Below are 72,089 nucleotides of genomic sequence, written 5' to 3'. Positions count from 1 at the left end.
GAAGCTTGGGTTAGGGTTGAGGCACTGCCTAATCTAATCCAACCCAATTTCAGATATGTCTTCATTTTTTGTATATATAAATGTTATATAAATATATATTTACATGCGGTATCATGCATTTAGGAATGAGAGTTGATATCCGCCGCCCACAAGATAGTTTTCCATTTGACAGCACATTCTCAATTGAGTATTAGGAACATTTTTCGGTGATGCATCATCATTCTAATACTATTATTTTAATACTGTGGGACGTTACCAAAAAATTATCTTATAGGGAACTGATTTGAAGTCATACATGCTATGTATCTGTGGATTTCTGGTAATCAGTCAGTCGGTAGGGGTGATTATGGGCCAGGTCGGTCTATATAAGATTTATAGTCTAGGCCCAGACCCAGATTGGACCAAACCCCGGGCTTGAAAATTGAAAATATAAGTCTGTGTCTACTCCTACACGTGTATGATATGGGCCCGAGCCCAGGCCGGAATGTCATGTTACTATCAAACTTGGTTAGGTCTAGCCGCATGCTGCAGCCCCATAAAATGCCATGACAGTATCAACCATTCTTACCTCTGTGAGAGAAACAAGATCCATTGTTGCTAAACCAGAAGTAACCCATTGCAAGACATCAAAGATCGTAAAAGGTTTTGAATAGAAATGGAATACAGCCTTCATAAACTGTGGCTGTTTCTCTCTATATTTATAAAGGTTCTATTTACAGGATAAGAAGATAGATACAAACACTTTGAATATTTAAAAGAAGGTTACAACCGAATACACTTATCAAAATAAAACCAGATATGGCTTATCTTATCAAGAAGAGCTGACATTGTTATCCACGAGAATCGGGACTCTGAGGATTTAGTTGCATGAGGTCCTTATCTCTAACACCCCCCTCAAGCGAAACGGGGGTTTGCACATGGTGAGCTTGGGAAGAAAGGTAAGAAACCGGGGTGCAGCAATGGGTTTTGTAAGCACGTCAGCTATTTGCTCAGAGGTGGGAGTGAACTATACAGAGAGTGTGTTGTTAGCAACTTTCTCGCGCACAAAATGAATATCAAGTTCAATGTGCTTCGTGCGGGAGTGATGGACTGGATTAGAAGCCAAGTGTTTAGCACCCAGGTTGTCACACCAAATAACAAGGGTGGTGGACAGTGAAAAACCAAGTTCGATCAGTAACATACGAAGCTAAGTAACTTCAGCAGCAGCGGAGGCGAGGCTTCGATTCCGTGCTGGATCGGGAAATGGCACTTTGTTTCCTAGAGCTCCAAGAGACTAAATTAGATCCAAGGAATACGCAATGACCTCCTTGAGAACGGCGGTCCATTGGGCAATTCGCCCAATCTGCATCCGAGTAAGCAATGATGGAGGTGGACTTCGTTGGTTGAAAGAGAAGACCATGAGTGATAGTGCCTTTGAGGTATCTTAAGACACGCTTAGCAGCTGCCCAATGTTCAGATGTGGGAGCTTTGAGAAACTGGGAGAGCTTATTAACAGAAAAAGCAATGTCAGGGCGTGTAAGTGTGACATATTGTAGAGCACCCATGACACTGCGAAAGGGAGAAGGATCTTCTAGAGGGCAACCAGAATCAGCAACGAATTTAGTAGAAGCAGCCATAGGGGTAGGCATGGGTTTAGCTTCATGTAGATGAGTGCGCATCAAGAGATCTTGTACATATTTGTGCTAGGAAAAGGGAAGTCCGGTGGTAGTACGATGCACCTCTAACCCAAGGAAATAATGGGCTGCTCCAAGATCCTTTAAAGCAAATTGGGAAGACAATTGTGTAATGAGAGAAGAAAGCAATGAGCTCCGAGATCCAGTTATTAGGTTGTCGTCCACATAGACGAGTAAGATAAGAATGTCACCTTTGTCATGCTTGAAGAAAAGAGAAGTATCAGCCCGGGACTCATGAAAGCCCAAGGGCAATAGGTAGTCTTGTAACCGTGTGAACCACACACGAGGAGCTTGCTTTAACCCATACAATGAGCGGTTCAACTTGCACACATAAGATGGATGACGAGGGTGAATAAAGCCCACTGGCTGTTTCATATAAACTGAGGCCATTGAGAAAGGCATTATTGACGTAAGTTGATGAATCGGCCAATGGTAGGAAACACCAAGAGAAAGAATAGTCCTGATAGTAATAGGTTTAGTTACGGGACTAAAATCCTCATCATAATCTAGGCCCGCTTCTTGAATGTATCATTTTGCAATAAGAGGGGCCTTGAAGCACTCAACAGACCTATCAAATTTGCGCTTGATCTTGTAAACCCAGCGATTGCCAACAATATCTTACCTGGGGGTGGTGGAACCAAAGTCCAAGTGTTGTGACTGAGAAGAGCTTCGAACTCATAGGCAATGGCAAGAACCCACTTGGGGTCTTTAGAAGCTTGTGTATAATATGTGGGTTCAGTTTCACAAAGTGGACTGACAGTGAGGGCATACCGAGGATTAGGCCAAACGACCCCTTTCTTGGCGCGAGTTACCATGAGTTGATGCACAAGTGGGTGATGGCTGTGCAATCAAATTAGTAGTAGAGGAAGACCCAGCGGGTGAACTAGATTGGAGAGGTGCTGATGAAGAGGGACCCAAATCAGAAGTACCTGGCCCACTATTAGATGTAATAAAAGGAGCATCAATGGGGCCCAAGCTAGAAGCAGACGGACCAGCATTTGTAGGCAGAGGTGCCGATGGGCCTGTTGGGTCGAAAGGTGAAGAGTTAAATCAGAAGTACCTGGCCCACTATTAGATATAATAATCCAGGTGGACGAGTATATATGTAGTATCAATAGAAGAAGCCTGTTCAGCATAAGGGAAAGAGTGTTCGTCAAAAATCACATTACGGGAAGTGTAAACCCTATTAGTTTTTAAACACACATCGAATGGAGTGGGGGTCTAGCTTGTCATGAGCATAAGGCTGTAAGTGCGGGTAGCAAGCACATCCAAAAACCCTAAAAAGCTATAATCAGGAGGCGTACCATAAAATTTCTGCCAAGAAGATAGCATATGAAGAACTGGTGAGGGAATGTGGTTAATGAGAAAGACCGCAGCATCAGAGACATCAAACCACCTGTATTTGGGCATACTAGCATTCATCATCAATGTCAGACCGGTTTCAACGAAATGATGATATTTACGTTCAGCTGCTCCATTCTGCTGATGAATGTAAGGGCATGATTTACGGTGTGAAATACCAGTGTCCACAAATAAAGGACGCAAAGGGTTATACTCAGAACTGCCATCAGTTTGAAAGATCTTGATTTTAGTATTGAATAAATTTACAACATTGTTCTTTAAAGCAGCAAATAAAGAAGGAACTTCAGATTTGAAAAATCCATACAAAATTGCTGAAACCATCAATAAAATGTAAATAGTAACGAAAGCCTTCAACTGAGGGACAAGGGGTAAGTCCCCAAATATCAGAATAAATAATTTTCAAAGGTGCTTTAGCTATTGCATGACTAGGAAAAAACGAAAGTGTGTGACTCTTGCCTAAAGGACAAGCATGACAAAAAGTAAGATCTTTACTACTGATTGGTAAGTGATGATGAGAGATAACATGCTTGGTAACACATGGGTTAGGATGTTCCAGCCGGTGAATTGGTTTTTAGAATTAGAAATTCTGTTAACTGAAAAAAAATGAATTAACTGAACTTTGGTATATAACATGTAATATATAATATATTTACATATATTAAAAATTTTGATTTCAGTTTAGTTTTTATTTTTCTAATTCAGTTTTTAAATTTTTGATTTATTCAGTTTGGTTTTTAACCTAATAAATCAAATGTTCGCCCCTAAGTGGGGACCCCCAACGAATAGTTCATCGGGTGGGTCGACCGTAGCATGACATGCACAGTCGTGCTATGTTGTGCCAACCCATGGACCTGAAACCCCAGACCCAACATGGCTCGCATATCATCATACCGTGTCGGATCATAGGCAGAATAGTCTGATTTATACCTCTAAATTAATCCAATGTTTGAGCCTAACCCAATTAAACCATTCCGGTTATACTTGATATCTATAATTACATATGATATAACAACTGGCATTTCACTTTTGGTAACATCTATAATTACCTATGTTAACTTCTCACAAATATAGCAGACAGCCAAATCTGAGGCAAAATTAAACCAGAATGATGACAACGAATATGCTTTACGTCCCCTCCTCTTCTGGGAAGTGAAAAAATACAAAAAAAGAAAAAAAAGCGTGACAGAACAGAGTTTAAATCAGCCCCCACAACGTCCCACAGCATATTTCGCTGTATTGAGAGTATCTTCCAATGATGAGATTATCATTTCTAATATTATCATCGCGAGATATTCTCAATACACGGCGAGGCTGTGCCATGAGACGATGTGAAGGCTGATTTGATCTCGACAGAACATGATTGGAGGGTCCACCCGATGCGCTCTGGGAAACGTTGGGATGAGAGAAAAATGTTAAACTCAAGGCAATTAATTGAGAAGGATATGATCGGATCAGCTTTATTAAGGTCTGCTTTGGCTTTTATTGGGTAACAATAGAATGGACGAGTTGATAATAAAAGCATTTGAAGAAGACAATGGAGTGGGTTTCAGCGAAGGGGAAACGTGGATGAGAGAGAAATGTAGAACTTAAGACAATTAATTGAGAGGGTTATGGTTGAATCGGCTGCATTAATTTAAGGGATTGTGTTGATAATAAAAGCATTTGAATTGAAGAAGACAATGGAGTGGATTTCACCTGGGGGAAGTTGGAGAAATTAATTCTATTTTTGGTGATTTTCTTAACAGAAATTAATTGCTTTGTCATTTAACAGAAAAGGTTCACATATGTGAAGAGTGAGCGGCCAAAAGAGCATCATGTGAGTAAATATATATAAGATATAGGCTGGTGAAGGTCCCTCATTTCATCAACACACCAACCAAAACTATAGTCGACCATGGAGTTTTCCCCTCCTTCCAAGAAATGCTTTCCAATCAAATCAAAAGAAGATGAAGCAGATGATGAAAGAGTGTATCAAGGATACAGAGATCTCATTTCATCCCTTACAAATGAGAAAGGCTGGATCTCTGAAAGCCTAGTTCTCTACCAAGGTTTTTGGTACGTCTCCACTATTTCACTACAAGGAGCTATGGCCGTTCAACAACACTTCAAGGCCCGACCCACTGATATTCTCTTAACCTCCACTCCGAAATCAGGCACCACATGGACTAAGGCCCTCATTTTTGCCATCATCAACCGCACCAACTATGATTTTACTACACACCCTTTGCTTACTCATAATCCTCATGACTGTGTTCCCACCTTAGAAACCAATCTCTACCGCACCACCCCAATCCCCAACCCTGATGTTCTTCCATCACCTCGCCTCTTCTCAACCCACATCCCCTACTCATCTCTACCAGAATCAATAACAGCCTCCAATTGTCGAATCATCCACATCTGCCGTAACCCAAAAGATGTACTTATTTCCTTCTGGTTTTTTGCAAATAAGTTACAAGCTAAGCTCAACAAGGACCATCCACTACTCCCACTTGAGGAGGCATTTCAGTTGTTCTGCAAAGGAGCTTCCCCATATGGACCCTATTGGGACCAAGTGTTGGGATATTGGAAAGCAAGCTTAGAGTGGCCTGAGAGGATACTCTTTCTAAAATATGAGGGTCTTAAAAGCAACCCATTTCCTTGTTTGAGGAAATTGGGTGAACACCTGGGGTATCCTTTCTCCTTGGAGGAGGAGGAACAAGGGGTGGTGGAAAAAATATTGAACCTTTGTAGTTTCGAGAATTTGAGCAGTTTGGATGTGAACAAGAATCCAGAGAAGGTGGGCAATCTGGGGGTGGAAAACAGTGCCTTCTATAGAAAAGGCCAAGTTGGAGACTGGAAGAACCATCTAACTGCCGAAATGGTAGAGCACATAGATCGCATCACTGAACAGAAGTTTCACGGCTCTGGCTTGTCATTCTAGATAAATATGTCGTGTATGTGCTACATATTGTGTTTAACTGTGAAGTGAAATGGTGGAATAACTAGCTTAATTATTGTCTTGTTCATTTCAGTCTTTCCTTTAGCTCATCATCAGTGTTTTCAGTACTTCAGCACCCTTGTTCCTAATATTCTGCTTGGTTCAGGAGAGTCTAAGGTATGTACTTGTTTGTTGTTCTCTGAGTTTTTAGTCAATTCCATCTTCTGGTAAGTACTTGGGCCCATAACCCCTCGATCGCACTGCACTTGAAGACAATGACTTGGGCCACTTTTGTCCTAGGCTAAACCCAACCCACAATCTAAACAGTCATTGTAGTTTAAAACTTTACATAGGGATAGCCTCAGACTGGTCTAGCTCAGGCCAAATTGCAGTTTAGGCTGCCCTTGGAAACGATGCAAATGGAGTGTAAATCCCGGTTCAAGGTGAATTTGTGCTCTGGTTCACTTTTGGCTGGGTTTGGCAACATTACATTTTTGTATTGACAAATGATATAAAACACATTTTTCAATGCATATTTACATTGATAATAAGATGTAAAAGTACATCAATAAAAAATGAGTAGATTTGCATTCAAGTAGAGGCTTTTGATAAAAAAAGGCATATGCTTTATTGAAATTTGTGTTTGCATTCATTACAGCTAAAAGTTTATTTGGTAAGAAGGTAAATTTGTCAATGCAAAACTAACCCAACATTACAATTTATATGGACATTTTATACTCTACATATTTGCACTCACACTTATTTGCATCATTTCCAAAAGCAGCCTTAATTAGAGCAGAATAATGAAACCAAAAAAAATAAAAAAGGAATAGAAAGCTAGAATTAGGTGTGGCCCAAATCAACATCAAAGCCTTACCCCATGTTTAAAACACAAAGCCTTACCCTATGTTTTAAGAAGAATGAAAACGCACAAACATGATTTCCTACTCACTTTTTCTACCCACTCTCTACCTACTGTGAGTTGCACCACAAAGCACATTTTTCACCCAAAGGTGCTGCTTTGAGCTCCATCTCTCAGCATCGTTGTCATTTCCAGCATGTGGTTTTTCGCTTCAGCCCTCGTTCTTCTAACGGATTAGCTCATGTCTGTGCTGAATGGGCTCTTAGGCATCCCTTTGACATGATTAAACAAAAACCACTATTCCTTTAGGTTATGTTTAGTGCCATTGTTTTTAACATTTTCGGTTGATCAACACAGTCCGCTGTTAAACATGTGATATTACATCAGATGTAGATCAGACAAATAAAAGAAAAGCATGAAGTTGAGGGAATGTTTTTGATATCTCACAAAAATCTTTAACTTTCCTTCAAACCAAACACAGCCTACAGGCTCTACCCTGTTCTCAAGTTAGAAACAAAATAGGGAAAAATAACAGTGTCTTGCAGTTAACATTAAGTAATGATTTTCATAAGTGCTGTCCATGGGCCAGGTCTGGTTTGGACCAGTTCCAAACCAATTATTAATTGATATATTCTATAAACAGATCAGAATCAAACAAATTATTTAATCAGAATAATTGGGCCTGACCAATCCTGCTTGTCTTCTATATTTACCTATGAGACAATATATTGATGAAACAAGTATTTTTAACCAATATTATCTTATATGTTTACTTATCAAAAACAAACAAGATAAAATCCAAATCTAAGGGCATGTTTGTTTGCATTGAAATTTTACATTTGAATGGCTTTAAAATTGTAATAATTACTTTAAAAGGTATGTTGGAGTTTGTAAACTTTTCTTAGTTATGAAATTTGAATGTTGTTCAGAAATTTAAATGGTGAGTTTTGAAAAAAAATGACAATTGATCATTTTAACTTTGGATATGGGAAAGTTTGTTTAATTATTTAACAAACTAAATAAAAATTAATAAAATAAATGTAAAAAAATGTATAAATAATTGAACCGATAAAAACTTATAAATAATTAAATATTTTAAAAATTTGAACAATTATTAATTAATTAAAAAATATTTAAATAAATAATTACATAAATTAATTAATAATTAACAGTTATGTATTTTAAATTAATTAATTAAAATAATAAATTATTAAATAATTCAATTAATAATAAAATAAATAATTATTGATAACAAAAAAATTAAATGGATAATCGAATAATACATAAATAATTAATTAAATAATAATTATTTCTAAATATTACTTTATTATTGCTATTGTTGTTGTTGTTATTATTATTATTATTATTATTATTATTATTATTATTATTATTATACCATCATCATCATCATCATTAGAGTTGAAAATGGATTGGATTCAGATGGGATTCAACAAAATCTAAATTTGAATCCAATTATTAAAAATTTGCATTTGGATTTGATTTAAAAACCAAATCGAAGACCTCGGATTTGAATTCAATTTCCAATGGACTCGGATTAGATTTGGATTTAACCCATCACAACATTAATTAAAAAAAATTAAAATGTTAATTACCTTTCAATTTTATATATAATAAATTAATGGACTTGGATTATTATATTATATATAATAAACATAACATACTGAATTTATTTTTTATATAATATATAAAATATATTTTTATAATATTAAATATAATTATATAAAATTTATATATTAAGGTCAATGTGTATTATAATATAATCAGACTCAGATTTTAATAGAATTAGTGGAGTCAAATCCAAATCTGATCTAAGTATTAATCAAATGCAAATTGCAAAATATGAATCCAATCGTATTGATAATTAATCATATCGGATGTCGAATTAGTCCATGGAGTTTTTGTCTATAGTGATTGAAAAACATTGTAAACAAATAAATGCTTTTAGGAATAACTTTTATTTACAATGATCGAAAAATATTAGGGATAAGTAGAATGTATTCCCCCTCAGAAATCTAAAATTGCAGCATCAATCCACGGTCACGATTCATTCCACCCCTAAAGTGGAGCTAAGATTTCTAGGGGTGGGCTAAACAATTAAAAATCCAAAACATTAGGACGATATATTTGAGTTTGCATCTTTGCCCCACCGCCTGTCACCCCATAAACGCCCCACACAACGTGCGACTGCCACATGTTCAATCACACGTGGTGGGGCGTTCCCGCGTGCGGGGCTAATGGGATGTTTGTTAGCTTGTCCTGTTAGCCCCAAAATGATCCCAAATTTCCTTTCTCCCATACAACGTTTTAAAAAATGACTCGAAAATGAAACTGTTTTGGCCATCGGTTTCTTGGTCGATGGGATGAGTGGTCAACTGGTTCCATTGACTCGGGCGGTCAAATCGTCGACCCGTTCAACAGTTTTTGACCATTTTTATTTTTAATGATATTTTTTTAATTTATTTGTCAGAATGGGCCGTTTGTTCGAACTAGACAATTGGACCGTCGACCCAGAAAAAGGTGGCCAAAATAGTTCTGTTTCTGGGTCATTTTTTAAAACATTGATTTGAGGTTGAGGGGGCGGGAATATGGGGGAAAGGAGGTTTGGCCTCGTTTTGGAGTTAACGGGACAAGCTAACAACTATCCCATTAGCCCCACATGCGGGAATGCCCCACTGTGTGTGACTGGACATGTGGCAGTCGCACGTTGTGTTGGGCGACAGGTGGTGGTGACCCGTGGTGACTGTGAACTAGCTGGAGCGATCGTCGATGCTGGAGATGTTGTTGGATCTAAGTTCGGGCGAAGGAGAGTAGAACAGGGTCAAATACAATTTGAGGTTGAGGGGGCGGGAATATGCGAGCAAGGTTTTTGAACCGCCGTTGACCCAAACGGTTGGACCGTTCGGCTTGGGAAATGTCTAGGCAACAGGTTCCGTTTTACCCCAAACCCGATATTTGACAAAAATCTGTTGAAAAATTCAACAACCCAGTGACTCGGGCAATCAACCCGTCAACCTATTCAACGATTTTTTACCTTTTCTATTTTTAATTATTTTTAGTTATTTAATTTATTTATCAGAACGGGCCATCCATTCAAACTGGTCGGACCTGAAAACTAGTGACCAAAACAATTCTATTTTCAGATCATTTTTTAAATCGTTGTATGGAAGAAAAGAAATTTGAGATCGTTTTGGGACTAATGGAATGAACAAATGGACGTTCCATTAACTCCACATGAAAGAACGCCCCACCGCATGCGATTGGACATGTGGCAGTTGCACGTTGTGTGGGGTGTTTGTGGGGCGACAGGCGGTGAGGTGGAGATGCGAACTCGAGATTTTTAAGGCTGAAGTGAAAAAAAAAACCGCGAAGCTCTAATTGCCTTGAAAACAAATAAATGCTTCTCAGAATTCAGCATTAGGGCATGTTCGTCTCACAATTTCTGTACGGGCTTCATCTGCAGTACTCTGCAGGACCTCTCGCCGGGGGAGCCCGGCCAGTCCTACTTAGCGTCCAGCTTCAGCTTTAGATCCAGCTCTCAAGTTTCAAACGCACGTTTTGCCAGAATTTACAATGTTGGTAGTTTTAATTTGCTGGAGCTAGAACTGGAATTTTGGATTTTCAGGGTAACTTCGCTGCTGCGTCCGGTCCTTTCTGGGATTCCCCTCGATATCTTGAATTCGGCTTCAGTCAGAGCAACGCTAGAGCAGTTTTTACTTTACAAAAGATTCTAATACAATTTACGTGTTTTATTTCCTGGAAGATATTTTGGGAACATCCCAGGGAGATGTTGCCAATACAGGGATGTAACTGTAAAGTCGGTGTGAGGTGCAGATCACAATTTACTATTATTGCAGTGACCAATGTGCTCCACTAGAGTTGAGATTCCCTTTCAACAGAACATATTCCAACAACCTACCAACTGGATATCCGTCGCCACACATCTCACCCTTGAGATTAGGTCTTATCATAAAAGTAGGACCCGCTATGCATGAGATGTATAGTGCCAGATGATGTTGGTGGGTGTTGGAATGTCTTTTGTGGAAAGTGATTCAGAGAGAAAAATACCATTTGATACATGTTGTCTAATTGTCTCTCATCATCATTATTCAAGTCTTATACCAATCACATGGCTTGGCTATATGAGTCCTATAGCAGATAACTTTTTGTCCTGAATATCAATAAAATATAATATTTTTATAAAATAACAAAAATAAGGTAAATTTTTTGAAAAATATCAAGAAAGGCAATGATACTGTTCATCGTCTTCCTTTGATTATCCTTTGTTTACCGTCCGATTGTGAGAAAATCTGGACCGAGGTTGTTCTTTGGTTGTGAGAAAGTTGAGATCGAGATCGCCCTATACTGTCATTCGGTTGTGAGAAACTATAGACCAAGATCGTTCTCCGGTTGTCGGAAAGTAGAGAGAGAGAGAGCACCCTCTAGTTGCCATCCGATTGTGAGAAAGTAGAGAGAGAGAGCATCCTTTAGTTGCTATCCGGTTGTGAAAAACTACAAAGGTAATTCTCCAGTTGTGAGAAAGTAGAGAAAGAGAGAGAGAGCGAGCGAGCGAGATAGAGAGAGAACGAGACAAAGAGACAGAGCGAGACTGAGAGGGCGAGACACAGGGATAGCGGGAGAAAACTATTTATGTGGGGGTTTATTTTTGGTGCCACCCTTTTAGTGGGAGAAAAATATTTAGTATTATTAGTGGCAGCCGGTCTACAGCCGCTAAAAGTTTTTTTTCTTTTTTTGAAACAATGAATTTCAGCAATGCTATGAATTGGAATTAGATGTATTTATGATATGAAACCCCAAGAAGAGAGGAAACCTAAGAATGTAAATCTAGACGATGCAACTGTTTTGGGTGAACAGAGAAAAGAAAACTAAGAAAGAAATGTTGGAATTCAAAACTAAAAGAGGTGTTGTGGTGCAAATAATTTTTATAGTAAAAGATATTATTTTCTCCTATTAACTAACCTCTATGAAATGCTCTTAGAAAAGAAGAAAATAAAGTTGAAACAAGTGTATAAAGAGGAAAAAAAAGGGAGAAAAGCCTAGTGAAAGACCAGGGTGCGCTCTAACTAGATAAATGGCCTACTGTGAACTATTCCAGCCATTGTTTTTGAATGCCTTTGACTTGGACAGACATACCGTTTGGCCTGGGAACCATTCAGACAATTGGTTCTGTTTTACTCCAAACCTGGTCCTTAGCCAAAAACCGTTGAACCGATTAATGACCCATTGACCTAGGCGGTCAAACCAAGGTTCAAAGTATTGACATGTATCGGTCAATACGTATCGTTCCGGGACCGCTCCGATATGCCCCTACCGGGAGTCTGACCGGTTCAGGGGGTGGAGGAGCTCTAAACCAGACCTTGAACTGGTTTTGAAAAAAAAAATAAAAAAAGGTATTGTTTTGCCCGATATGCCCCTACCTGCGTATCGGGCGTATTGATATTTTGAACCTTGGGTCATACCATCGACCACTTCAATGGTTTTTGGCGATTTTTATTTTAATTATTATTTTTAATTTTTTTTATCAGAATTGGCCATTTGTTCAAATTGGATGGCTGAACCGAGTGGCTAGAATGATTCCATTTCCGGGTCATTTTTTAAAACATTGACTATGTGCATGACTTTGAAACTAAATAGGATTCAATTTAAGAGAAATTAGAGGAGAGGGTTTAAGAAAAATCAAAGAAAAAATCAATGAAAGTTTGTAGAAGAGTAGAAAACTACAATGAGGTAAATGGTTTTATGTACTAGTTATGCAACTACTAAGGCCCCATTTGGTTCACAGGAGTAGGGGTCTGGAATTGGAATTGGATGGACTATTCTGAATCCAATTGTTTGCTTGACAGGAATTGAAATCTCATTCCCGTTCCTGCTAGAATGACATTCCCCCCATTTGAGAGAATGGTCATTCCCTACCCTTCCCTTGGGAATGAAATTCCACTCCTACTGATTCCAAATTTCATTCTCCTATCTGAATCAAACAAACAATGAGAATAGACTATTCCAATTCCATTATAAACAATTTCAATTTCAATTCTGACTATGAACCGAGCGGACCCTAAATTTATGATGCAAATAGGAATACCTAGACTATATGCATGACCTAAAGTAGATGTTGGATGCAAGAGTAAGTGATTTAAAAGAGAATAAATGAAACTGAATGTAATGACACTAAATAGATCGATGAGGACTGGGACGGCAATGAAACCATATGCAAATTATATGAGTATGAAAACAATGATCCTAATTAACAAGATGCATGAATGAGAATCCAATGGTCATGCTGAAAACATGTGAACTCTAAATGAGTATGAAAACAATGAACCATATGCATATCTTTCCTAAGAAACGATGGAGGTCAAAGAAAGAATGCAGTGACTAAAAAACCAAAAAGTTTTTAACAGTGAAGCTTAGACTGACAGTACCTAATAATGAAACGTGTAGATGATCAAGAAAATAAACAGTTCTCTTTAAATCAATGTTTTAAAAATCAATCCGGAGGTTGAAACGTTTTTCCTCTGAGTCGTGGGTCATCAGTTTGATCATCTAGGTTGAATGGATTAGATTTTGCCAACTCATGAGTCTATACAAGTGTATGAATGCATGTATATATGTATGTATAACGTACGTATATACATATGTATATATGTATTATGTATGTATGTATGTAAATACATATTTAATAAATAATACATACTTATATTCTACATGTATACATTGTGGGCCTTTAAAGTTAAATGCCAAATTGTGGGCCTCCCATGCTGCCCAAGCTTCAGCTACATTAATGGTCGTATAGCCTAATGAGTATCCTTTGAAGTCGACGGTCTTGGCAAAGCGATCTACTGAACAGGTTCCATTTCTTGAATGAGAAGTATCAAAGTTAATCTTAATAGTTCCTGACTTGGGAGAGTTCCAAGCAACGTATTTCCACTTTCTTTCTCTAATAGTTCTAACATTGGAAACATTAAGCTGTTCAAATTCTAGTAGATCATTAGAAGCTCTATCCACAATTAACTATGGATGGATTTCCTCATTATCAAAGGTTTTCTAATTCCTACTCTTCCAAATATACCCTAGAAGATAAACCCACTTTTCTTCTAATCTGTTTTTTTCCCTCTATATCCTTTTCATGGATAGTTTTCCACCACTCCACAAGGCCAGCATTTGGGTCAGGTAAAATTATTTCAAATCAGTAACATTCCAAACTTGAACAGTGAAATTACAGCTCCAAATGTGGTTGATATTCTCCTCCTCACCATACCTACAAAAGGACCCATCGATATTCATTGATTTGGTATATCATAGGGTTACGTGGGCTAAGGATTCATACTTGCCCAAAGTTGGTTGCAGGAGGCCCAAGGAATCATAGAGCTATGTAGGCCCAGGCTCGATTGTAAAGCATTCTGGACCTAAACACGTTGCTTGGAATTATTTATTTATTTTTGAAATCGGATTCAATCCTCACAAAACGGAAAAGATACCATATCATATTCACAGCCACTTGCAGCTATGTATTGGGAATACAAAATATCTCTCCATGAATAATACATATAAATATGGAGATATTTCTGATGCAAAAGGCTGTGAACATGGTGTGAGGACTGAATCCATGCTCCCATTGGAGGTTAATATCATTTCAAAGTATGGGCAGGTAGGAATAAGTTAACGATTTTCTTTTCAAAATATTAGCAAAAGGGTCATTCCGACACCCACAAAAACTTGCAACCAATCAATCATATCATAAACATAGGAATCAATCAATTGGATTTTCATCAAAATTCATAGGGGATTGTCATTGGTCAAACTTGGGTATAATATCTTTCCACACCATAGATTTTCCCATAATTATAGTACAAATGATGAAGGAAGATTTGGCCCGACCTCATAGTAATGCGATACGTGGCAAAAGCAATAGCTCGGCACAAAAGCAAGCCTAAGGTGCGAGCACCAAGGGGAGAAACCAGCGGTCCGAACTCCCTACTAGGGGTCCGAACTCACCCTTGGCCCCAAACTAGAAAGTAATCCGAACTGGCCCGCCTTGCAACAGTTCAGGACATACTTCGCCGAACTGGCCCGCCTTGCGACAGTTCGGGATACACCTCGTTGAACTGGCCTGCCTTAACAGTTCGGGATACACCTCGCCGAACTGGCCTGCCTTGTAACAGTTCGGAATACACCTCGCCGAACTGGCCTGCCTTGTAACAGTTCGGGATACACCTCGCCGAACTGGCCTGCCTTGTAACAGCTCGGGATACCCCTCGCCGAACTGACCGGCCCTATACATACCTCCGAACTCAAGACTTCGCCTCGCTCACCACTCCACTACATCACCTTCAGGGCACCAAAACCAAACAAACCGTACTATGCTTGACACTGAGGAAGTCCGTACCCGAGGGCGCCACCCTTGACTGACTTGGGATCTGACGCTTGACGGCCGCACTCTAAACGGCCACCTGCCACCGCCTCCGGGCACCGCCATCTCCCGTTAGAGAGACGGTTAGGCAGTGGCGGTTCTGTCCCAGCAGAAGGATGACGGCCGAATTGACAGACACAAGGGTAATCACACCCGACCTGACAAGGGCCTCGGAGCGAGTGCGCGAAGTGGTTATAAAAGGCCCCCTGCCCCCAACAAACAAGGTATGTGAATTTTGCGCTATCTGGTCTACACTTTGCCTTTGAGAGATTACTGACTTGAGCTTCGGAGTTATCATACCGGGTTCCCCCCGGAGTTCTCTCATCTTTCCCGTTTTAGGCTCCCCGACGCTCCAGCTCAAAGGCGAATTCGTTGACAGCTAAGACTGGCCGGATTGCGCTCCATCAACAAATATCTCCTCTTAAAAATTAACTCTCTCTCTCTCTCTCTCTCTCTATATATATATATATATATATATATATATATATATATATTTGTTTCTTGTTCTTGGAGTTCCTTAGAGAAGAATCACTCGAACTTGAAGAAACCTTTCTCTCCCTGTCGAACTTTTTGTCTCCCACTCAATACTAATACCTCTCTCTCTCTCTCTCTCTGTTGGGTTTGAACGAAGGAAACCAACTGCCATCATTTTATCATTGTCCCAATCTCAATCCCTAGGTTGAAGACAACTAAGGCTAGAAAGCTAGTGTATTTAAATCATCTATCATCTAACCCTTATCTTAACTATCATCCATGTTCAAAATATTATTATGTATTAGGTCGTATTGACTGATATATATTGTACTGGTGACCTCTCGATATGTCCCTACATTGGGTGTTTTAGGGTCTGACATAGTTTAGGGGATAGGCAGGCTTTAAACCATCCCTTTGAATTAATTTGAAATAAAAAAACTAAAAAAAGAATAAAAACAAAAACGTGATGCTAATATGTCCCAACTAGCATATCGGCTTGTATCGATATTTTGAACCTTGGTTATCATCTAATCCTTATGGCCTAGTACCAATTTCTCTATATCAGACTAATCTCTCTTTGTTTGTCATATAGACAATTAGAGGTGTCAATTGTATTGGATTTGGTCCAATCCCATCCAGTCCAAAGTGAGTCCATTACAAATGGACCGGGTCCAATCTAATCCGCTGAATATTTTGGATGGGTCCAATTCAATGTCTAGACTGTCCAATCTATTCTAATTCGTCTGAAATTAGATTAATTACAGCCTAAACTTGGTCCATTGATACCAAAATTCTTATCTTCTATCAATGGACCGAATATTGGCTCAATCCAACCCAATTCAATACGTTTTGTTGGTCCATCCAATCTGTCCAAATTGATTTTGGCTTGGACGGGGTCCAACCCAAAGCCAGTCCATTGACACCCCTATAGACAATGATACCACACTTTTGCTTATACATGTGGATGATATTATAGTCACAAGCTCAAATCCTTCATTGATTTCTGATTTGATCTCATACATGGTCACACACTTCTCCATTAATAATCTTGGGCCTTAAAATCATTTTCTTGGTATTGAAGTCTAAAGCAATGTTTTAAAAACTGACCTAGAACCAGAATCACTTTGGCCACTGGTTTTTGGGTAATCGGTTCAACCGTCCAGTTAAAATAGATGATCTGTTCCAACTTAAATAAAACAAATTAAAATAAAAATGGCTAAAAACATTATCCAGGTCGAACAGATCGATGATTCGACTACCCGAATCAATGGATCATTAACCAAGTCAATAGTTTTTGACCAGAAAATGGATTTAGGATGAAATAAAACCGGTTGACAAGGTGGTTTTGAGGGCAAATAGTCCAACCGTCTGGGTCAACAAAAAGTTCAAAAACAATGGTCTCAAGTACTACCACCCATTTCATCTATCCCAAAAAGTGTATATTGTTCCTTGAAATCTAATCATTCACAGAAAGTACTACCACCCATTACACTTCTTGAAAGTACTACCACCCATCACGGTTGAATTGAGTTTGGGCCCATAACCCCTCCATCGGATTGAAGTGAATCTGAGACCTCGATTTGCTAGTGATAGAAGGAGCGCTACAATCTCAAGTTTCTTTGAAACGATGGCTTCCTTCAAGGAGTTCCAAGGACTCTCAGTAGGAGAGTAGCCAAAGCCATTGATTGTGTGTCTAATTCCTTGGAAGAGGTACTTGAATTGACTGAACAATCTATGGTACCGGATATGCCGGAGATAGAGAGGAGAACAACTTCTGATGACCGGCAACCAACTCACGAACCAAACCAGGTTAGTGTACCAGCTTGGATTCAGGTTCGTTCTAAATGCTCAAAAAAAATTTAAAATCTAATGAAGATTTTATTGATAGATCTCCAATTTTTTTATGATGATCAAAGTTTCTTTTTGGAATATTAGAGGCATTAGATGCAAGAAATCTTTAAGAAAATTATAAAAATGTACAATATCTCGCTGCTTGCTATCTTTGAACCAATTATTGATGCTTTTAAAATTTCTTGAATTAAAAGATAGCTAGGCATGACAGATTGCTTACCAAATGGAGAGGGAGTGTGCAAGATTTGGTTATTTTGGAATCTTCCAATACAAGTGAATAATTTCTGTTTATACCCCCAATGTGTAACTTTAGAAATTTCTTGCTTAAATATGGACGTTACTTGTTTTATTTTTGTTGTTTATGCAAGCTGTGATTATAGAATGAGAAGGAGCTTGTGGGATTTACTAGAAGACTTTGCTAGCACATGTAATTCCCCCTGGTTAATCGGGGGTGATTTTAATGTTGTTCTAAATCTGGCTAAAAGACTGAATAGACAGCCTCTCAAATAATCGAACTATCTCAATGCAAGACTTTAACGAAATAGTCAATAGATTTCAACTGTTAGATGCAGGTTTTAATGGGCTGAATTTCACCTGGACCAATGGGTCCTCGTGGATACCCTTGGACAGGATCTTTGTGAACAGTTCTTGGACTATCTAGTTCCAACATGCAAGTTTAGATCACCTTAATAGGACGGGATCTGACCATTTCTCCTTACTAGTGACAGTTAAAGATGGTTTATCCTATGGTCCTAAACCATTCCAGTATCAACATATGTAGGCCACTCACCCAAATTTTATTGAAGTAGTAAAAGAGGGTTGGGAGCTTAATTTTGAAGGAAATGCTATGCAAGTTCTAGCTTCTAAACTAAAGAACTTGAAGGAAAACTAAAATGTGGAATTAGGAAACTTTCGGTGATGTTTTTCTAAACTTTAAACGGGCTGAATGTGCTGTTATAGATGCAGAATCAGCATTAGAAAATGATGATTAAGAGGCTACAAGGGAGAATTTAGTTGATACTAAAAGCAATTCAATCAATCTTTGCTCCAAGAAATTTTCTTAAGACAAAAATCAAGAGAAAAATGACTACAAGAGGGAGACAAGAATACTCGTTTTTTTCACACTTCAGTTAAAGCCAACCAAAACTTCTCTTGTATAGGGAAAATGGAAGTAGATGGGGCTGTTACAGAGGATATGTCTATAATTAAAAATCATGCTATCCAATTCTTTCAAGATCTCCTCACTGAAGAAAGTTGTACTAATCATGATCAGCTATGTAGTTGTATGTATCCCTGAGTTCTCTCTTGAACAAGGAGCATTTGTTAAAGGCCGGTATATTGGGGGAAACATTTCCATTGTTCAGGAAATGGCAAGCGAGTTGAGTAGGAAATCACTTGGGGGTAGTGTCATCCTTAAATTAGACATGTTAAAAGTTTATCATAGGTTTAACTAGAATTTTTTATGGAATGTTCTCAGGAAATTTGGTTTTTCAAATATATGAATTGATCTTGTTAAATTATTCTTATGAAACTATTAGTTTTCTATCATGATTAGCGGATATCCAGTGGACTATTTTAAATCATCTAGAGTCCTAAGACAAGGAGACCCTTTATCTTCGAGTCTCTTTATAATAGCTGAAGAAGTTCTCAGTAGGGGTTTGAATATTTATTCACAAGCGGTCAAGTGCAATATTTCAAAATGCCAAGGAACACCATTGCAATCTCTCACAGTCTCTTTGTAGATGATACAATTATTTTTGCTAGAAGTTTAAAGAAAAGCTTATAGAATTTGATGAAATTTCTGTCCACTTATAAAGAGAGTTTGGGTCAAAAAATAAATAAGCACAAGTCATGCTTTATGGTTGCTGATAAATCCCCATCTCAAAGAGTAAAGATGATACATGAGGTCATTGGTTTCTTCAAGAAGACACTTCCTTTTACCTATCTCGGAGCGCCAATCAGAAAGAAGAGGCCCAAGAGTAGTGATTATGAGATATTTTAACCAAAATTTAAAAAAGGATTGAGGGGTGGAAGTCAAAATTACTATCAATAGGAGGGAATTGGGTGCTACTAAGGCACATGCTTCAAAGCATTCCAATTAATATGATTAGTGCTATTTCCCCACCCAAGAAGATTCTCCACTCAATTCACAAAATGTTTGTTCAATTCTTTTGGGGTCATTCAAACTTTGGTCCTTCTTATCATTGGATTAGTTGGGAGTGAATGTGTAAACCTTAATCTGAAGGTGACTTGGGAATTCAGTCCTGCATGAAGTATGTCTTGCTTTTCGCATCAAGTTTTGCTTTAACCTTGTAAATAGTAAGTCCTATTAGGCGCAATTCATGAAATTTAGATACTTGAACAGTAATCATCTTTGTTCCATAACCACCCTATCTTCTAGCTCCCGGTTCTGGAAAGATTTAATGCAAGTAAAAGACCTTACAATCAAGCAAAGCCAATGGCTGATCGAGAAAGGAGATATATTTTTTCTAGTTTGATAATTGGTTAGGCACTAGCCCTCTAATTTTGGATCACGAGCCGATGTGGATTGTGGATTTTAAATTAAATGAAGTCTTAGACCAAAATGGTGCTTGGCACTTCTCACAAGACAACAATATCAATGACAATATTGAATCCTTGGTGGCTAGTTATGACTTTAAAGTTACTGATTCTAATGGTCGATTGATTTGGAAAGGAAATTCAAATGACAAGTTTTCAATAAAATCAGCTTGAGAAATTTCTAGAAAAAAGAACCAGTTAGTAAATTGGTACAAGTTTGTTTGGAAGTCAGGTTTGCCTTCTAAAATCTTAGTACTTATGTGGAGATTTCTCCATAAGGCTATAGCTGTGGATGATAGGATCATATCTAAAGGAGTTTATCTTGCTTTGAAATGCAATTGTTGTGGTTAGAGTAATACAGAAAACATTGATCACCTTTTTAGCAATGGTGTCTTGGTTTCTAAATGTTGGCAGTACTTTAGTGCTAATTTTGAGCTCCCAATTTTCAGATCCCAATATATAAGGGATCACATTTTTGATTGGTGGAGCCAATGCTCTATTGAATGTGTTAAAGCTTGGATAAAAGAGCTGAATAGTCTTGCTCCTTCCCCGAAGCATGGTGGTTATAATACTAGATGACTAATTGACCTTTGCATCCCAATCAAAAGTATAGACAAGAGAATATTGCTTTCGATTAAATGGACAAAACCTCAAGATGGCCACAACAAATTAAACACTGATGCATCTTCAAGAGGAAACCCCGGGCCTACTGTTGGGGGAAGAATTATAAGAAATAGCACCGGAATTATCTTAAGCGCCATCTCATACTACTACGGGGTGAGCAGCTATCTTCAAGTTGAATTCCTAGTTTCTTGATGGTATACAACTTTGTGTGGATAAGTCTCTTTTCAATATAGAGGTGGAATGTGATAATCAACTCTTGGTGAACATCATGAAAGGAGATATTACTGCTCCTTGATCTGTCTATTATACACCAACAAAATAAAAGAAATCTCATCTGGTCTCAATATTGAATTTCATCATGCTTTTAGGGAAGCTAACCAAACTACCGATTGCCTTGCTAACGAGGGAGTGGATAAAGGTTCTATAACAATCTACAATTATCTTTCTGACTTAATGGACCACGTGAGAACTTTGATTGTCCAAGACAACGAAGGTCTAGCTATTCCAAGAGTCTGTTTTTGCAATGAAGCTTAAATTCCCTCTTATTTCTTGTTTTATTCCTCTCGTAGGTGGGGGATTGAGGTTATGAGGGAATGTTTGTATCTAGTTGGGTTAGGGCCAAGGGGCTATATCCTCCCCTGTTCTTTTCCTTTGGGCGGGCCTGAGGTGGTGAGGGAGAGCTATGTATGCTTGGGTTATGGGGCAAGGCAGGCTAAGTCCTCCCTTGTTATTACAAATTTTCCTTTTGAAAATGGTTAATAAAATTTAAGGTAGTCACCCCTCCACCTGGAGTAAAGTTTGGGGTTAAAAAAAAAAACCCTCCATCGGACTGCATTTGGAGACAATGGTTTGAGCCACTTTTGTCCTTAGGCTAAACCCAACCCACAATCTAAACAATCATTGTAGTTTAAAAACTTTAAATTGGGCTAGCCTCAAACAATACTAGCTTAGGCCAAATTGCAGTTTAATTATAGCTGAATTATGAAGTTAAAAAAAAAAGTAAGAAAAAGAATCTAGAATTAGGCATGGCCCAAATCAACATCAATGCTGTATCGCATGTTTTAAAACCTGGGAGTATGACGCAAGGCATTCCACTTCCTAGAGGCATGTGAGGCATAGTTCAGAGCGTAAGAGGCGTAAGCCTCCTTACCCGGAAGAAGAAAGAGGAAGGAGAGGAGGAAGAAGAGGAAGAATGATATCATTTTTCTTTATTTTTAATACAAATCTGTTATATTAAAACGAATGAAGATGCACATCACTAATTGAAAGGGGGGATGTTGGAAAGTGCCTGTGAGGAGCAAATCCTTCGGTGAAGTGCTAGTGAGTGTTGGCAAGTGCCTTCCAACCTCTTCAATCCAGACAATCAAGTGGGGGTTGTGAACTGATTTTTGAAATTGAGGCCCACTTTGTCATTGTGGAGTCTGATGCCAAGGTGGTTATCGATGAAGTCTTCAGCCCTGCTATACCCTACCTAGAAGTGCTGTTTTGAGCTTGGTCTCCCACCACCATTCTCAATTTCTTATTTCCATCATGTGGTTTTTTGCTTCAGCTCTTGTTCTTCTAACAAATTAGCCCATGTTTGTGCTAAATAGGTTCTTAGTCATCCCTATTGTCTTCTCAAAGGAGGAGGTGTCTTTTTGGGCTTTCTATTGTCCCAGATATTCTTGCAATACCTTCTTTCCCCCTCTGATGCGCCTGGTTTATGTTTCCAGGCTCTGGTTCTTGTACAAAGTGTATATGGATACTATTAATAACAAAGTGAGGATAGAAATGTAAGATTTAAGAAAGAATGATTTTTGTTGTAAGAAATCAAAAAAATTTGAGAGAAAGTAATTTAATTAAAAAAAGAAAAGTAAAGTAGAAATCCATTAACAACATACAAAGTTATAGAAGTAAAAGAAAAATGAGAAAATTGGACTAATCAACTGAGGCGTGTCTAAGACACATTGTCCTTAAGAAAAATTTCGCCTCCTCTGAATCGAGTCCGGTGCATACTGTTATGTAGGTGTCTCCAAGATTCAACAACCTTGGTGGCTCCCATAACAATGCACTTGGAAATACTAGATCACACGAACTATAGCAATCTTCCAACTCAATTGATAGATGTATGAGAATGGAAAAATGCCAAAAAACAAGCATAGATAAGGAGTAAGAGAGAAAACTATTATTTTGTGTGTGTTGAAAAATCATTTGGAATAAGAAAAGTAATTTAGTGATGAAAGGTCACTTAAATTTTAAATTAAAAAAAATTGTTTAAAAGAATTTTGGATAAATTCCACATGTTAGAATTTGTAAAAGAAAAGAAATGCAACAATTCCTTGATAAATTCTCTTATTTCTTACCAAAAAATATCGGACTAACATGATTGGACAAAAATCACTCCTCATTTAGGTTATATTTGGTACTGGTAAATACAATTTGTTGTGAAAAGCATGAAGTTGAGGGAAAGTTTTTGATATCTCACAAAGATCTTTAACTTTCCTTCAAACCAAACATAGCCCACAGGTTCTACCCTCTTTTCAAGTTGGAAACAAAATAAAAGTGTCCTGCAGTTACATTAAGTAATATAGCTGAACTTCATTAGTGCTGTTCATGGGCCAGATCTGGTTTGGCTAGTTCTGAATTGATTATAAATTGGTTCTATAAACTAGATCTAAAATCAAGCAAATTATTTAATTAATTAAAATAATTTGGTCTGACCGATCATCCTTATCTTCTATAATTACCTATGATACAATAGCTTGAAATTAACCTCATTTTAGATAATATATTGATGATCGAAACAAGTGTTTTTAACCAAAATTATCTTATATGTTTATACGTTTACTTATCACAAGTAAATAAGATAAAATCCAAATCCACGAACTTGTTTGTTTGCATTGAAGTCTAGCACCTGAAGGTTGGTCCGTAAGTCGGGCAGGTTGGGCTGGGTTTATGGTCAACCCAGGCCCGGCCCTAATATTTGGGCTTAAGGTCAGAGCCTAGCCTGAGTCTGGGGTCATGCTTGATTTTCCCAACCTAAGCCTAACCCACCCTTTAATTTGATGCACTTGGGTTGGTCAATGAACCCACTCTAAAATAATACATATATAAATGTATTTATGTAAATATATATACATATATTTATGTATGTATGTATGTAAATATGTATGCAACATTTACACACACACACACACACACACACATATATATATATATATATGAATTTATATAATTGGGCCGGGCTTGGGCTGGGTTCGGGTTTTACCTAAGCGCTAGGCCTGAGCCTGGCCCAAAAAATAAAAAAGCTCGACTTTTTGGGCCCGAGCCCAACCCGAGGACAAAAAATCCAAGCCCAACCCATGTAAAATTCTGGGTTGGGCCAATTCAGGCTCGGGCTGGGCCCACCCAAGTTGTACCACTATCTAAAACCATAATAATTACTTCAAGAGGTATACTGGAGTTGGTGAACTTTTCTTGGTTATAAAGTCAGAAAGTAGAGAATGTTGTTCTTAAATTTAAATGATGAGTTCTGAAAAATGACAATTGGCTATTTTAACCGTGGTTATGAGAAAGTTTATTTAATGATTTAACGAATTAATTAACAATTAATAAAATGAATGCTAGACAATTTATAATAATTGAATATTTAAAAATATATTAATTAATTAATAAATATTTAAAATAATTACTTACAAAAGTTATTTAATAATTAACAATTATTTATTTCATAATTATTAATTAATTAAAAATTATATATTATTAAATAATTTAACAAATAATAAAATAAATATCACTTGATAATAAAATAATTAAATAGGAAATGAAATAATACATTAATAATTAATAAAATCATAATAAATGAATTGGATTCAACAAAACCCAAATCTCAATCCAATTATTGAAAACTTGTATTTGGATATGATCCGAAATCTGATCGGATTTGAAGACCGGATTTGAATTTAATTTCTCTACCAATTAAAAAGAAGGAATGTTCCACAGTTTGTCCAGCTTCAGCTTTTAGACCCAGCTCAGCTCTGAGGTTTCAAACGCACGTTTTGCCAGAATTTATGTAGATGGATCCTTTACCGTCGGTAGTTTTAATTTGCTGGAATTGATCCATGCATTTGAACCTGTACAAAATAAAATTGGCACAGCAAACAAAATGTGCTGGCCGAACGACAAACTTCTAGTTAACGTCCAGTTCTCTCCAATACCAACATGAATCCTCACATAAAGGGTGTCAATGGTATTCAAAAATCTGGTGTTGAATTCGTGACTTGATTCGATTTCATAAATATTCAAATTCGACCGATTATTTAATTTTTATATATAATAAAATATTTTATATAATTTGTATATTTAATAATTAAGTTATATAAATAATTTATATATTTATATACTTTATATAAATAAAATATTTTTTATATATTTGATATTATCTAAAATAATTAACTAATCGAATTCGAATTGAATCGAATATTCAAATATTTAATTGGATTTGAATTCGGATATTAGATTTTCTAATCGGATTTGAATTCGGATATTGTCTGATCTGATTCGAATTCGAACCATTTACACCCGTACTCACATACATGGAAACATGTCCCATATTTATATTTATTATTCATTGGGAGATGTTCCCAATACGATACGTTCGATATGGGGCGTACCGTATCGTATCTTTGAAAAGTAGATACGGGATACGCATAGAAATTGGGCGTCTTGTCTTTTTTCATGCGTATCGGGCCCGTATTGGACTGTATCAAGGCATATCGGGGGTGTATCAGTAGCATATTGACGAAAAAGATACGACCAAAAACTGAAAAGAAAGGGGGAAAAACAAATTTCTTTTCCCTGAAATAAGCCTCATTTCACCCCCAAATGGCTCTAAAACTCCAAACCTCATTCCTATAATGCTATATTTGAAAAATTTTACAAGAAATAAGTGTGAATCTTTAATTTTTTTGGAAAATTTTCAAAATTTAAAATTATATGGCAAAAATAGTTAAGTTTTTCAAATTTTCATAATATCTTACATTCAAAATCACATTTTTTTTTGTTTTATCAATAGATTTATGAAAATTTCATGAAGAAATTTGGGGAAATTATAAATTAGCAAAAAACTTGAAAATGTAATTTTTTCTTTGCCCATAAAGACTAAAGATTCACACTCCAATTGTCGAATCATCCACATCTGCCAACCCAAAAGATATACTTATTTCCTTCTGGTTCTTTGCAAATAAGTTACAAGCCAAGCTCAACAAGGACCATCCACTACTTTCACTTGAGGAGGCATTTTAGTTGTTCTACAAAGGAGCTTCGCCATATGGACCCTATTGGGAAAGCAAGCTTAGAATGGCCTGAGAGGATACTCTTTCTAAAATATGAGGGTCTTAAAAGCAACCCATTTGCTTGTTTGAGGAAATTGGCTGAACACCTGGGGTATCCCTTCTCCTTGTAGGAGGAGGAACAAGGGGTGGTGGAAAAATATTAAACCTGTGTAGTTTTGAGAATTTGAGTAGTTTGGATGTGAACAAGAATCCAGAGAAGATGGGTAATCTGGGGGTGGAAAAAAGTGCCTTCTATAGAAAAGGCCAAGTTGGAGTTTGGAAGAACCATCTAACTACTAAAATGGTTGAGTACATAGACCGCATCAGCAAACAGAAGTTTCATGGCTCTGGCTTGTCATTCTACATAGATATATCGTGTTTGTGCTATATACAGTGTTTAACTATGAAGTGAAATTGTGGAATAACTAGCTTAATTGTTGTTTTATTCATTTCAATCTTTCCTCTTGATGCTGCTCAATCTGAGGTGGTGCAAGAACTGAGGAAAGCAACTAGATAGCCATTGCCAACAAGGCAGTGCCGAGCTACATGGATGAGGCCGCGTTGCAAGACTTGTGATCAAGAATGGAGGAGTCAGAGGCCTGAGGAGTTACCCCGGGTTGCCACTCTGACGCTCAAGTCAGTAGGAGGTGGTAGATGGTCGGGCCGAGTTATAAGGGTGCTGGTTCGAGCTAAGTAGCAGTACAAGTGTTAGAAGTTGGGGTCCCTTGCCTTGAGCATGGAATACCTTCTTATAGCCGCAGACCCGTGTCCTGGTCAAATTAGGCTCCCGGGGTTGTCGGGATGAGGTAAGCCGCCGTGATATTCAAGATAGAGTCCTAATCCCCAACGGAGTTGTCTTCCTTACTCCTCTTTATTTGTAGTTACGCTTATCCGCGCCACGGGTAGCTGATGTGGGTGAGGGGATAAGATGGGGGCCACAGTAATAGCATAGCCTAGCCTAAGCCACGGAAAGAATGCATGCTGCGGAGCTGGCCGAGCTATGCTAACGTGGCTGGGCTGACCAGGCAATGACTAGGTAGCCACGTGTCTCTCTGGACCAGCTCAGTCATGACCCGAACACCACTCCCCCAGCTTTGAAGTTGAGGCATGAGGTGTTCAGCTGAGGTGTAGCACAGTAGGACGCCTTGCTCCTCGGTTGAGGAACTCCAAGTCAAAGTCTAGTTGGATTCTGGTTGAGCGTCTGGTCCATTTGATGTTCCTCAATGTTTTCCAGATTGTGATGTCCGTGCAATGTGGGATGTGGCTAGGGAGTTCTTCAATCGTCGGCTATAGAACTCCAAGAATTCTAACTTTATAATCCGAACACCACTCCCCCAGTTTTGGAGCCGAGGAGGGGGACTAGCTCGGCAGTGCGCCAAGGAATTGAGATGAGCTTCGAGGTCCATCTTCCTGGTAGAGTCGAGGGAGGGCTCTTCGTTCCTCGGCTGAAATACTGCATGGTCGCTTAGCTCGGTCAGGTGTCGAGGAAGTGCTTTCTGATTCCTGGTGGAGGACGAGCTTCAGTGTTGAGGCCATTGTGATGCTCGACCGGGTGCCAAGGAAGGGCTTTCTGATGCTAGTGGGAGGCCGAGCTTCGGTGTTGAGGCCATTGTGATGCTCGGCCATGGTGTGCCGAGCTCCGAAGTCGGGGGCTTAGCTCGGCTGGGTGCCGAGGAAGGGCTTTTTGATGCCGGTGAGAGGCCGAGGAAGGAGCGGCTAAAGCAGGAGGCCACCTAGGAGGTGGTAGATCGGTACAAGGCCTCGGTGGAGCTTTGACAAGAGATGAACCAATATGCCTTGGTTTCCTTTGAAGCTGGATTCAACGTCTCCTACAGGAGGGCTCTACGTCACTAGCTAGAGCTGAGCAAGATTGTGCATACTTGGGAGGCGTATGACTTAGACGCTCCACCTGCTTTGGACAATCTCGTTGATGGGGACGAGGATAGTGAAGATGGTGAGGACGGTGATGAGGCTACTGATCTCCCCGCCGAGGATTGAATGGATGTGTGGTTCTTTGTTTTTTCCTATTCTTATAATAGCTTGGTATGCTGAGCTTTAACTTGTTGTATTGATGGTTTAACTTAATGAAACATTTTTGTTCTGAACTTGTGTGCTTACATACATTATTTTTTTGAGTTCCACGACCTTACCTTGGCCGAGGTCTGGGTTGACCAAGATCTTCAATCTCTGGCTAGTGGGGCCGGAGTATATTCTGAGCTCTCATCTTTGGGATGCTCAGTTTCTGGTCTCGGGAGATTTTGGGGCCCTTTGAGGGCTGGCCGTTGCTCGGCTAGCTCTAACCGACTGCTAGTTAGTGGGTGAGTGGAGTTTAATGACCATTCTCAGGCGTTGATGGGCGGGGGTGTTCTTCTCCACCTTAGGCTCAGGCCGTGGACAACCGAGTCAAGTTGGTCGGCGATACGCTGTCGAGCTATGCGTCTTGGGCTCAGGCCGTTCAAAGATCAACTGAGTTTGTGAGGTGCATTGAGCTACAGTGTAATGCACGGTGTAGTGCGGCAGTGTAGCACGGTAGTGTAGCGCGGATGTGTAGTGTGGCTGTGTAGCATGGCGGTGTAGCGTGGCGGTGTAGTGCGGCTGTGTAGCGCGGTTTATGTGGTGTGTGTGCAGTTGTCGGGCTCACGGGAGCAGCTATGGAGGCAGGCCTCTTTGCTGTGTGTTGCTTCTCATGCTCAGACCGTGCTCCCCTCCTTTTCGGCCGGTGCATTTTGGGGTCCTCGGGATGAGGATTGTCCTTCGTACACATTGAGGAGTGAGGGGGGATGGCCTGGCTGGGCGGCGCCATGGATCCTAGTGTCTGCACCATCTTGAAGATCTTATCGACTTTCTCTTGCATTGCTCGGAACTATATAGGATCAACTGCGGTTGGAGACTGTGGAATTTCTTGATGCTGAGGGATGCGATGTTGAGATTCCCGAGATGGTGATCGGCCTATTGATCGTTCGAACTGGTTCTTGGGCATCTTGATCGCTTTTTTGATTGCACGGTGAGGAATGAAAGATTTTTGAAAAAGTCTTTTTGTGCATTTCCCATAGACAACGCCAATCTAATGCTGCTTAATATAAGGTGGTGCACGAACTGAGGAGAGCAACCAGATAGTCATTTCCAACAAGGTGGTGCTGAACTACAAGGACAAGGCCACGCTGCAAGAACTGTGATCAAGAAAGGAGAAGTCAGAGGCCTGAGGAGTTGTCCTCGGGTTGGCACTCTGATGCTCATGTCAGTAGTAGGTGGCAAATGGTCGGGCCGAACTATAAGGGTGCTGGTCCAAGCTAAGTAGCAGTATGGATGTCAAAAGTTGGGTCCCTTACCTTGAGCATGAAATACCTTCTTATAGCCATGGGCCCGTGTCCTGGTCGGATTGGGCTCCCGGGGTTATTGGGAGGAGGTAATCCACTGAGGTATCCGGGATAGAGTCTTAATCCCCAACGGAATTGTCTTCCTTACTCCTCTTTATTCATAGTTACGCTTATCCATGCCACGGGTAGTTGACGTGGTTGAGGGGATAAGATGGGGAGCCATAGTAATAGCACAGCCGACCTAGGCCCCAGAATGAGTGTGTGCTGCGAAGCTGGCTGAACTATGTTGACGTGGTTGGGCTGACTGAGCGATGACTAGGCAGCCACGTGTCTTTCTGGACTAGCTTAGCCATGACCCAAACACCTTTTTCTCATCATCAGTGTTTTCAGTACTTTAGGACCCTTGTTCCTAATATTTTGCTTGGTTCAGGAGAGTCTAAGGTATATACTTGTTTGTCGTTCTCTAAGTTTTTAATCAATTCCATCTTTTGGTAAGTACTTGGGCCCCCATAACCCCTCGATTGCACAACATTTGAAGACAATGACAGGCCACTTTAGTTTATTCTAAAGCCAACCCACAATCTAAACAATCATTATAGTTTAAAACTTTAAATAGGGCTAGCCCCAGACCGGTCTACCTCAGGCCAAATTACAGTTTGGCCTAAACTGTTTTAAAACACGGAGACATGACACAAGGCATTCTACTATCTAGAGGTGTGAGGCATAGTTGATCAGGATATAAGAGACATCTATTATATATATATATTAAAGGAAGGCTTTTAGGCTATAGGCCCCACCATTCAAACATGTAGTATATATATATATATATATATATTAAAGGAAGGCTTTTAGGCTATAGGCCCCACCATTCAAACATGTAGCTTTTTCAAATTTAGACACTTGGCATTTTTTTGAAAAGTTGTTGTAACCCACAACCCACTACCACCATTCAGACAAGTGGCCTTCTCATTTTCTAAAAAGCTAGACATTTTTCCACCCACAACCCACTACTAGGCTACAACTCCTCATTATTCAGATACATTGTCTTCTCATTTTTCTGGAAACATAAACACATGACATTAGGGCTGTTCATAAGAATGCCCAACCCGACCAAACCGACCAACCCAGACCGACCCAACCCAAGTCGGTCGGGTTTTCATCAGTACCGGTCGGTTTCGGGTTGGGCAAATATATAAACCAATATATCGGGTCGGTTTCGGTTTTCTTGTAACCCGACCCGAACCGAACTAGTCTTCTACTAGTTCGGTAGTTCCTAGTTTGAATAGTTTCCTACTTAACTATAACTAGTCTTCCACTAGAACTAGAAGGCCAATTAGGCAATTACAATTAGAATAGGCAATCTATCATAGTTTCTAACCAAATAGGCAACCCATTAGGCAATTATAGTTAGAATTCAATTAGGTGTCCTTTTGTACAGGAGCAAAACCGAAACCGACCCAACCTGACTCAAATCAACCAGGTCGGTTTGGGTTTTGCTCTTGTAACCCAACCCGACCTGTGAACACCCCTACATGACATTTTTTGAGAAACTACTGCTGAAACCCACAACCCACTACCACAATTTTCAATCAATTCCTAAAAAATGAAGAAAATACAAAAGTGGTTACCCACAACCACTTTTAATCATTTTTCAATCCATATTCTAATAATTATTGAAAAGCTATTTTTTTAAATAAGTATTTCTTGAAATTTTAATAATTGTTTAAAATATTAATAAATATAAATTTAACATTATTGATTCTATAATGTAAAATTAACATTAATTATTCCCCGTACTTAGTACGGGGTCATTCACTAATAAGAGGAAGGAGAATCTCATATTTCTTTATTAATTTTTAATTAATATTTATTTTTATATTCAGAAGAATGAAGATGCTGAAATAGGATTTCCTAGTCATGTTTCTCAAATCACGGCTCTCAAATAACGACTCTCTACCTACCGTGAATTGCAGCCACACATCTCTCAAATCACGGCTAGTAGAGAGTGGATAGGAAATTTGGGTTGGATTAGCTCGATCATGTTTGTGTTGAATGGGTCTTAGCTAGGCATCCCTTTGTTTTTCTCTCAAAGGAGGAGGTACCTTGGTGGACCTGGTTTTTGTTTTCACACTCTAGTTCCATGATAAAATCTCTTATTTCTTACCAAAAACAATTAGAAAACTAAAAACAGATTGATATGATTTAACAAAAACCATTATTCTTTTAGGTTATGTTTGATACTGATGTGGTGTAACCTGACTACTCCCTGTTGGATATGACTTAGCTTCCAGCGATGATGAGAACGGGCTCCTGAAAGAGATGAGTCAAAGATCCCAAGGTGGCTCATTCGACGTGGATACTCCGATGGCTAAGTTAGAATATAGCGACAGTAGAGAGCTTGAAGATTATAATAGTGAGAGAGCTCAGAGAGTGAAGATTACACACACAATCAATAGATAATCGAACGTACCTTCACCCCTGGTGAGAGCGAGGTCTTTATACACTGGATCAGGTGGGTAGGTGGAACGGTCACTGAACCCCTGTTATGACGGGACTTGTTGCTTGTTAGGTGGTTGAAGCACCACCAAACGGTAATACTGTCACTTCCCGTCAGAACGGGGAGTTGGTGAACTAATGTTACTGTTATAAGTACGATCCTGCAGGGTTCAGGGATGGGGGCGTATTCCCCAAGGTTGCCATGCAGAGATCTATACGGTAGGCGAGCTACCTGTAGGATACCGGGCTGCTCGGTAGCGAGCTAATTGGTAGCGAGCTTCTTGAGCTCGCGTTTTGGTCTGCCCTTGTCGTAAATGCCGAAGTGCCCTCGGGCAGAGGTGATCCTAGTGTAATCTTGTGCGGTGTGTTCGTCCCGAGGTGACTTCAGTTTGGGGTACTGACGCACCCGAACTTACTTCGTACCGAGCTGACTTATGCTGAATTGTGTCGAATTACGTCCACATGCCGATCTAATTACGTCTAGTTATCACTTACGCGGAATCAAGCTCACGTGTCTTTGTATCAGAATCACATGTCTTTGTATCAGAAGTTCGGGCCAAATCTTCCTTCATCAAATACCATTGTTTTTAACATTTCTGGTTGATGAATACAGTTTGCTGTTAAACGTGTGGTATTACATCATATGTATTGATCAGCCAAATAAAAGAAAAGCATGAAGTTAACATTAAGTAATGATTGAACTTCATAAGTGCTGTCCATGGGCCAGGTCCGGTTTGGATCAGTTCCAACACAATTATTAATCGATTCTATAAGCAAATACAGAATCAAAAAAAATTATTTAATCAGAATAGTTGGGTCTGACCGATCATGCTTGTCATCTATATTTACCTATCATACAATAATATATTGATGAAACAAGCATTTTTTACCAATATTATCTTATATGTTTACTTATTAAAAACAAACCAGATAACATCCAAACCAATATAATTGGGCATACTTGATTGCATTGAAATCTGACATCCGAATGGCTCTACAACTGTAATAATTACTTGAAAAGGTGTGTGGGAGTTTGTAAACTTGTCTTGGTTATGAAATTTGAATGTTGGTAAGTTAAGAAATTGTCTTGGTTATGAAATTTGAATGTTGGTAAGTTAATAAAAATGACAATTGATTATTTTAACCTTGGATACGAGAAAGTTTGTTTAATTATTTAATAAAGTAATTAACGATTAATAAAATGAATATAAAACAATTTATAAATAATTGAGCTGATAAAAACTTATAAATAATTAAATTTTTAAATAATTTAAGAATTATTAATTAATTAATAATATATAATTTAACAATTATGTATTTTAAAATTAAATAATTAAAATAATAACTATCTCAAAATATTGCTTTATTATTGATTTTGTTGTTATTATTATTATCATCATCATCATTAGAACTGAAAATGGATTGGATTCTGATGGGATTTAGCAAAATCTGAATCAGAATTCAATTATTGAAAATTTGCATTCGAATTTGATCTAAAAAACCAAATCTAAAGACCCCGGATTTGAATTCAATTTCTAATGGACTCGGATTAGATTTGGAATTAACCCATCACAACATAATAAATTAATGTAAATATAACATACTGAATTTATTTTATATATAATAAAGTATATAAAATATATTTTTATAATATTAACTATAACTATATATTTATTTTATATATTAAGGTCACTATATATTATAATATAATCAGACATGGATTTTGAGCGGATCAATGGAATCAAATCCAAATCTGATCTAATTATTAACCAGATGCAAATTGAAAAATCTGAATCCAATCCTATTGGCTGATGTCGAATCAGTCGACGGAGTTTTTGTTTACAGTGAATGAAGTAAAGGAATAAATGCTTTTAGGGGTAATTTTTGTTTACAACGATTGAAAAACATTACGACGAAATATTTAAGGCTGAAGTGAAAGAAAAAAAAAAAAATGAACCGCTAACCTCTAATTGCCTTGAAATTAAAACAAATAAATGCTTCTCAGAATTCAGCATTATGGCAAGTTGGTTTCACAGCAAGGATGTTCATCTGCAGGACCTCTCGCCGGGGGATCCCGGCCAGTCCAGCTTCAGCTTTTAGATCCAGCTCTCAAGTTTCAAACGCACATTTATATTTTGCCAGAATTTACAATGTTGGTAGTTTTAATTTGCTGGGATTACCCTCGATCACTTGTTAGAATTAGCTCAGCTAGCAATTCTTAATGGCTCACTCCCATGCATTTGCACCCGTACAAAATAAAATCAGCACAGCAAAGGCAAGGCAAGGCAATTATTAATGCACGTGGTGGAGTCGTCTCCAATGCAAGGCAGGTATGCATTCATGCACAGACTGAGCAAATTCAAAGTATAGGGCACATATCCCCGGCCAGACATACGATATCAACAATTATTGAGTCCAGATCTGTCTCCTGATTTGGGATATATTTGCCAAGACATGGAGGAATGTAACAGCTGTAAAGTCGGTGTGAGGAAGCAGAGACATGCAACACTTGGATTGTGATGGAGGTACAGCCCAAGGACCATCTCACCCCTAGGGGCTGCAGCTCCTAGGATAAGGATAATAGTCCAAGATAAGTCAAGAGATCAAGAATTCAAGATTCATCCAGAATTCAAAGAATCCAAGACTCATCAAGAATTCAAAGAATCTAAGACTCATAAAAAATTCAAAGAATTCAAGAATTCTAGATAATCCAAGATTTATGCATGAATAAGATCAAGGGAGATCGGACGGGGGAGATCAAGTCAAGCAGAGTTCGATCCTATCTACAAGTTTGAGATGTTTAGATCAAATCTAATTTATTTTCTTAGTTCTTTTATAATTTCTCAATGTATTATAAATACTGCTATTATTAATCAATTTTCATACTTTAGATTTTCAGAATTTCTTCAAGTTCTCTTCTTCCTATTTTCGCTACCTTTTTCTCTCTCCTAGAGAAATCGGTGTTTTTTGCTAGGTGCTAGCGGACGCCTGGTGCTTGCATAGCCAGCTCCGGTTCTCATTGCTTCCACGCTGCGTCAGGTGGTATCAGAGCAGGGAATTCGCCCAGTCATATCCAACCCAGATGGTACCAGTCGCAACCCACCCCGTGATGGAGATCAGGGGTTCCCAGCTATTTGGAGAGCAATCGAAGAGCAGCGTACAGCCACACGTAACATCGAACAACAGTTGGCAGAGGTGACTGAACAACTGCAAACCTTGTTACAGGAGGTTGTCCCACGAATCCGGGAAAATCCACAGCAGATCGCAGGAGACGACCACGACAGACCATCCGTCGCTACTGTGTCCCGACGTCCAGTTCTTGACGACGACAGTGATGATGATTTCGAATTTGGTGGTGCTCCAGTTCTTCCTGGCAACGACAGAAACAGTAGAAATTGGCACAATCAAGGTAATTTCAATCCCCGTAGGAATAATGATGAATTTAAACTCAAGGTAGATATTCCTACTTTTAGTGGAGATCTTGGTATAGAGGGACTTCTGGATTGGATCATAGAAGTCGATAGGTTCTTTGATTACATGGAAATACCAGAGGAACGAAGGGTAAAATTAGTAGCTTTCCGATTGAAGGGAGGCGCATCTGTTTGGTGGGAACGGATGAGAGAGACCCGGATGAGAGAAGGAAGGGGTCCTGTTCGAACCTGGAGGCGCATGAAACAATTAATCAGAGGTAGATTTTTACCTCCTGACTATGAACAATATATGTTTGAATCTTATCAGAGGTGTGCGCAGGGTTCTCGTAGTGTTAATGAATATACATCTGAATTTTTGAGATTAGCTGAAAGAAATCAATTATCTGAAAGTGATAACTAGCAGGCAGCCCGTTATCTAAGTGGTTTAAGACCGTCTATCAGAGATAAAATTGGTGTACAGATGGTTCTTAGTGTGCAGGAAGCAAGGAACCTAGCCTTGAAAGTAGAATTAATGTTCTAGGACAAGGCACACAGTGATAATTATCGCCGGTACAGTGGGAGCGACAACAGACCGGCAACTGTCGACAAGAACAAATCAGTTCCGGCAGTACAACCTTCTCACCCGGCAAGTACAAGTAACGCCGGTAAGGCTACTACAGGAGGACATACTCGAGGTAATCCTTCCAACCCTCCTAAACCCAGTAACCCTTATGCAAGGCGTGCTCCTATTAAATGTTTTAAATGTAATGAGGTTGGACATAGATTCAGTGATTGTCCCAGGAGGAAGGCAGTTAATATGGTAGAAAGGGAAGAGGAAGAAGATATTGAGGAAGATGTATATTGTGGACCTGATGGGGAGGATGAAGAGGGTCCATATGAACATGAGGAGTATACTTGTGTGGTAAGAAAATTAATGTTGTCCCAGAAAAATAAGGATACTTCTCAACGACACAGATTATTTCGTACCAGATGTACTGTCAAGGGAAAATTATTTAATTTAATTATTGACAGTGGTAGTCAGGAAAATATTATTTGCAGGGATGTCATCCAACAATTACAGCTGATTCCTGAAAAACATCCCAACCCATACACAATTGGGTGGATCAAGGAAGGAGGCGGCGTACGAGTGGAAGAACGCTGCAAGGTACCTTTTTCAATTGGTAAGTACCATGATGAAGCATATTGAGATATTGTAGATATGGATGCTTGCCATATTTTGTTAGGGAGGCCTTGGCAATTTGATACAGATGCAAGGCACATGGGTAGGAAGAATACCTACCAACTTGAAAAAGAAGGTACACGTTATACTTTGTTACCCATAGCAGAAAAAAATATTACAAATACTCCAAAGGTACATGAGAAAAATTTCCTTACCATCACCCATCATCATGTGGAATTTGTTAAAGAATGTAAGAATACTCATGAGATACATATGTTAGTAGTAAAAGGAGAAGATGTTAATGATGAAAATACAATTCCAGCTGAAATACAGGGACTACTAGGTAAATTTAATGATGTAGTTCCAGAGGAGTTACCAAATGAACTCCCTCCCATGAGAAATATACAACACCATATTGATTTTGTTCCAGGTGCTAGTCTACCTAACCTCCCACATTACAGGATGAGTCCTAAGGAGAATGAAATTTTACGAGAAAAGGTAGAAGAATTATTGAAAAAGGGACACATTCAAATCAACATGAGTCCTTGTGCAGTACCTGCCTTATTAACACCTAAGAAGGATGGCAGTTGGAGAATGTGTGTCGACAGCAGGGCCATTAACAAGATCACCATTGGGTACAAATTTCCCATTCCTAGGTTGGACGACATGCTGGACCAACTAAGCGGAGCTGTAGTTTTCTCAAAAATAGATCTCAGGAGTGGATATCATCAAATCAGGATCCGTCCCTGAGATGAATGGAAGACAGCCTTCAAGACTAGAGATGGTTTGTTCGAGTGGTTGGTCATGCCCTTTGGACTAACCAACGCACCCAGCACTTTCATGAGGCTGATGAACGAGGTATTGCACCCCTTCATTGGTAAATTTGTGGTAGTCTATTTTGATGATATTTTGATATACAACAAATCTATCACTGAGCATGTGGGACATATTATGGAGGTCTTGAAAACATTGAGGAAAAATAAATTATATGCTAATTTGAAGAAATGCATCTTTATGAATGATAATTTATTATTCCTGGGATTTATTATAAGCAAGGATGGTGTGAAAGTAGATGAGGAAAAGGTGAAAGCCATTAGGGAGTGGCCGACCCCATCCACTATCACAGATGTCAGGCGATTTCATGGGTTGGCAACCTTCTATAGGCGTTTTATTAAGAATTTTAGTAGTATCATGGCTTCCATTACTGAATGCTTGAAAAATGGGAAATTTCAATGGGGAGAAGAACAAGATCAAAGTTTTGCTCTCATAAAAAAAAAAGTTATGTACTGCTCCTATTCTTGCCTTACCTGATTTCAATAAATTATTTAAAGTTGAATGTGACGCCAGTGGAGTTGGCATAGGGGCTGTATTGTCCCAAGAGAAAAGACCCATTGCCTTCTTTAATGAAAAATTATGTGAAGCCAGGAGAAAGTGGTCTACTTATGACAAGGAGTTTTATGCTGTGATAAGAGCCTTGAAAACATGAGAACACTATCTAATTGCAAAAGAATTTGTTCTCTATACTGACCACCAGGCCCTAAAATATCTTAGTGGGCAAAAGCAATTAAGAAGTGATTTACATGCCAGATGGTTTGCTTTCCTAGACAAGTTCCCATATAAAATTGTGTATAAGACAGGACAGCAAAATAAAGTGGCTGATGCACTTAGTAGGCGTGTAGCTCTCATCAAGACCCTTAGCGTTGAGATCGTGGGTTTTGAGTGCCTAAAAGACTTATATGCCCGAGATGAAGACTTCCAACAGGTATGGGAGAAATGTGTGAATAAGCAGCCAGCAGAAGACTTCTTTATTTATGACGGGTTCCTTATGAAAGGGGAACAACTGTGTATTATTGGCCGTGTAGCTTGCACCTCCCTCCGCGAAAAGATCATTAGGGATTTGCATGGGGGTGGACTAGCAGGACACTTGGGAAGGGACAAAACAATAGAAGCTGTTAAGGGGCGATATTACTGGCCGAAATTGAGAAGGGACGTGTCTACCATCATAAGCAGGTGCTATGTTTGTCAGACAACTAAGGGACAAACCCAGAACATAGGTCTCTACATGCCCCTACCCGTTCCTACTGCTATATGGGAAGACTTGTCCATGGATTTTGTGCTAGGCTTGCCAAAGACCTAGAGGAACATGGACTCCATCTTCGTGGTGGTTGATAGGTTCTCAAAAATGGCTCACTTCCTTCCATGCAAGAAAACAGCAGATGCATCCGCAACAGCCTAATTATTTTTCAAGGAGATTGTTCGCTTACATGGGGTACCCAAGACCATCACTTCAGATCGTGACACACGGTTCCTCAGCCAAATTATTATTAATCAATTTTCATACTTTAGATTTTCATAATTTCTTCAAGTTCTCTTCTTCCTATTTTCGCTACCTTTTTCTCTCTCCTAGAGAAATTGGTGTTTTTCGCTAGGTGCTAGCGGACGCCTGGTGCTTGCATAGCCAGCTCCGGTTCTCATTGCTTCCATGCCCTGTGGAGGTTGTTTGATTCATCACTTAATTTCAGCAGTACAGCCCATCCGCAGACAGATGGACAAACAAAAGTGGTAAATCGAACCTTAGGGAATTTAATTCGCAGCATATGTCGGGAACGGCCGAAACAGTGGGACTTCGCCATAGCCCAGGCTAAGTTCACCTATAACAATGCAGTGCATAGTTCTACAGGCAGATCCCCATTCTCCATCGTGTACATGAAGGTCCCTAACCATGCGCTGGATCTAGTAAAACTACCGAAGGTACCCAGCGCCAGTGTCTCAACAGAGCAGATGGCAGAACAAATCCAGTCCGTCCAAAACGCCGTGAAGCAAAAGCTAGAGCAATCCAACGCCAAGTACAAGATGGCCGCAGACAAACACCGCTGACCTCAAGTGTTGGATGTAGGTGATGAGGTTATGGTCTTCTTAAGGAAGGAAAGAATCCCCGTAGGTACCTACAACAAGTTGAAGCCTCGGAAGTATGGTCCATACAAGATCGTGAAGAAGATTAGTGACAAAGCCTATATAGTGGACCTACCAGATCATATGGGTATATCCAAGACCTTCAACGTTGCTGACCTTCACCGGTACCTGCCAGAGATAACACTTGCCTATCCTCGTCACAACTCGGGGTCGAGTTCTCTCCAAGTGGGGGAGAATGATGGAGGCCCAGCCCAAGGCCCATCTCACCCCTAGGGGCGACAGCTCCTAGGATAAGGACAAGAGTCCAAGATAAGTCAAGAGATCAAGAATTCAAGACTCATCAAGAATTCAAAGAATCCAAGACTCATCAAGAATTCAAAGAATTCAAGAATTCTAGATAATCCAAGATCCATGCATGGATAAGATCAAGGGAGATCGGACGGGGGAGATCAAGTCAAGCAGAGTTTGATCCTATCTACAAGTTTGAGATGTTTAGATCAAATTTAATTCCTTTTCCTAGTTCTTTTATAATTTCTCAATGTATTATAAATACTGCTATTATTAATCAATTTTCATACTTCAGATTTTCAGAATTTCTTCAAGTTCTCTTCTTCCTATTTTCGCTACATTTTTCTCTCTCCTAGAGAAATCGGTGTTTTTTGCTAGGTGCCAGCGGACGCCTGGTGCTTGCATAGCCAGCTCCAGTTCTCATTGTTTCCACGCTGCGTCAAATTGGCTACAGGAGTCCTGTTTCACCAACTAGCCTTCTCTCTCATTTCATTCCAAGGCTTAGAAAAGAGAGAGAGAAAAAAAAATCTCATTTCATTTATTAACAGTCTGGTGAAGCCTCAGCTTCATCAAGAAACCATCTCAAACTCTCACACAATTACTAAGAAATTTTAGTTGGCCATGGAGTTTACTCCACCATCCAGCAAGTGCTTCCCAACCAAATCAAAAGAAGAGGAAGAAGAAGATGAAAGAATCTACCAAAGGTATATGGATCTAATTTCAACTCTTCCAACTGAAAAAAGCTGCACCTCTGAACATTTAACTCCCTACCAAGGCTTTTGGCACCTCCCCACCTTTTCCCTACAGGGAGTCATGGCTGTTCAACAACACTTCAAGGCTCGATCCACTGATATTCTCTTAGCCTTCACTCCAAAATCAGGCACCACATGAATGAACGCCCTCATCTTCTCCATTGTCAATCGCACCCTTTATGATTTTTCTACACATCCTCTGCTTACTCATAATCCCCATGAGTGTATTCCCATGTTAGAAATCAGTATTTACAAAACCTCCCCAATCGCCAACCCCGATGTTCTTCCATCGCCTCGCCTCTTCTCAACCCACATTCCCTACTCATCTTTACCAAAATCAACAATAGACTCCAATTGTAGAATCGTCTACATTTGTCGTAATCCAAAAGATGTGTTTGTTTCCTTTCGGCACTTTGCAGCTAAGATCCAAACCAAGCTCAAAAGGGACCAGCCACTACTCTCACTAGAGGAGGCATTTCAGATGTTTTGCAAAGGAGCCTCCCCATGGGGACCCTATTGGGATCATGTTTTAGGATATTGGAAAGCAAGCCTGGAGTGGCCTAAGAGGATACTGTTTTTAAAATATGAGGATCTGAAAAACAATACATCAGTTTGTTTGAAGAAATTGGCCCAACACCTGGAGTACCCATTCTCCTTGGAGGAGGAGAAACAAGGGGTCGTGGAAAAAATATTGAAACTGTGTAATTTTGAGAATCTGAGAAATTTAGAGGTGAATAAGAGTTCAGGTAAGGAATTGGTTCCAGGAGTGGAATTCAGTGCCTTCTTTAGAAAAGGCCAAGTTGGAGACTGAACACAAGTTCCACGGCTATGGCTTGTTGTTCTAGGTAAGTATGTCTTTTTTGTTCATTTCATTGTTTCTCTAGAATCCTCTGTAAGTTTTTTCAGTTGTGCAGTTGTTTCGTTGCATGCACTACTTTTGTTTCAAGTTAGGAATTTTGGAGTTTTCAGATGTCAAATCTTTTTAAATGATTTGGGATCCAACAAAAATCTCTAACAATATAATTCACGAATTCAGAGTTGGCAAGTCCCCTATAAAGACGATGTTCTCTCTTCCATACATGTTCCATCCAACTCTCCCCAAGAAATCTTGACCGCCAAACCTGGAGCCTACGTAGTGTTCTTAACTTCTCATTATATTGAGACTTGAGAGATATATACAAGGAATAATAGAAGATAAGAATGTTTTGCGTCGTCGATGATAATTCTTCACACCTAAAAATCACCCTTTTTGGTTATTTGGTATTGATTATGAAGAGTGATTATTTCTCATTGAAATCACGATTCCATGTACTACATTACCATAATTTAGATGCCATCTTACGGTATAAATGATCATAGATCCACATCTAATGCTCTAAATTATGTTAATAGTATTTCCACATAAAAGTTGCCAATAAATATAGAAAATAACATGAATATAATAGGAAAATGCAGATGTTTACAGGAAAATTGGGGAAAATAACAAAACTTCGTGGAAAATAATACAAAATAGATTTTTGCATTTTTTTTTGCAGAATTTTATAGAAAATTGTAGATTTTGTTTTTTGCCAAAATTTGTATAATGTTCTAGAAAATCAAATTTTTGCAGAAATTCAAAATAATAGCATGAAGAGTACTCATGTTAGCTTAAAAAAAAAAGAAAATTCACGGGAACTACCATGCATCCAGTCCTAAATACAGGGAACAATGATTGACAGAGTAAAATAACAGAAAATTGCAAACGATTAAAAACTTGACCTTACAGGCGGTGGAGGTAGGGGTTTCAATTGGACTGGATTTGGTCCAATCCGATCCAGTCCAATGTGAATCCGTTACAAATGGACTTGGTCCAATCCAGTCCAATGAATATTTTGGACCGGTCCAGAAACTGTTCAATCTGTTCAAATTCCTGTTAATTTAGATTGGTTTCGACTCAAACCCGGTCCATTGACAGCTATGCTCTTTATCTTTTATCAATGAACCAGATATTGGTTCAATCCAATATAAATTCATTATAGACGGACCAGGTCCAATCCAATATGTCATACCGATTTATAGTCCAACCCAAAACCGGTCCATTGACAGCTATGCTCTTTATCTTTTATCAATGAACCAGATATTGGTTCAATCCAATATAAATTCATTATGGACGGACCAGGTCCAATCCAATATGTCATACCGATTTATAGTCCAACCCAAAACCGGTCCATTGACACCCCCAAAATAGTGACGTACAATAAACTGAACATAGCAGAAATTTTTAGAACCTGAAAATATCAGTCACGTATAACAAAACAAGGGAGCCGCCGGCCATCCATTAATATCAAAGTTAATCTTAATAGCAACGTATTTCCACTTTCTTTCTCTAATAGTTCTAACATTGGAAACATGAAGCTGTTGAAACTCTAGTAGATCATTAGAAGCTCTATCCACAATTAACTGTGGATGGATTTCCTCATTATCAAAGGTCTTCTTATTCCGACTCTTCCAAATATATAAACCCACTTTCCTTTTCATGGATAGATTTCCACCACTCCACAAGGCCAGCATTTGGGTCAGGGATATACCATATGCTGCCATTTTGGAGTGGATAACCACATTTTTTTAAAACCAAGGCCTTGCCCAATCCCATCCTGAATGGGATGGGTTTTCCCTGATCTTAAACAGTGATGGGGTGGAAAGGGGAAAATATTTTTCCCCTAGACCAGGGAGAGGATGAGGTTGAGGTTTGGATATTATTCCTCAAACCTTTTCCGAAACTAGTGGTAAATTATTAAAGCACATAGGTTTAATATTAATTACTAAAATATTTTTGAATTTCTATGAAATTCCTAAATCATCTAGGATCGTATAATCTCATTTTTAAGGTAGCCCCATCTCCACTGGGAAGGGGGTGCCCTGCTCCCACTAGGGACAGGGGTAGGGATGGGGAGGGTTGCCAAACCTGCCCCGTTACCATTCTTTGTCGGGTCTGATTAAGGTGGAGGTGAAGCTCATACTGAACCTGACCCATTTCCATTGGCATCCCTACTGCTACTGCAGAGAGAGACAGAGGAGAAAAACAGAAAATAATAAAGAAGAGAAAGCTCTCACTCTCGAGTGGGTCCTTTGTGATTCCACCAATGCCAAGTATTAAAGATGAGCACATCAACGCCTTTCCATGCTTTGCCACCATTGATAGAGTTGAGTTTGAGAACTCGTCCAATTCTTTCTTTCACAAGGTCCACCAGGAATACAATCCGAGATAACATAATTGAAACCCCAAAATCCTGGAAATTTGAGGGAAGCAAAAAGACAAGTCTCTCGGTGCATAGAAGCCATGAACTCCCCCATCATATGGCAGATTTCTTGACAATATTTATTCACTCTTTATCTCTCTTAATTTGAACCATGTATGTTAATTGATCGAGATGTTTTCCTCTCCAGTCTCCACGAACGATTTCTCTCATTTGTCTACTCTATCAAAAATACCCAATTGAATGGTGATACAGTAGGTTTATAGTGGGGATCTAAAGGTATGACAATAATGAATAATATTGATCAGAGTAAAGAAAAATGAATCCTTAGACCCACCAACAATTTAAAGGTTGAGAGACCTCCATCTCTCACTAAGATGTACTTTGACTTTGGAGCAAGTGAGTGACTGCCATTTGGTTGAGGCTTATTGAATCTCCAACAAACATGATTCTTTTTCCTCCAAGTCTCCATAATTAAGACAGCATGTGATATGCTGCTAAGGCGTTGAGTCTTGAGAGTGTTTTATCATGCATAGCTATTGAACGAAGTATACATGGACTTGACCCACCAGAGACAATGACTCAGCGCCTTCAGCCACCTCGGGCTTGATGGTCACCCCGGGGTCTTGGTCACCTCGGACAATGCCGAGGTCCGAGCATCTCGGATGGCCAATGTTCCCCAAGTGGTACATGGCAGATATTCAGGAGCTTGCCAATTGTTTCCAAGGATCTCGGGATTACGTCGTGTAACCACAAGCCTTATTCTTATCCCGCCCAGATCGGGTGGGCACGATAAGCCTTATCGGCTAAGCATATCATTTGCTTTCTGAAGCGGAACAACCTCCTATAATTCAGGGCAAAGGTCTTGGAGTGTTTTGTGAGGCCCACGACAGCCCAAATATATAAGGGCGTGAGATTTAAAACAAAGGTATGCACGATTAAGTGCATTCTAGCTCTCCTACTTACTGATTTCTTAGCTCGCAATCACTACAAGAGTACTAACTTAAGCATCGGAGCGACCTCACCGGGTTATCCACCCTAGGTTCTCTGATCCATTTTCCTTGCATCGACTGTCCCACTCAGCGATCAACGTCCGAGCTGCCCTCTAGGTAGGAGCATTCAGATCGTGCACCATCAATTGGTGCCGTCTGTGGGAAAGATACACAAAAGCTAAGTCGCTACCTTTCGTTCTTTACTTTACTTCAATGGCATCTCCAAGCAATACTGGTAAGGCTGCCGACGTGAGTGTTACTAGGGAGCAGGACTACATTGCAGCCTACCCCGAAGGCTCCTCAATGACCATTGGCCAATTCACTATTCCCTTGACCATCTCAGGGGTCCAGATGAATCCGACCTTTGTGACCCAGCAATTGCACGCCCCGTTGCCTCAAGTGAGCACTACATTCTTCGTGCCAGAGCCCTTCGTGGTCCCCCCGGATTCAGGAATCAATAGTTCAACAAGCTAGTCAATAGTGTCGGCACTATGTAGTTGCAAATGCAGCAAATACACCAATTTCAGCAATTTCAATAGTATTATTTCTACCAACAGTATCAACAGTAGTTCCCACCATTGCAGCCTCATAATCAGCACCAGCACCAACACCAGCTTCAACATTAGAATCAGGATCGGAACCCGAACTAGCATCACAGCTAGAACCAATAGAAGAATGTGTGTCGATCTCCCCACCAAGGTGTAGAGAACCCTCGGGTCCCAAATCCACTCCGAGGCCGGACTCCACCTCGAGATAGGGTCGACAGTCAGCGCACACCCCCGCCTTCTCAAAGGGTAAATCAGAGAAACCGGCTCGAAGAGAGTCACCATACAAGGACCGATTAGCAGCAACACTCACAGCGTGAGAACCATGATCAACTACCACCTTAGACCCCCACAATAGTCACCATCAGGTTCATGACCATGAAGACGCAGGAGGCCGGGATCAGCTCCCACCTCGCGACAATGTCTGAGAATGTGAGCAGACGAGAATCAAAGCAGCAGGTAATACCGAGGTGAATAGCACCAATGTGGAAGTAGAAAGGAAGCGACGACGTCGCAAGACCCACCAGGCATTAGCTAAGAGTAGCCCGCCATGGAACAACCCCTTGCCGCTAGTACCGAGCAGGGTAAGGGAGGAAGTGATCTCTACCGCTGCATAGACGACTCCAGTACTGTTGAGCCAACCCTCCCCCTATCCCAAGACATCCTCACAGCCCCAAGGCCGTAGGGGTTAAAGACGCCAACGTTGGAAACCTAAAGCGGAAAGGGAGATCTGAACAACCATATTGACGCTTTCCAATCTGTAATGCTACTTGTCGGAGTAGAGGAGGCCTGCATGTGTGTAGCCTTTTTGATGACGCTTAGAGGTATAGCCAGGACATGGTATAGGAACCTAGTGTCGGGCTCGATTAAGAGCTGGGCACAGTTCACCGATAAGTTTACTGCCCACTTCGTCACATATAAGAAGTGTCTGAAGTCAGCAGCTGGCCTTGTGGATGTGGTGCAAAGGGGTAATGAGACGATCAGAAGCTACATTAGCAGATTCAACGAGGAGTGTCTACAAATCCTCGACCTCGACCCGGCCATGTGACTCATAGCGGCGATAAAGGGAGTCCGACACAAGAAGTTCTCTTGGTGCCTCAGAGTGAAACCCCCTAAAACTATGAAAAAGTTCCTTGAAGACGCCGAGAAGTACATGCAGATAGAGGAAACACTAGATCTCAAAAAGGAGTCCCAACAGGGAGAAAAGAGGAAGAGAGACAGTGAAGAGGCCAACAGTAGCAAGCATTGGTGGCAGAAGAGCAAGTCACCCAGGAGAAGCAAGTCCTCGCACAAAAGGAGTAAGTTGCCACCTCGGGGCTCTGGATCAGGTCGGCGATCTAGGGCCCCACCGATTGAAAGGACCGCTTACACCCCCCCTCAATGCAAGGCGGGGTGAGATATTAATGGTGATCAAGGACTCCAATCTCAATGTCAGGTGGCCACCAAGGACGCGAGGAGATCCGACAACTAGGAACCCGAATGTTTATTGTCACTTTCATCGTGACATCAGGCATAGCATAAACCTTAAGGAAGAAATCGAAGACCTGATCCGCCGTGGGTATTTGAAGAAGTATATCAAGCATGAAAGTAGGGAGTCAATAGACCGACAGGCCAACCAAAGAAGAGAAGCTCCACAATTGAGCAAAAAGAATGACCTGCCACCCCGGCAACCGCAACCACCTGAGGATAGGTCGATCCTTGGGGTAATTAACTTGATCACCACTGGATCCATTGTATCAAGGTGTACCAAGCAGTAGGGAAGACCTTAGTTCGGGAATTAGAGCAAAAAGTAGAGAACCTGCCAAAGCAACCTCGGGTGGTAGAACTCATTTATTTCACCAAGACGATGTGCGTGGGATCCAATATTCACACGATGATGCCCTGATTGTCAAGCTAGAGATCAATGACTTCAAGGTGAAGCAGATACTAGTGGACTCAAGAAGTTCAGCTGATGTCCTGTTTTTGGAAGCCTTCGACAAGTTGCAGTTAGAGCTGAGCGACATGGAGAGGACGGACACACCCCTGCTAGGGTTTAGCGGTGAAGTGGTCAGGCCCCTCGGCCAAATAATAGTGCTAGTCGCAACGGGAATGTGGCCCAACTTAGTGCGCTTCGAGCACACCTTCCTCGTGGTTGCAACTTTGTCCTCCTACAACACCATTTTAGGTCGGCCCATTCTGTATGCCCTCTGTGCAGTCATGTCCATCTATTACTTGTCAAAGAAATTTTTGACGAGCTATGAAGTGGGGATAGTACGAGGTGACCAATTGGAATCGCGTAAGTGCTATGTAGTAGCATTAAAGGGAAATGAGAAGTTGGCAGAAAATGTCAAATTAGAGCCTCCACCCGAGCATACAGAGGAGTGAGCTACCCTGATGGAGGAAACAGTCCATGTACCAATCTCCAAAGCTGAGCCGATGAAGACCCTCAAGATCGGCGCTCTACTAAGCGAACCTCTTTGGTCGTAGCTAGTAAGTTTTTTACTTAGAAATTTAGATGTTTTTGCTTGGTCCGTAACAGAAATGCCTGGTATTGACCCTAGTTTAATTACTCATAAACTTAATGTGGACCCCTCAGTCAGGCCAGTTAGACAAAGAAAAAGAAACCTCGCCCCGGAGCGGTGGAGGGTAGTTGACAAGGAGGTCGGGAAGCTCATCGTAGTAGACTTTGTTAAGGAGGTCAATTACCCAAGTTGGATGGCCAATCCTGTATTGCTGAAGAAGGCCAACGGAAAGTGGCGCATGTTCATCGACTACACTGACCTCAACAAAGCCTACCCGAAAGACTACTTTCCACCTCCCTGAATAGACCACCTGGTAGACGCGACCTCAGGGCACGAGTTGCTGAACTTCATGGATGCCTACTCCGGCTACATCCAAATTAGGATAGACGTAGCTGACAAAGACAAGACTGCCTTTGTAATCAAACTAGGGTTGTACTGCTATAAAGTAATGCCCTTCGGACTGAAAAATACTGGAGCAACTTTTCAACAGCTTGTAAATAAAATTTTTGAACATTTGATTATGAATAAAATAGAATGTTATGTTGATGACATGGTCATAAAGACCCAATTTTCAAACTCTTTGATTGAACAGGTCTATTCCCAACCCATATGCGAGTTCGTCTATGTTATGATCCCCAAGAGATTTTAGCGCACACTCCGAAACTTTTTAATAGAAAAAGCTGATTAAATCGTTTTCTTTGATTTGAAGATATCGATTTGGAGACAGTAGCGTAGAAGCAAATCAATCTCCCAAGAAACCAATGGCCAATATCAGAACTAGTTCCTTTGACTTTCTTCACCTCCTCACCAAATTTTTGTCGTTCGGAAGTTCCACTGGGCGTTATTGCCTACAACAATGATATCAAAATCCCCGCCACCGTTGTAACTTCTAACAGTGACAATGAACAATAAGGATATTTTAGGAATTTTAAAATGATTATCACTCACGTGATGTCACATGTGAACAAAATATGACAGAAAATTAAGAATAAAAGAGGTTTTAAACAATTGTCAAAAAAATAAAGAATACCACAATACAATATCTAAATAGTAAAAATACAATTTGTCAATTTCGTGAACAAGGTAGTTTAAGAGATTTACCCTTACAATTATTACACTGACCTGATCAATGTATTCCACAAGCGGAACACTGGTCAGTAATTAATTAATTATTGTATAGAGGTGGTACAATAATTGCTCTACCAATAATATTGTACTGATCAATGTGTTCGTGGTGGAACACATCCCTTGAGGGTTGAGAGAAAATTTTCATTTAGCAGGTTGTCTGATTGTTTCTCATCATCATTATCCAAAGTCTTATCCCAATTTAAATAAATCCCGTTTCACCAATAAACTAGCATTTTCTCTCGTTCCATTCAAGGCTTAGAGAAGGGAAGAAAGAAAAAAATCTCATCTCATTTATGAACAGCCTGGTGAAGGTGAAGTTTCATCTTTATCAAGAAACCAGCCGAAAGACTCTTTCAGCCACTCTATTGATCAGCACCAACCAAAATTATAGTTGGCCATGGAGTTTACCCCACCTTCGAAGAGGTGCCTCCCAACCAAATCAAAAGAAGAAGAAGCAGATGATGAAAGAGTTTATCAAACATACAGAAATCTCATTTCAACCCTTCCAACTGAAAATGGTTGGTCTTCCAGCAACCTAGTTCTCTACCAAGGCTCTAGGTACGTCCCCAGTAATTTCCTACAAGGAGTCATGGCCGTTGAACAACACTTCAAGGCTCGACCCACTGATATTCTCTTGACCGCCATTCCAAAATCAGGCACCACATGGATGAAGGCCCTCATATTTGCCATCGTCAATCGCACCCATTATGATTTTACCACACACCCTCTACTTACTCATAATCCTCAGGACTGTGTTCCCACCTTAGAAACCAATCTTTACAGGAAAACCCCAATCACCAACCCAGATCTTCTTCCATCACCTCGCCTCTTTTCAACCAACATTTCGTATTCCTCTTTACCAAAATCAATAATAGACTCCAGTTGCCAAATTGTCTACATCTGCCGCAACCCAAAAGATGTGCTTGTTTCCAATTGGTACTTTGGAAACAAAATACGAGCCAAATTCAACAAAGACCAGCCACTGCTCTCATTGGAGGAAGCATTTCAGTTATTCTGCAAAGGAGCCTCCCCATTTGGGCCCTATTGGGAACATGTTCTGGGATTTTGGAAAGCTAGCTTAGAGCAGCCTGAGAGGATACTCTTCTTAAAATATGAGGATCTTAGAAACAATCCATTGGTTTATTTGAGGAAATTGGCCCAACACCTGGGGTATCCATTCTCCTTGGAGGAGGAGAAACAAGGGGTGCTGGAAAAAATACTCAACTTATGCAGTTTTCAGAATTTGAGCAATTTGGAGGTGAACAAGAATCCTGATAAGGTGAGTCATGTAGGAGTGGAGTACAGTGCTTTCTTTAGAAAAGGCCAAGTTGGAGACTGGAAGAACCATCTTACTGCTGATATGATAGAGCACATAGATCGCATCACTGAACAGAAGTTCCACGGCTGTGACTTTTCATTCTAGAGGAACATGTATGTGTCTTCTTCATTTCATCTTAATTTTCCTCTGTGTAGTTTTTGAGTTAAGCACTCTTATTTCTAGTTTTTTGGTTGCATGATGCACTTTTGTTTCAGGTGTTCCTTCATAATTAATTTCAAAGTTTCAGATGTCAAAGCTTTTTTAAATGATTTGGGGACTCTGAATCTCCTGTCCACACAAACTGTGCCCACGTCTATAAACAGCACACTATCCCAGTGAATTGGGAACATCTCCCCTTGCATAATATTATATAGGAGGATGAGATGTTCTCCATGTGTGACTGCGATGTTATATGGGTAGACGTGGGCAGAAGATCCGGACTCTGATTTGGGATCAAAACTGATAGGTGGGTTACACCATCGATATGTTTAAATATATATGATGATATTAGGTATGCAATTTGGGTTCAGCTGGTGGAGATGTATTTAACTACTAAAATGTCAAAAGAACACTGAAATTATGGCATTCAAAACTGGCTATATATTGTATTAAATGCAAAACTAAATCACAATGGGTGTAGAAGATGATGCTATATATTGCTTGCTTGAATTCAAGGGTATGACCATCAAATGCTAAGCTAAATGTGCTGCTGAATTCTAATGATAATAAAATGAGCATTTTATTAACCATCAAAGCTAAAACTAAAGCTATAATAAAATGACTTTTATATCCTTTCTCAAATAAAGAAATAGAAGATAATTTTAGTACAAAAAAATTTCACACTACATCCACACATTTTTATATATAGTATAGATTTGGGATCAAAACAAAATCTTACAATTTACGAATTTAGGGCGTGTTTGGTTTGCAAACAGGACCAGAATCAAAACCAGAATCGAAATCCCCAGGAATCGGAATCAGAATCATCTATTCCTAGCATCTGTTTGGTTCAGTCAGGAATTAGAATTGGATTCCGATTCCTACTATTTGGTTCAAGCTGGAATCAGAATCAACCAAAGTTTTCAATTCTGCCCCTGTTAAAAGAACCCCGAAAACATTCACTAATTATATATTTTCAACATATACATACATTTGGCAACCCACTACCAAGTGCATATACGGAGAAAATATGAAATAAAGAAAAGAAAAACACATAAACAAACAAAAATCACAAAAAAAATCATTCTCCATAAAAAATGAAAATAAAATACATAAATAAACAAAAATCTCTCATAATGGTGGTAATATTACTGGTACAACATAATGTTTAAAAACAAAAATCTCGCATCTATAATGCGATGTTACTCCTACATTTCATCTTCTACAGTTGAACTTCAGCTCAAAAGGCAAGAACTTGGTCATAATTTGGTGATTGACGAATAAATCCTAACCTTCTAGCATTTGAACCCATATTTTTAGAGTCACATTCAGCTCCCTAAGGAGTGATTGTATCCAAGCAGCTTCAGCTACTGCGTGTGCCATCCCACGATACTCAGCTTCTGTACTCGAGCGGCTGACAGTGTGCTGTTTCTTAGAAGACCAAGACACCAAGTTCTCACCTAGATAAACACAAAAGCCAGTAGTACTTCGTCTATCATCAATATCTGATGCCCAATCTACATCAGAAAATGCATACAAGCGCAAATTCTGTGTAGCCTTCAAGTGCAGCCCATGACTAACTGTCCCAGCCAAGTACCTCAAAATACGCTTGACTAACTTCCAATGAGGCTCCAGAGGCTGCTGCATAAACTGGCAACATTTATTGACTGCATATGAAATCTCAAGTCTGGTTATGGTAGCATATTGGAGAGCTCCAACAATCGACCTATAGGTTGTGGCATCCGCAACTGATTACCCTCCACTTTAGACAGCCTGAGACCGGTTGGCATAGGTGTATCCACTCCTTTAGCTTGAGACATATGAGCTCTCTGCAGTAAGTCTTTAACATACTTACTCTGTGAAAGATGCAAGGAACCATCTTGAAGCTTATTCACTTCAATACCAAGGAAATAATTCAGCTCACCAAGATCTTTAACAAAGAATTCCTTATTCAAAGCTTGGATTAAACTAGTCACAATTGATTGAGAACTCCCTGTAATAAGCATGTCATCAACATACACTAGAACAAAGGTAGTATGCTGGGAGGTGACTCTCAAAAACAATGAATGATCACACTTGCTAGACACAAACCCAAACTTTGACAGAGTTGCTGTTAACTTCTCAAACCAAGCTCGGGGAGCTTGTTTGAGACCATAAAGGGCTTTCCTCAACCTGCAAACCAGCCTCCTATCTTCAACTTCAAAACCTTGAGGTTGATCCATATACACCTCTTCTTCTTGAACACCATTTAGAAAAGCATTATTCTCATCAATTTGATGAATTTTCCATTTCCAGCAGAGAGCCAGAGTCAATATAATTTGGATTGTTGTTGGTTTAACTACAATGCTAAAAGTCTCTTTCAAATCACAGCCCTTTTGTTGAAAAAATCCCTTAGCCACAAGCCTTGCTTTCAATCTCTGAATTGAACCATCTGAATTATGTTTAACTTTGAACACCCATTTGCAGCCAATTGATTTTCTATCAGCAGGAAGATGTACCAAGTCCCAAGTATGATTCTCCAAAAGAGCAGAATATTCTTCTGCCATAGCTTGTTTCCAATCAGGGGACTATAAAGCCTCTGTGACAGTGGAAGGCTCTTTATAAGCAGCCAAGGCTTTAGGCTTGAAAATACCATTCTTTGATATGGTAATCATAGGATGAAATGACTGGGAGCTAGTCTGAACAAGTGCTACAGGTAATTCTGTAGAGCCAGATAAAACAGAACCAATAACTCTCACTACATGAGCAGAAGTGGGCTCAGTTGTAGGACAACAATCTAAACTGCCAAGCAAAGTATTAGTAACAAGATCAGTAGGAATAACACTCTCAACATTAGTAGATGATTCAGGTGTCAAAGATCTAGGGACACCCTGTAATTCAGCTAGGGGAGGAGACGCTGAAGGAAAAGGAGGAGGTGAAGGAGAAGAAATTGCAGCAGAACTGGAAGATGAAGAAAAGAGAGTAGAATAGGGAAAAAGATGCTCATCAAAGATGACATCTCTAGAAATGTAAAATCTACCAGAAGGTGCCAAACACTTGTAGCCTTTGTGTTGGAGACTATAGTCAAGGAAAATGCATTGAGTGGACTTGAAATCAAGCTTGTGTTTATTGTAAGGAGCAGTGAGAAGATAACAAGCACAACCAGAAGTTCTAAGAGCTGAATAATCAAGTGGAGAATGAAATAAGAGAGAATATGGTGAAGAACCATTCAGAACTGGAGTAGGTAAGCGATTAATAAGGAATGTGGCAGCTCTAAAGGCTTCATCCCAGAATTTGAGAGGAAGAGTAAATTGAGCCAGCAGAGTTAAACCAATTTTTGTTATATGTTTATGTCTACGTTCGACCAAACCATTCTGCTGGTGGGCATGAGGACAACTTAAGCGATGAAGGATACCATAATCAGAGAGGAACTGAGAAAAGGCTCTAAACTCCCCTCCCTAGTCACTCTGAATGGCTTTAATCTTATTATCAAATTGCAACTCAGCCATAGTCTTGAATTGAAGGAAAGCAAAAAAAGCATCAGACTTATTCTTAAGAAGATATATCCAGGAATAGCGAGAGAAGACATCAGTGAAATGTATATAATAGGTATATCCATTGTATGATTTAAGAGGTGTTGGCCCTTATAAATCAGTGTGGATTAACTGCAGAGGTTGTGTGTATATAGAAGAAGAAGCACGATAAGGAAGCTGGTGAGATTTACCAAATACACAAGTCGTGCAAACAACCAAATCCTTTTTATTAACAGCAGGAACATTACAAGCATTCAGTACATTATTCAGAACAGGTAAAGAATGGTGGCCTAGTCTATTGTGCCACAAATGAAATACAGAAATAGAAGAGGATGTTGCTGCAGAAGAAGATGCTGAAGCAGTGTGAGCAGTATGAGCAGACATAGGTGTAGCAGAAGGAAATGAAGACTGTTGAGGCACAACAAAAGCAGAACTGAATGCTGAAAAAGAAACAGATCTGGTCACATGTAGATCTTCAAAAGAGTAGAGACATGCTCTAAGCTTGCCTTGCAAAAGAATTCTCTTGGAAACTTGATCCTTTACCACACAAAAATCAGGATGGAATTCAAAGAAAACATTATTATCTCTAGCTAATTGAGAGACACTAAGAAGATTCTTAGTAATAAGAGGAACATGAAGCAGATTTTTCAAAATCAAAGGTGAAGGAGAGGAAGAAGAGTGAATTAAAGCGTGTCCAACATTAGAAATTTGCAAACCTGATCCATCACCAATATGAAGAGCATCGGTTCCTGTGTAGGGGGTCTTGCTAGCAAGATTGGCTGCATCATAGGTAATGTAATTTGATGCACCTGAATCAGGATACCACGAGTGGTCAGAGACTAATTCCGGAGTAGCAATATAAGCCTGCAGATTTGGAGAGGAGACTTATTGTTGCTGTTGCTGCTACTGCTGCTTCTGTGCATTATGAAAATCTACAACTGATAACTGATCATTTTGGTCATACCTATGGTAACAATTGGATGCAAGATGAACAAATTTACCACACACTTGACAAGTAACAAATGGTCTGTTGAAACCACCTCTGCCTGATCTTCCTCCTCGCCTACCAGAGTTCATACCTCCTCTGGCACCTCGAATATTCATACATCATCTTCCTGCAAATGGAGGTCTGCTGCTAGGATTATTTGAATTATTCTTGACTTGCAATTGTGCAACATTAGCTGTGAGAGTCTCCACTGATTTGCGTTTCTCAATTCTGGATTCTTGTGCAAGAAGTGATTCAATATCACTTACAATGTATGGATCTAGTCTAGATGTAACTAATGTTATGAAATGATCAAAATCCTCTAAGAGTCCATCGAATATAACTTCAATATGATCACTCGGAGAGATCGGATTCCTGATCGCAGCCAAAGCATCAACAGTACCTTTAATTTTCAAAAGTACTCATTAACAGACAATGAACCTTTCTTTGTGTTCCATAATTGCGTCTTTAACTGCTTGATTTTAGCACGTCTGAGACGCAAAGAAGATTTGAATTCGCTCCCAAGCTTCCCAAGATGTCTCACAGCCAACAACTCTGGTCAACATGTTCTCGGACATTGACGAAAGCATCCAAGACAACAACAATTGATCTTGTTGATCCCATTCTATAAATTCTTCACTGACTCTACCTTGATCTTCATCTTCCTGCGTCTAAAACTTCTTTGGAACTGAAGAACTATCTAAGAAGTGTTGTAATTTGTATCCTCTGATCGCAGATATAATTTGCTGCTTCCATAGAAGAAAATTGTTCTCTGTTAATCGAACAGAAACCGCATGAGTAAAGGTCTTCACCTCAACCTTTTGATTGCTCGGTGTTGAAACAAGCGTGGTGCTCGACGATGCTATATCTCCACTAACAGAAGGAGAGTAGCTCTGATACCATGACAAACATAAAGAACATTCAAGATAGAAGGAATGAGCAGAGAGCTCTAAACGAACATATGACAGGAGAATTCATTTCATTACATTTCTGAGAGAGAGGTCACTATATTTATAGATACAAGTACAACTGCATGTAACTAACTTATGGAGGGAATCTTGTAACTAACTCTTAACAGACTTCTAACTAATTCTGTTAACAAAAACACAGAGGAGTACATATCTATTTTGTGTGTGCTGTCACACTGTAACTCACTTGCCGATTCCGAGTTTGGGTAAAACGGAACCAGTTGCCTGAACGGTTCCCAAGCGGAATGGTCCGACCGTCTGGGTCAATGGCAGTTCGAAAACATTGATAAGAACAACTAAAACAAGAGAAATTTGTTTTCAATCAGCATGTGCAAAGACTAGAATGAGTTCTATTTCAGTTGGAAATTTTTATAATAATTTATAAACTTCTAGGTTCAGAAAAAAAATTGATATAGACGGTTTTCAGTTCAAAGGACTGACCAGTGGAACAAGGAAAGAGGAGATTTGTAGACAAAATAGAAACACATAGAGAAATAGAGGAAGAGAAAATCAATGAAGAAGAAGAAGAGTAAAGAATTTTCAGAGCTTGAACTTTCTCCACTATAAACAGGTATTTTTCTTCTTTCTCTAAGCCCCTGAATGGATGGCTGAAAGTTTGTTCCTTCTAGGTTTCTTTTCTAATTTGAAGATCTTCATTTTCCATGTTTGTGTTATTCTGGTTTTATGAGAAACTATAACTATTATATATATAATAAAATTATAGAAAATAATATATATAATAAAAATATTATAATTATTAATTATATATAATTTTTTATTTTTATAAAATATTTTTTCTTAAAATTGAGTTCGAACCAGACCGAACTCGAACTTATAAATTTTTTACTCAAACCAAACTCAAACTCAAGGTTCTGGCTCAAACCTAACTCGAACCTCCTATTATTCGGCTCGGCTCAAATCCTTTAATTAGTGCACTTCATTTCTCTTCATAACCAATAATAAGAAACCAACTTCTGTTTTCTTTGTTCATCTCCAAAATGTGAAGAAAGCTAACTGCAAGATACTTGGGGAAGTTTCATAACCCCAGATTAAATTGCCATCTGAGACGAAGTGGTTCCCAGAATGATGAAAAGAAATGCTTCACTACTGAGAAAACAGAATGACACGTAGAAGTTGAAGCATTTCTTACGTGTCAATATCTATTGCATGTGCATAACTTCTGAGCTCCAATTTGAAGTTTTGAACACTGTTTACGTATTAAGTTGATTTTGTTGGACTGAGGGCGATGATATATTAATATCTATCAAGAAATCTAATTTGTTTCTGAAGAGGTTGGAAGTGGTTCGAGTAATGCTGCTATCTGTGGGCACTGGCTAGAAATGAAAGGAAATGGAAAGTCACTGTTTGTTAGGTTAAAGGGTTTCAAATTTCTGCCAAGTTTTCTGCACTGTACAGGTGGTGGGTTTGGTCTTCCAAATTAAACCATAAAACCAAAGTCTCAGTTGCTGTTGTTAATTTGTTATTTAACAAATAAATCCACTACCTGTACAGTGCAGAAAACTGCATGCACCATTAGTGGATTTAACAAATAAATCCATCAATTACATTTATTAAAACTGCACCATTAGTGGATAATGGGTTGTGGGTGTGAGTGGCCAATAATTTGGATTTCCTTCCTTGGATGCTGATGAAGTGATGAGATGTGGGGCTGGGGCTGGGATGATCAATGCTCTGTTCTTCCACTGCAACACTCAAACTCTCTCTGTTTCTGTCTCTGTTACTGGTTTTGGTCTCTGAGCTCAGACACTCACAACACTCTTTTTCCTTTTTCACAATCTTGTGAAGTTACAATGTCATTGAATGCATCTTTCCCCCGCTTCTTTAGGGTCTCTCCTTTTCTGCTTTCTCTCTTTTTATTTATTTTCATTTTTCTATTATTTTACCCCCTTTTGTTTACATGATAAAATTATATATCCGGTTTTTTCTTAATATAATTTTCTTTCATTCTGACCCTTGATTCATTGGCTTGTCGATTCTTGTCTCTGAGTCTCTGGCTGCAAACCCGAATGCTCCTATTCAAAAAGATGCAAATTTGGTCGTTTGCAAGTTGAACTAATCAGAGATGCAAAGCTTCCTGTGGAAGGTGTCATTTCCTATTCTTAGAAGGTTTCCATGCGCGCTTTCAGATTGTTTTTACAAAAAGAAGGAATCAAACTGAAAACCTTGGTTGTGAATCTCTTGGGGTTGCGATGCCCCTATGCCAATGTAATGAAATTTCAAATTTGTTCTACAAGCTCTCGTGGTGACCGACTGAACACGCTTGCCTGGTAGCTATTCTCTTTGGTGCCCATGGTGGACTATGCTTGCAGACTGATTTGTACAATAATTGGTACGATGATGGAGATGAATCTCTGATAACTGGAAAATGGCACAAGGCTCGCTAGTACAATATATAAGAAGTGGATTCAAAGCTGGTGTCTTAAAGGGATAAGACCCAGATCAGACCTAGGTAGGACTCATTGCTTTTAGTAGAGAAACATCTTCACGTCTCTTGGAGTCATCTAAGAAAAAGTGAGGGCATTTTATATATAAATCGATAAAAACATTTCCAATATATATATATATTGAAGAAACATTTAATTAATGAATTATTTAAATGAGAAGAGATGGCATTGATATAATTGGTACCTGTTGGAAAACTTTTAAGCTCGTTTTGTGACAGGTAGATTATTTCCAATGAAGAGAGGTTATGCAATAAGCCTGAGGGTAGGCCTTGGTGGGTGAGAAAATTCTCACTAACATCCAATTCCTTGAGATTCCTCAATCCACCCAATCCTAAAAAAGCAAGTGCACCACAAATATATTAATTCCCCACTAACTGACTTATTGAGAAATGAGAATCCTCAATCCACTCAATCCTGCAGAGAAGTGTCATTAAGCATGCTTTTAATATATCCTGGAAATGTCATTAAGTAACCTGATTACAGATGACAAGTTTCTTGGGTATCTACTAAGGTGAATTGTAGAATTTAACTAGTGGTTATGATAAGAGTCATGAGATGGAAAAATAGGCACAGTTGGGATATAAGGCTTGGATGATGATGACTATGTAAAACACAGCTACCACACTACAACATATTAATTTAGGGATAAAAATCACAGCATTAATTTGCCCCTCCCTCCTAAATGCAACAATCCTTATAGACTAAATGGAACATGTCGAGATAATAATTTGCCAACCAAAATATTTCATATCCTGCAGAAGTAGCAAGTAAATCTAGTAGAACACTTCTGACGTTGTGTGAATGATGCATACTTGTAGAGCTTCTCACTGTATGGGGATTCTTCCCTCTTTACACAAACATTAATTAATGAAATTAATTAATCAGTATGGGGACTTCCATTGGTAGCAAGTAGCAAGTAAATCTACTAGTTAATGAAATTAGTAGAACACTTCCATCTTATTTCTATGAATCGCAGAAATGGGGGCACCTATGAATTGCAGAAAAAAAAAAGTAGGAGCAGATTCATCAGTATGAATATTTTGTAGACATGAACTATATTCACCGATTGCCTGGATCTGGTGTGAAAAACTCGTTCATGGTAGCAGTGAAGAAGTAGATCAATCCCAAATAGAGTAGGAGCAGATTTGCAAAACATAAAACCATATTTCAGTTAGTGAAAAAAAAAAGAAGGAAGAAGGAGGAAGAGGAGGAGGGGAAGAAGAAGATTCAATTAGTGGGCGGTTGATTTCGAAGGAGGAGGAGGAGGAGGAGGAGGAGGATAATGGTTCAGCAGTGGTCTTACCTCGCCTTCGGGATGGAAGGTGGTGATGGAGTTCTCCCATCTCTTCGACTAGATTGAAAATGAAGGAGGGCATTCTTGTCCAAAAAATAAAAAAGAAATTAATAATCTGGAATCAGAATCGCATTCCCCGGGGAGAGGTCGGGAATGGCCATTCCCCCATACGAGAGATTCCCATTCTGCATAGAATGGAAATCCCATTCTCATTCCAATCAACCAAACACTTGAAATGAGAATGGGCCATTCCGATTCCCATTCTAAGCTCCTATTCCTTCCAACCAAACAGACCCTTAGACTTTGGGAAGTCCCCCATAAAGACGATACTTTACTCTTCCATCTATTTCTCCTTAAGAAATCTTAGACCGTCAAACTTGACGGATAGTATATGATAGGGTTATATGGGCCAAGGGTTCATGGTTCCCCAACGTTGGTTCCAGAAGGCCCAAGGCTTCAGAGGGTTACATGGGCCCAGGCTCAATCGTAAAGCATTCTGGATTGAGACACCTTGCTTGGCACTATTGGAAAAATCTATGGTACCAAAAAAACTTAAACCAATCAAACACGAGAATACCATGAAATTGGTCACCTCTTTTATCATATCAGTTGATTCGTGGTTAACTTTTTGCAATATCATGTTCTCTTTTCATAATCGAATCCTTCATTATTTATTTATGTTTTCGGAGGGGGATTTTGAAAGCATGGGTAGACGGGAATAAGTTCAACTGGATGATTTTTTCAAAATATTAGCAAAAGGGGTCCAGTAACTCTACATTGCCCACCAGGTATGTATAATGCCCAAAAGACCTGATATTAGAAAAACTTACAACCAATTAACTGACATCATAAAAGTAGGAATCAATAAAGTGGGTTTTCACCTAAATTCACAGGGGTTGTGATTGGAAAAAACTTTTCTAGCATGATGCCTTTCTATAATCATCCTTTCCATTATGATTTAATAATGATAGCAATTGTCAGAAACGGTAAGGGTAGCACAAGACAATAGTTAAACAATAGGGGTATAGTTAGTAATTAGCTAAATCATAAGGGTAGTTTAAAAAATTTACCCTATAAATTATGCCCGTCCATCATCCTACAATGAAAATTCTCACTGCTCTTAAGTGTGTAATTCACTACACATGGACTTTTTATTCACTCGTACATCTTATTTGTAGTTGTATCTTGTATGCCTTCTCCGATGCCAATTGGGTTGGTTGCTCAGATGATGGGTAGTCTCACGACTTTTGCATCTTTTTTTTATCCAACCTCATCTCTTGGATGTTCAAGAAACAGGCGTGCGTGCCACATTCAAGTGCAGAATCTGAGTACCAGAGCATTGGTATAACAACTTCCAAACTCATATGGCTATGGTACTTATTTTCTGAGATGCATATTGAATTCCTTGTTCCTCCCAATTTGTGGTGCAGCATATATACCTTACCACTAATATGGTTTTTCACACACGCATCAAACACATTGAAATGGATTTTCATTTTGTTGGACAATAAGTTGCTCAAAAATATCTGTGTACGATTCACCAATTATGCAAATCAACCTATTGACATTTTTATCAAAGCTCTTTTGGGTCCTTGTTTCTCCACTCTCAGACACAAGATGAATGTGTATACCCACCTTCAACTTGACAATAGAGGGGGTGTCAGAGTATAGCTTAGGGATGGTAATTCTCTCCATTTTCCCCCCGTGGGGACGGGGATGGGGAAATTTTCATCCCCGTTAGTGGGAATGGAGTATGAACGGAGAAAGCACTCCCGGCCCCACGGGGACCCCGATCTCCACTTTGTGGGATCCCTACTAATATATGTATATATGTATGCATATGTTATATATGCATATATGTACACATACATCTATATATTATTATTTTTAAAAATATGATTGTATATGTTTGAATCTTTTCTAATAGGATTGTAAATTTTAATTATTTTGTTTTTTAATTTTTAAAATAAAAACAAAATGGTTAACATTATAAAAAATCATGAGAAATAGGAATCCCTGTATGGGGATAGGGATGGGGATAACCTTGTCCTCGTTAGAGGGGACAGGACAGGGACGGAGATAGAGATTTTCACGGGGACCCTCTCCCTGTTCCTGCCCCATCCCACCTCATTGCCATTCCTGGTGTATCTCCAATATACAAGGGTGCATGGGTTTGGGAGGATGAATTATATTTGAGATAAACTCAAACACTTGTACATATCAATTTGTTTTCATTGTAGCTCTATCACCATATATATGGCCCCATTTGGCACGTCTTTCTGCATGGTCTTTCGACTGCTTATAAGTTGGGAAGACCGAAAATTGGTCTATTCCCGTTTGGCATGCAGAAGATCTCGCTGCCAAAAGACAAGGCACCAAAAAGACACAGAAAGCCCATTTTGGGCTGATTTCAAGAAACTCCAAATGAAGCTTCCTGCATCTTCCGCATTTTAATCTCGCACAGAAAGAACCGAAACAACGCACGAAAAGATGCACATCTGTCAAACAGTCTTCGAGCTGCCAAGATCTTATGTCAAAAGCTCAATATGTCTATTGAATGTTAGAACTATGAAAAGATCTTCTTAAAAATACTTACCAAACGGGCCCTATATTAACACAAGTATCGAGATAGACTTAGGAGAATGTACTTTATCTCTATTTGTGTTTATTTTGAATAAGGAGAATCCCTCCTCATCTTATCTGTTTTTATACTTATCATACAGCTTGTATTAGAATTGCAAACTTATCATGTAAACCCTACAAATACAACAAGAGTTCGGCTGGGTTGTATCACCGAACTACATAATTTATTTTCAATTGTTATTTGTATTTTCTTTCTTGCTGTTCTAATTCCATAGGACTCTACACTGTATATATATTCAAATCACATCAATGAATACTTATTGATCATTACTCTTTGCCAAGAGACCCTGAACCTAAAAATATTAATCTCATAAAAATGGTTTGACTGGCTGTTTAATTAATCTGGTTTTACCCGTTGTTTTAACTAGATCATCACTCTGCCCGTTCATTTCTGGTTGAAGATCCTAGAAAGAAGTTAAAGCAGGTTTTGTAGAGGAGAGTCTGCTATATATATACGGTAGAATTAATCAAGTAAAACAAAAAATAAATTAAACCCAGAAACTCTAATTCATTTCTGGAGTACGTAGAACTGCATATAAGAGCTCGTTCCAGGCATCAGGAACTCCAGAAAGACACCAATGACTGCAGTCCATTCCGGTGTGGCTATAGCTTGTGTAAATGGATGGGTGGCCATCTTTCCTCAACCTTGAGAGCATTGTCACGTCCAGCAAATAGACAGGCGTCGACATACTACTCAGCATCTTCTGCACCAGACCTTCTCCTTCAGAAGAACCCTGCAACTGATCCGGACTTTCCACCGGTCGGATTTGCCTGAAACAGGTTGTCATCCTTGGTGCATTCCATTCACTACCACTGATAGATCAAAGGAGATTAATAAAGAAATAGGTAAATTTGTGGGACAGAAATTATGATCAATTTGTTTTCTCTCTCTTGTTCTTTGGTTGATGATTAATTATTTCTTACTTGTAATGAGCTGGAGAAATTCCTTGGAAAAGGACTTTGGTCTTCAAAGGATCTACATTGGCCTCCACCCATTTGGCCCATGTTGCCAACCCCATCTTGAAAGCAGCCAAACGATCCATGTCTCTCAATAATCTATTCCCCACTTGAAAGTAGTCCCACCTGCAATTCAACGTCAGGCTCTTAAAATCAAGGTTTGTTGGCTGCTTTGGGGAGATTTTGAAAAAGTAGGGGGTGTCAATGGGTTGGGTTATTTGATGGGTAACGCAGCTTGACCGAACCCTAGGGTCTGGTTTGAGGTAAGTTTGTAACTTTTTTCGGGTGTAGGATCGGGTCAGGGATTCAGTTCTTCAATCCAGGTCGGGTTTGGGCTTCATCATCCTGACCCACCAGGCTATAATACCTCTACATGGCTACACACACAAATACAAATACAAGCCCACCAACCCCCGAGAAGTCTTTTCCTTTTCTTTTATTTTTTAACACCAAAAGGCAAATTAAGAAAAATAGCCCATTTTTCCCATTTTTATTTACTTTTAGTAGAAATTAGAATTCTGTTACTTTTATTATCCTTACACATCTAATTGGGCATCGGTCCTCAAGAGGCATTGGTAAGAATGAATTTGAAATGCCTACATAATGTATTAGCCACAAACAAAACTTTTAATTGCTCTTGTTTTTTTAATATACGTTATGAAAAATACAATAACTAAAAGATTTAATAAGTAATTAATAACGTAAAAGTAAAAGTAAAAAAAAAAATGAAAGAGCAATCACACAAAAAAGTATAATTAATAATTTGCTGGTTGGGTTATCAGGTTCAACACTACAGGGTTGAGTGGGTTTAGGGATTGCATTTTATTAAGTCGGGTTGAGTCTTGGAATGACAATTTTTCCATAAATCAAGGCCTTGAACCTAACCCTGAATTGGACGGGTTTTCCCTGATCTTAAATAGGGACAGGGTGGGGAGGGGAAAATATTTTTCCCCTAAACCAGAAATAGGATGAGGATGAGGTTTGAATATAATTCCCCAAATCTATTATGAACCCAGTGGTAAATTATTAAAACACTCTTAGGTTTAATATTAATTACTAAAATATTCCTGAATTTCTCCTAAATTCATAAAACCTCTAGGATTTTATAATCTCATTTTTAAGATACCTCCAAATTCTCATAAATCAATTTTTAAAATACGTTAAATGTCCATAATCCTATTTTTAAAATATCTCAAATTTAATGTGATTTTAGATGATTGCTTCAAGGTACAAAAAATTTAAGGATTCCCCATCCACACGGGGAAGGGAATGCCCCATCCCAAACCTGGCTGCCCTATTGCCATTCTAGTCGGGTCAGAGAGAGAGAGAGAGAGAGAAAGAGAGATAAACAAGAGAAAGCTCTCACTCTCGAGTGGGTCCTTTGTGATTCCACCAATGCCAAGTATTAAAGATGAGCACATCAACGCCTTTCCATGCATTGCCACCATTGATAGAGTTGAGCTTGAGAACACGTCCAATTTTTTCTTGCACAAGGTCCACCAGGAATGCATTCCGAGAGAACATAACTGAAACCCCATAATCCTGGAAAATTGAGGGAAGCAAAAAGATAAGCCTCTCTGTGTATAGAATCTATGAACTCCCCATCGTCATATACCAGATTTCTTGACAAGAACTATAGATATTCATTAACTCTCTATATCTCTTTGAATCATAATAAGTTGAGATGCTTTCCTCTCCACAAACGATTTCTCTCATTTGTCTCTATCAAAAATACCCAAAATTGAATCGTGGTACAGTAGAGAAAGCCCAGGTTTATAGTGGGGCTCGTAAGGTATGACAATGAACAATATGAACAATATTGATCAGAGTAAAGAAAAATGGATCCTTAGACCCACCAAGAATTTAAAGGTTGAGAGACCCCCATCTCTCACTAAGGTGTACTTTGACTTTGGAAGAGAAGTGTGAAGCATGCAAGTGAGTGATTGCCATTGGTTGAGGCTTAGAGAATCTCCAACAAACATGATTCTTTTGCCTCTAAGTCTCCATAAGAAGCCATGACCATTGAACCTGCGTCGAATCATGCAAAGAAATCAATGCTCAACCACTAGAGAATGATCAGACAGCATGTGATATGCTGAGAGGTTGAGAGATCGAGAGTATTTTATCATGCATAGCTGTCAGCAGGTTTGCTCTTCGATCGTTATTTCAATTCATAGAGGTTCATTATTGCTTGTTTGGTTGGTGGAATCCTTTGCCTAGCTAAACTCAATTCATCATTTTTTCAGATTCAGACTCATGACCACTCAATAATGGAATGAAATCATTTATTTTTTCCATCTTTTATGCAGTTGAGAGAGAATAAGTCAACATGCATGCTTCTAAAGAGGAATCCCTTGACCTACCAATTAAAGGAGTTAAGTAAGATTTAGGCGATATAACAACTCAAAATAAAGAAAGTAACATGCAACCAGTGTTTATTTTATCAGACAATGATTCCATTTATACGATCATTATTTTATCACTGAAAGTACTATGGCTATGACAAGGAAGTAATATCGTTCCATATCCAGCTGAAGTGGCTGAACTGAATAGCTTTTTTGTTTTCGGTAAATAAGTGTTTCAAGTAAGAGGTTTTGCACTCTTTAATGGCTAAAACTAAAGTTGGGCCGATTACTGTACACTTGTATTAATTAATTATTTTATTTACTATATACGAATCATGGTTCAGCCACACTTCAGCCATTATTAAACAGCTCTAATACAAATTTGTGTTTTCCATGCTTGACAATAAACTAATCCTCCACATCAATTAATAACTAACAAACTAATTGATAAATTTAGAGGAAGAGTGCATTCAATAAAGGATACCCAACTGGGGTTTGGGGTGGTAGCTTTTAAGAATTGAATTTGCAACAGATATGATTCAAACCACTTGGAGGTGGAATATGGGTGTCAATTGAATGCCACTCTGATGATAGAAACCCCTCAGACCTCTCCTTTCTTCTAATTTAACTTTCTTCCTGTTCTTCTTCTTTTTCTTCTTCTTCTTCTCCTCCTCCTCCACCTCTTCCTCCTCCATGAAATTTTATGATGTTTTCTCCTTAAGCATATGACAGGTTTGTCTACTAAAACTTTAAATATTATAGATATATCTATTACTTCTCTCTTTCTCTCTCCACCCAATTGATTATGAAATTAAGATTTTATTAATAAAACAATAATTGCTTTCTTAGCCCAAAAGAAAATTATGATTTTCTTTTAGACAATGTTATTGATGATAGCGGTATCTTTAATTAAAAAGTAGAAACCAAAGGAGTAGGACATACCTTGGTAAGTCGCAACCATTAGGCTTCCATCTGTATTTAAGGTATAGTTTATCAGGCCTTCCATTCTTCTGGCAGTCGAATATGGATTCAATGAAAGGACAACTTGAGGGATTGTAAAGGGGATAGGCTTCATCATAGATCCATCTCCCGTCGAAAAGATCACAGCCCCACGATTGTTTCCCTTGTCCCCACCGGCTTACATTATTAGAATGCTCCCCATGCACTCGTTGGAGGAGAAAAAGAAAATTCAGTACTAGTATTGCAACAAAACACATATAGCCCTGACACCTCAAACCCATATGGGGTTTTGGCTTAAAAATCAAAAGAAGATAGGAAACAAAAAGCCAAGAACGAGAGAGAGAGAGAGAGAGAGTTTAAATAGAAGTGAGAATGCAGCAATTATGCATGGGATTTTTTAGATTGGATTGTGGTTTGTAGTTGTTATTTTCAATTGGGTTACAGAAAATCGCATTAATTGGTCCTTTAAAATGGACTCGTAATGGGCAATAAATCTTGCTCTTTTCTTTTTCTTTGATGGAGAGAGAGACGTGATTTGAATATTTTGCTTTTCTATATTATTTATTTAGTTGTTGAATGTTGTGGATGGGGATGGATTTATTGGACATGAGGTCTATCATCGTCCGATTAACTCTAATTCCCTAACAATTACGTGGCCAATCAGCCAATCAATCCGATAGATTCTATTGAAAGCTAGTAAGCAACAAACTTTGTGCAACTCTTGAATTGCATAAACTCGTTGTTTATTAGCATTCTTCGTCTTTAAGACAAAGATATCACTTAGATGCGTGATGCTTTTTTAAGGTGGTGGGCCGTGGAGGCAACTCAGGATTATCTAAGCCACCATCTTTCACTACTAGTGGTCCAGTTGCAAACCAGAACATGGGTGGGCTCACTCACACGGTCACACCCATTGGACATGGACAGCGATAGCTTAACAGACTGAGCTGATTTATATAATCCAATATTCCACAAGCCCAGTTGTCCGAAAGAACCCAATAAGACATAATAATACACCCATCAACTCATTTCTTGATCATTATTAGCCTTAATCTTCTCTACATTATTATTGAATAAAAAATGCAATGTAATCGGGCAACCAATCGAGCAGTGAAGACGATCATTTCGTCGAACAGGTAGACCACAATTAATTAATTCCAACAGTCTTGATGATTCATATATATATAATAATGGAATTAAGAGGAAAATAATGATCATCTCACAGCTCACAGGAGAATAGATGCATAAAGGAGCTCATTCCAAGTATCAGGAACACCGGCTAGACACCAGTGACTACAGTCCATTCCCTGTGCCCCATCAGGGCCGTAAGCAGAGGGGTGACCATCTTTCCTCAGTTGCGATAACGTCGTGATATCAAGCAAATCAACTGGTTTCAGCATCTTACTTAACACATTCTTCACTACAGTTGCTGATTCAGGTGACCCTCCGGGGTATGTTGACCCACTTACCGGCTGCGTTTGCCCATTGCAGTTCATCCTTGCTTGGTTCCATTCGCTGCCGCTGTGTTCATTAATTTGGCATTTACAAAACTGGAAATCATCAGTGTCTATAAAATTAACAATACTCATTCTACTAAAGATTTTATGGGTCATTTGCATGATCTTGTGGGTTATAAACTGTTGGACCCACATGATATCAACCAATATCTGATCATCAATGTGGAAGTGGAACCAATGGATGCAACTTAGTCCGGCCATGTCAGCCTGAATCCAACCTGAAAGGTTGGAGGTCAGGTCAGTGTTCATGTTGAAAATCTGAACTCGGGTGTAAATTCATCAAATTGGGTATCCGACTTGCACCCCCTACTCTGAAGTCTGAACTCAAATTGGCTTTGGCTTGGTTTAGGGCCTGAGGCCTTGACAACCCAATCCAATCCAAACCCAATATGTCTTCATATTTTATAAAAATACATATATATGTACATTTTTCTTTTTTCTTTTTTTGTGAAAGAAAAAAAAATGAAGAAATTGGGTCAAAATGAAATTATTGAGTTGGGTTGGGCGACCTCAGCCCAACTTGCTTTCCTAGGCACCCACCATTGATGTTTACCCTATAATAATTTGTGTACTTTATTCTTAGAGCTTACATGTAATGGGTTGGAGAAATGCCCTGAAAGAAAACTTTTATTGAGGCTGGATCAATGTTGGAGTCGACCCAATTGGCCCATGTTGTCATTCCTTTCTCAAAAGCAACCAAACGATCCATGTCTTTGTATACATTGCCTCCTTCTTCAATGTAGTCCCATCTGCAATATGTACAAATACCATTTTCCTAGTTTTCCTTTAGTTATCAATCATCTCTGTATATAGAATTCAATATAATACCAAAATAAAATACAATTTGACAAAAGCCCCAGGTTTATGAATTGGGGTTCTTACGGTTGTTTGCTTCCTGTGTGGATCCACCAGTGCCAAGTGTTGAAGATCAACATGTCGACGCCCTTCCATGCATTGCCGCCTTCAATGGAGTCAAGTTTTAGAACTCGCCCTATTTTTTCTGGAACTATGTCAACCAGGTATTCGTTGCGTGAGAGTATTACCGACACTCCATAGTCCTGTCAAATCCTTAATTATTTGATTATACTCTTGATTAACAACAATAGAATAACTACAAATGATTCATTAAAGCAGTTATAATTTGTTTGATCTGCTTAATAATAGAGCAAAATGTATGTACAACAGAGTTCCAAAGATATCGCCACATATTTGTTATCTCCATTAATGGGTTTGTGTCTTTTAACGCTAAAGGTTTTTGGACCTTGTCTTTAGGAAGAGGACGCTTTGTCTCCATTAGTAATACAGAACTGAGTGTCAATTTTCTTTTAACTTATTATATTGCTTTAGTCGCTTTACAGCTTTATCTAATTTTCCAAAAACAATTAAGCACTTGGAAAGTACCCAAGAGACTTGCCTATAACTTGGTCCAGAAATCAAACATTTTGTGGACAATCAACAACAGCAATCAACTGTAAAAGTGGTGTTTGATTCAAGCAGGAAGCAAACAACCCATATGAAAATTTATCAAACAGATGGAATGTAGGATACAGAAACCTACCGGCAATGTAAATATCTGCCTGTTCACCAAGGTGTAGTTTGCTTGTGGAACTGCAGCATGAAGCATGCAGATTAGTGATTGCCACTGGTTGAGGCTTAGTGAGTCCCCCACAAACATAATCTTTTTCCCCTTGAACCTCCTCAAGAAATCCACTGCGTTGAACCTAAAATCTCAAGTCAAAAGAGGAATATTACTCCACATCAAACTTCGAGCTCGAGATCAGCTCAAACCCATCTGGTGGTCAGAGACTGATCAGTGTGGTTAGGTTTTGTATAAGAGTATGTACAAAGGAAGCCCATTATTCTTCATTCTTTTTTCTAGTGGAAAATATGGCAGCCCAGATACAGTGTAATGGAAAACTAAATGGATATCAAATCCAATTGGCCCATAGGAAAGTACTTTGAAAACTAATTCACAATTACATGCATGGTTTTCACGTGGTTCTTTCATATATGAAAATTTTGCACGTGCAAATCACATGCATGACACCTAGGCCCAATCTGTACTAAAGGGAGACTGCTAGGGGCTCCAGCTGGAATCCAAACCACCATTAACAGGTTTGGGCCATTCACGATAGCCCACGACAGCTCCATACACAAGGGGCCCATTTTGAATGTTATGCTAAAATGATAAAACCAAACCCTTTGATTTGATTTGATGCATTATTGTGGCCCCACCTTGACTAAGATAAAGTAACGTTGTGGTGGGGCCAATAGCGATAAATTGAAGGCCACGATTCTTAGCTATAGCAAAAGTAAACTCTACCCAAGTGGAAAGTACCCTGCTAAGATTATCTGACTTTGTAGACAGATAAGTCAATTGTCAACAAAGATAGCTTATATCATCTATTCACTGAACCAAAGCTTATAGCTTATATCATCTATTCACTGAACCAAAGCTTATAGCTTATATCATCTATTCACTGAACCAAAGCTTATATTCAGCTCAGCCCTCCCAAACGAGCCCTTAGTATTTCATATATCCACACCCTCTTAACCTATACATACTACAGGGAAAGACAACCTTAGAAGCTTTAGAATCCAATAATAGAGATCTCTGATTTGATCACGTTTCATGGCTTGCCTAGTCCATGTCAGCTCTGTAACCCATCTATTGCATCTCTATCTCACCCCCAAGTACCTTAGTCATTGGAAATTAAGCTTTGATATTATTCCGTTTCATTTCTAAGAATTCAATAAAATGATTTTAGCTTTGCCACATGGCAAGGCAAGGTCTGTTGGGCCGAATTAAGTTGGCGCATTCCTGGGCACCGGCCTATGCAGCCATGTCCTAGATTCTTGTGTCCAATCCAACTTCTCTGAATCTCTGTAGGAGATTGATGTTGTTGGCTCGTTGCAAACCCATATATTATATACAGGCTCCAATTTTAACCGGGTCAGATTTTGGTTCCAAGACACAAACAAGGGCCGAAGCAGGTCCAGCTCCAGCCCTGCCAAATGCCAATAGGTGGACCGACCCGGGAAGCCTCAATGCCGACACAACCTCAATTTGTCTACAATGCACCAATAATCATTTCTGAAGACGACAAGGAAGAAAAAGCATAGAAAAGAGTGGGAGACGGATTACCTGGGCAAGTCGCATCCGGTGGGCTTCCATCTGTATTTGAGGTACTGTTTATCAGGCCGGCCATACTTCTGGCAGTTGAACTCACTATCGATGAACGGACAGCTTGCCGTGTCGTACAAAGGGAAGGAATCATCCAACACCCAACTCCCTTGGTAGAGGTCGCAACCGCTCGACGCTAGCCCGCCCAACTCCCGGCGAGCTTGGTTGAAACAAGCAGAAATCAGCAGCACAGCAGCAGAAAACAGGCCATACTTTTGAAACCCAATTCCCATCCTAGTTTTCAGATAACAAAAGAATAGAATGTGGGTGAGAGAGTTGGTGGAAGAAGAAGAAGAAGCTCTCTCAGACAGAGAGAGAGAGGAGAACTATACAGCCTAGCAGCGTAGGAAAATGATGATTTAATGAGAGGTTGTACAAAGGAAAATAGGGGCATTAGATTAAATAATGGGGGAGACTGGTGACGGTGTAATCCCCATCAGTCCATCTAATCCACCATTTTCCAAGATACAAAGGGAAGAAAGACGAAGGGAAGTAGTCGTTTTAGGCTTTTAGCACGAGTCACGGGTTGTGATGACTCGTGCATGTGTGAAAAGAATAAGAGCAGGGTCTACACTTAACACACCCCAAAGCAGAGATGCGGCTGCAACTTGAATACAGCGGATAGTGATGGGTCCTGTACTCACTGGACCGTCTCTGACTCGGACCAAACCAAGCAATTGAACCTGTAACCTACTGAGGTTTTTGGGTCCCAGTTACTTGGCAACTTCTAGACGCTAATACCCACCTGCCAGAGTTGGACCAAACCGGAAAATTGAACCAGTTAATCAAAGACCCAGCTGAACCTAACCATAGTCCAACTAATGAAACTATGATCCTGTGACTGTGAGCTTTTCTGGTTGTAATTTCTATCTGGTATGGTCTGAGTATGATAACATTGACCCCATTATGATGTTCAATTCAAAGATGTCATTATAGATGCT

The 72,089-nt window shown here is 39.3% G+C and overlaps 3 protein-coding genes and 2 pseudogenes across 10 annotated transcripts; 3 read left to right on the top strand and 2 right to left on the bottom strand.

The window, feature by feature from the left end:
* Positions 1–4,896: 4,896 nt before the first annotated feature.
* Positions 4,897–6,183, top strand: LOC148847812 (flavonol sulfotransferase-like). Its single transcript, XM_088951964.1, has one exon. It carries the CDS (start codon positions 4,930–4,932, stop codon positions 5,953–5,955), a length of 1,026 nt encoding a protein of 341 aa, XP_088808090.1. The 5' UTR covers positions 4,897–4,929; the 3' UTR covers positions 5,956–6,183.
* A 33,903-nt stretch (positions 6,184–40,086) lies between these two features.
* LOC148847811 (cytosolic sulfotransferase 18 pseudogene) lies at positions 40,087–41,393 on the top strand (annotated as a pseudogene).
* Positions 41,394–48,951: 7,558 nt separating this feature from the next.
* On the top strand, positions 48,952–58,401 carry LOC148847810 (flavonol sulfotransferase-like pseudogene; annotated as a pseudogene). Of its 5 annotated transcripts, XR_016100180.1 has the most exons (3): positions 48,952–50,272; positions 56,211–56,354; positions 57,792–58,401. The product of XR_016100180.1 is annotated as a flavonol sulfotransferase-like pseudogene, transcript variant X4 (transcript). The 5 variants fall into 5 exon arrangements; XR_016100179.1 differs by lacking the exon at positions 56,211–56,354; XR_016100178.1 differs by lacking the exon at positions 57,792–58,401 and having other exon boundaries at positions 56,211–56,444.
* Positions 58,402–62,473: 4,072 nt separating this feature from the next.
* Positions 62,474–66,870, bottom strand: LOC148847809 (protein trichome birefringence-like 41). Of its 2 annotated transcripts, XM_088951790.1 has the most exons (5): positions 66,430–66,870; positions 64,999–65,170; positions 64,509–64,684; positions 63,110–63,268; positions 62,474–62,998 (listed from the first exon to the last, which is right to left on the bottom strand). In XM_088951790.1, the coding sequence occupies exons 1-5, from the start codon at positions 66,726–66,728 to the stop codon at positions 62,689–62,691; spliced, it is 1,116 nt and encodes a 371-aa protein (XP_088807916.1). In that variant the 5' UTR covers positions 66,729–66,870; the 3' UTR covers positions 62,474–62,688. The 2 variants fall into 2 exon arrangements, with proteins under 2 accessions (XP_088807916.1, XP_088807917.1); XM_088951791.1 differs by lacking the exon at positions 63,110–63,268 and having other exon boundaries at positions 62,611–62,998.
* Positions 66,871–67,570: 700 nt separating this feature from the next.
* On the bottom strand, positions 67,571–71,736 carry LOC148847808 (protein trichome birefringence-like 38). 2 transcript variants are annotated; one of them, XM_088951792.1, is made up of 5 exons: positions 71,110–71,736; positions 69,523–69,685; positions 68,847–69,022; positions 68,555–68,713; positions 67,571–67,968 (listed from the first exon to the last, which is right to left on the bottom strand). In XM_088951792.1, the coding sequence occupies exons 1-5, from the start codon at positions 71,379–71,381 to the stop codon at positions 67,674–67,676; spliced, it is 1,065 nt and encodes a 354-aa protein (XP_088807918.1). In that variant the 5' UTR covers positions 71,382–71,736; the 3' UTR covers positions 67,571–67,673. The 2 variants fall into 2 exon arrangements, with proteins under 2 accessions (XP_088807918.1, XP_088807919.1); XM_088951793.1 differs by lacking the exon at positions 69,523–69,685 and having other exon boundaries at positions 71,110–71,735.
* Positions 71,737–72,089: the final 353 nt, after the last annotated feature.

Source organism: Nelumbo lutea, chromosome 6 (assembly GCF_056320005.1).
Source record: "Nelumbo lutea isolate HS-2025 chromosome 6, American lotus-T2T, whole genome shotgun sequence".
Taxonomy (NCBI): Eukaryota; Viridiplantae; Streptophyta; class Magnoliopsida; order Proteales; family Nelumbonaceae; genus Nelumbo; species Nelumbo lutea.
Note: the sequence above shows the minus strand (reverse complement) of the source record. Positions and strands in the feature narration are given on the sequence as shown.

Coding starts and splice junctions, on each gene's coding strand:
- LOC148847808 (XM_088951792.1), bottom strand. CDS start 71,381: ATGGGAATTGGGTTTCAAAAGTATGGCCTGTTTTCTGCTGCTGTGCTG. Junction 69,023..69,522: donor GGCAGATATTTACATTGCCG/GTAGGTTTCTGT, acceptor AGGATTTGACAG/GACTATGGAGTGTCGGTAAT. Junction 68,714..68,846: donor CACACAGGAAGCAAACAACC/GTAAGAACCCCA, acceptor TACATATTGCAG/ATGGGACTACATTGAAGAAG.
- LOC148847809 (XM_088951790.1), bottom strand. CDS start 66,728: ATGGGTTTGAGGTGTCAGGGCTATATGTGTTTTGTTGCAATACTAGTA. Junction 63,269..64,508: donor CACAAAGGACCCACTCGAGA/GTGAGAGCTTTC, acceptor GTTGAATTGCAG/GTGGGACTACTTTCAAGTGG. Junction 62,999..63,109: donor ATTTCTCCAGCTCATTACAA/GTAAGAAATAAT, acceptor TTGATCTATCAG/TGGTAGTGAATGGAATGCAC.
- LOC148847812 (XM_088951964.1), top strand. CDS start 4,930: ATGGAGTTTTCCCCTCCTTCCAAGAAATGCTTTCCAATCAAATCAAAA.